Source organism: Pyrus communis, chromosome 13, assembly GCF_041283825.1.
Source record: "Pyrus communis isolate YQ-2024b chromosome 13, ASM4128382v1, whole genome shotgun sequence".
Lineage (NCBI taxonomy): Eukaryota > Viridiplantae > Streptophyta > Magnoliopsida > Rosales > Rosaceae > Pyrus > Pyrus communis.
In genome coordinates this window covers 13,522,456-13,594,544 of record NC_142577.1, presented here as the reverse complement: position 1 = coordinate 13,594,544, position 72,089 = coordinate 13,522,456, and the positions used below count along the sequence as shown (strand labels likewise).

Below are 72,089 nucleotides of genomic sequence, written 5' to 3'. Positions count from 1 at the left end.
AGTTGGTGAATCAATTCCACGTGAGCCTTTAATCCTTTTCCATTATCCTTGTTTATTTGGAGAAAGCTTACTTCTTTTCATTTAAACATGCACAGTTGATTACTTATCTGAAGATAAAGTTGACTAATAAATCAGAGGTCAATTTAGTATTAAGGGCCTGTTTCTTTGAGTAGCCAATGCCTTCCGGTCATTACCTTTTTTGCTAAGGAAAAACTGTTTGGTTTCAGAATCATGAGATAGCTTCATAATACTCGATTCGTTTATTTCATGATTATTAACACTTGACAAGGCACCATTATTGTTTGTGCCTATCATTTCTCTTGCATTGTTCTTCACTACATGGTCTCTTTCTAATGCAACTAGTACCATTTTGCTGACGTCTAAGCAATCACAATTGTTGCCACAGTTAGCTGATCACTACCATTTCCAAAGACGCATACACCATTCTATCATTGTATATTCCTCTTTCATGCATGAAAATTTTTTGTCACAATGCATGCCAGTAAAGTTGACTCTTCCAAAGACTATTTATTTGTACAAAGCATACTTCACAAGAAAAATTGTACTTGTTCTTGATAATCATTTGTCAATGCTTCAAGTCATGGATAGTGTGGTAACTATAACAGATGCTGTTGGCAAGATCATCATTTCAAGCATATGTTTGTGCCTTATTTTTCACGTACCAAATTTCTTGCATAGTGATGATCCTTTTTATTCTCTTGGAAATACTTGATAGGGTCCCAATCACTAGATGTGAAATCAAGGAATTGGCCATTGAGGTGCTCTGACCAATGTAGAGTGAGGAGGTTTTTAACACATGCCAATGTTTAACTCACAAAAAAAAGAATGCAAGATAAAAGTTGTTACAGTTCCAGTTTATAGTTTGTAACTCCTTGCATGAGTTTTCTGCCCTGATATTGTTAAGTTTCAGTATCTTCGGGTGCTTTACCCATTGGTTTTGCTATTGTTTTAACTTTTACATATTATCTACAGCCTTGCTGTGTATCCATTTGTATGCTATATTGCAAGAATTATGCACGACTTTACTAGGCTTATTGTTGAGATTGTCAAAAATTTCGTTGCACTTTGATGTGTTTAAAAATTAAAACAATATCATGTTCCTTTGTGTTGATGGCATATCTGTATATGTAGGTTTAATGAATTTGGTGTTGATGGTGGCCCTGCTGCAAAGGACTTGGCTCCCAAGTTTAATGTGTTCAAGAAAAATTTGTCTGCTAAACTAGGGGTTACAATACCGGAGATAGACGTAAGTCTTTTTATTTCTTTCTCTGCAGTTTCTCCCTTGGATTTTATGGTCATGTTGCACATTTGTAGTTTGACTTTTGATATCAGAATTCAGATTTCAATTAGATTGCTCAGTTAGTGGGTCGTTTACCAAAAGCGAAAATGGACATAGTCATGGAGTTAAACCCTAATTCTTTTGAATTAGGTTGTAATTCTGGTTGATATATAAGTAGTTGATCTGTTGTTGATTTCTTATTTTGATTTTTCTCTTAGCAGACAGTCTTGTTAATGTTCATGTCAACAATTTGTTCCGCATGTGTTGAAATTTTAAAATAGGCTGCATTATTTTCGGTGATTAGATTGTGGTAAATATTCCCTTCCAAGTATATTTCTCTTCATTTTTCTTGTGTATTAACCTTAGGTTCCTCAATCTGAGCATACCTGGTCTTCTTATTAGATTTAGGATAACCTATTTGTATCTTGGCGTTCGTTGGATTTTGCTGAGTGTTGGCTTATCTTAGAGAATTACTGGTACAAATATTCCTCTGTTACTGTTTTTGTGTTTTCACATTATCTTTTTACACGGGTTGTTATGTTGGTTAATTTGTTTTAATCAGTTGTCTTTAAATATATGAATTGGTAATTGGTTTGGATATATATGGTTTGTTACTTATGAGGGCATTTCTTGGATTTTATTTTTTGTTTTTGGTGAAATATTAGGATTTGGGTTCAAAGCAGTTTTCAGAAATTGGATATTTTGTTGTGACTAGTGAATCATATTTGCATGTGGATTTTTGGTGGTATATAGCATTCCTAGTTTGATGACTATTTAGCATTCCTACTTTGGTGACTCGTTGTTGTTGCTTAGAAGCTCGGTTGTCGTCATGGCAAGGTTGTTTGGTGTATGGGGAAGGTACGGGTTCGTGAGACGGGTGCCTCCTCTTCCAAATCGACCACAAGACAGGTCATCGCCCTGACAGAGGAAGTGGCAACCCTAAAAGGTCAGCTTGCGGCCTAATAAGTAGCACGGAAGGCCGAAGCAGTAGCTCGGGAGGCCCGGGAAGCCGAGATTGTAGCCCAGTCTTCGACCCAGAATGAGAAGATGAGTATGATCTTACGGGGCTTACAGATGTCCAGCCTCCAAATCCCGATGCCAGCACCTAATCTTGCTTCACCTTCGACCTCCTAACCACTTCGCCCAGCCGATACACAGTAGCTTGATGCATCAAGCCTAGAAGATTACTTGTTGTAGTTTTTTCTTTTATATTCGAACATCTTGTATGTACATTTTCATATATTTTATAATTAAATACTTTTTCTTGGTTTATTAATTATTGTTTAGAATTTAATTACAATATTTATTAAAAATTAAATAAAAAATATTTTTTGCCCCAAAAAAAAAAAAGGGTTTGCATGATAAGAAGTAATCTGTGTTGCGCAAAATGTCTTTGCGTGAAGGATAACCTACGTCACGCAAAGTAGTTTTGCGCGATAGAGGGACATGCGCCGCAAAGTGTCTTTGCGCAACGCATGTTACTTCTTTGTTGCTCAAATCCTGCTTTCATTGCCTTGGCGCGACGGTTGGCAAGCGTTGAAGGTTTCATTGGGCTAATTTTTAGGCAACATTTTTTGACTTTGCGTAACGAAAGTACCTGCGTCGCGTAAACTAATTTTTTGTCCTAGTGTACAGATAAATTCAAATTAACATCGACTCCAATCACCCAACTGGAGCCCTCCTCCACCTGAGAATTCACCCCTCCGTCGTTGAGTCAATGTCAAGTATCGTTTGACTAAACTTTGAAGGAATGCCACTTAGTACTACAGTCTAGTGGTATTCCTTTTCATTTCTAACTGAGAGATTTTAGGTTCGATTATCACCAAAGACGAATTTAAACTGCACTATTGGTAACCCATTGTGAGGCTAAGCCCATCCTTCTCCTTCTTAGTGTAGATAATATTGTTCATTAAAAAAAAAAAAAATTAGGGAATGATCTTAATATGTTTCCATTCTCATAGATTTTTCTAACATGGTTAGCACAATTCTTTGAAACTAAAGGAGAAATATTCCTGTTTGCAGAAAATCATTCCTCACTGAATAAAAAAAACAAGTGAACGAATCTAGGTTCAATCATATGTAGTCGTTTTCAAGACCAAAGTTTATACAATTCCAATTAATCCACAGAGAAAATATGAAGTGATAGGATTTCAATTCTTTGAAGACAAGGGAGATTTAACACACTAATTGGAGGAACGGGATCAAAGCAACAAGCATCCCTTACTTAGGAAACTGATCAACCTGTTTTGGTTTATATTTGACACTGGGCTTTGTGATAATGAAGGCCCAAAGATGCAAAATCAAATAGAAGGCTGAGCTCGGGCAAGTCGATGGGCATAAGATGAATTGGAAGCTATTTTAGCAAGGGCATAGGCCACGTGCCTATGATTGAAGTGATCGGCAACAGAGAACACCTCGCCACTAGCCAGAAAGCACTTTTTAGGGGCATGGATGAGTAAATATGTGAAGACTCATTGCCCTCCGAAAGATATCAACTAAAGGCAAAGCTTGGACAGTCGACCCAAATTGCCTATAAAAGCAGAGATGGACACCAGAGACAAAGACACTCAACCAACCAATCAAGGGACATACAAACTTTGATCACAAACAAATTTGTACCCATAAAGCTGAATTTTGTCCAAATCCGGCCTTTTTGAGCTATAGTTCCCTAATAGAAAGTCATCTTTTGTCGAGATTAGAAGCTCTGCTACCTTCCCTTAGTGTTGTAGTATTGATTCCCTCTAGTGAAACCTTTTTACTTTTCATCTTTCAGAGTAGACAAACCCTTGTAATTACAAATAGAAGTGGCTGCAAGAAGTTAAACCTTGCCCGACAAGGTTAAATCTTGCCCGACTCTCTTTTGTTTGTACTTACATATAGTAGATCTGTCATTTAATGCATTTTCCTTCATGTTTTTAAATCATTTTCCATTGTTTTACACTTAAAAGTTTTATCTACAATCAAATCTGGATAAGTCAATGAACCTAGTTTCATTAAAACAAACTTTTATCAAGAAATGGTTGGAAGGGTCCTGAACCCCCTTCATTTTGGACATACAATGCTATGAATTAAAAGTTCTTATTCACAAGGAAAGAAAAGAACCTTATACAAACTTAATCCATTTGTGACAATTCCTTGATAAGCAAGAAGTCTAAATAACTTGTGGCACAAGTAATCAACCTAATTCACACCTATTGAACAATATGCTATATAAAGATAACAGTGGCACGTTCAGATCCTTGTTAGTTTTGATTGTGAACCTCAAGACCTAAACCAAAGGCCTCACAAAGGCACCTTTCAAACTAACAATAAACTCGTATTGCAGTACACCAAGCAGCAAGATCTTGCCCGATAGACAATAAAGAGCTAGAGCCTTGAGGAGCTGTGCGAGGGACCACATCCAGAAATCCAGCCCATACACAACCCATATTAAATTTCTTTTCCCACCTTTAGACTTGCAATTGAAACTTTTCCGGTGGAGGGACTAACGTCTCATTAGGGGGGCAAGACAAAGACAATGAGAAGGGGCATATTGAGCCCCACACGAGTTCTTTTCGACTCAGTGTTGTTACTTTGTCTCAATAATTTTCAAAGAGCTTAATTAGGGTTAGCGTTTTCAATTTCTAGCGGAAGACTTCTTATTGGTCAAGGGATCGAAACATCATGAAGATTTCTCGTAATTTACTTGAAAGAGGACCACAACGATAAGTACCTGAGACTTCCTCCATTTCGGCGCGTTGAATTGTTTGTTCCTTTTCACAGTGTCCCAATCAGTTTTCTTGTGTGCTCCTTTGTTCACATTGTTGGTGACTGTTATTCTTTTTCCAACTAAGTGATCATCCTTTAATTGAAATTTTGCCTTCACCAATAAAAATAGCATTGAATGTACTGATTTCACAAGAGATTGAAGAATTTGACGGACAAGTGCACGTGTATCCAAATCAATTAGCCATGCATAGTAAATGGTAGATTGTCTCGATGAGTTTTTTAAGTCCAAAGAGATTATGTTGAAAATTAAAGTAGATTGAAGAAGAATAACTTAGCTCTTAGGCCAAGATACCACTTGCTATGACAACTTCAGTTTTTAGGGCTAGTTGGAGTTTTTAAAAAATGAAACCCTAAAGGGTGTTTTTATTGGTGTTCCAAAAATCTAATTGTGGACTCTAAATTTTTTATATTTAAAATATACACTTATAAGGGGTACAATTATGTTTTTAGAGTGTCAATGATAACAGTCAAACTGAAAACTAAAATAAGCCAAATTTGAAAACAAAAATAATTTTCTGTTTTTTGGTTTCATTTTCCATTTTATAGAAACTAATACTGAAAAACAACTACCAAACAATTTTTTAAGTTTTTTTTTTCTGAAATTTTTTTAACAAAATAGTTATTAAGCAACTTAGTTTTTAGTTTACTCTTTTTAAAAAACGGAAATCTTATTTGGTAATTTTTTTTTAAGAAAGAAACAAAATTTAAACAAAAAAGAATGAAGAAAAAAAAATCAAAATAGTAAGATCCTTCGAATTATATCGCTTCTTTTCTTTCCAAATATCAGAGACTAAAATCTATTAAAATAAAGACTTTGAAAAAGAATATCAGACACAAAGTCGCGCCGCTTTAACACATATCATGCATTCATATTGTACGTTGATCAACACTCCACTAAATTCGATATCAACAGTTTTGTGCACCCAGAAAAATGTTTCAGTGGATTATGACGTCATAGAGAAAGCAAAAGATGACGTTGCATATGGAAACTTGTGTTGATGGCAATGCCCTTTTATCCGTTTCTGAATGGTACACAATTCTTTCCTTTTTTTTAAAGGAAAGATGGAGTTGGAACTTTAAATAATAATACCAAACCATTGATCCATTATCATATATATATATATATATATAAAATTGTTCCCAAACATTCAAACAGAAAAAAAATATAAAATGGATAAAATTCGAATCCTTGTATCTTGTCTTTATTGCACATCAAATTCTTTAATCCGTAGTTCCTCCTTCTATACCTAGGAAGGCTTTTTATTTTATTTTATTTTATTTTTTAACTTTATTAAATTCTAATTGTTATGTTTACATTTGCTGCCAAAATATAGAACAAGAAAGTCGACCCAATATAATCCCAGCTATGGAAGCCTTCATTCTTGAAAACAAATTGAACAACATGGGGCAGCTTTATTACAAATCCGGTGGTGGACCAACGCGGATTGCGGAGGCGTCCAAAGCCCGGGCTGTTGATATGCCTGCGGAGACGCCGTCGACGCGATCGTGGTGGGCAGCGCGCGCCGTCCCGGCGTGCTTCGGCTAAAAGAGTTCAGGAGTGACTATATGTCATGGAGAATACACTCCACATTTGCATCCACTTCCAACTCCTTATTGATCATCTCACATATAAGCTTCGCATCCATTTCAATGATAGTTAAATATCAAAGTGTACGACGAATAAGACTATAAATTATAAAAATATTATTAAACAAACAACAATGTCGAAATACTTATAAAACTCCAAGGTACTATATATATAGAAAACTAACCTAACCCTAATAGGCAAGGAAACAAAACCCTAATATGAACGGGAACTAAACGTGAAAATAAACTTATGGCGGTACACGACATGAGTTTGCCAACATATGATATGGATGTAAGCTCCTTTATACTAACTTCTAATGCCAATTCCAATACAAAATTCCATCCATGTAAGTGCAATATTTCAATGTCAGTACCAATGCTAGTGCAAACTTCCCTAATGCCAATTGCAAGCCTCAGAACAAACCTAAACAAACAAGAAAAAAAATTCAACTTACCACATTCTCAATGTCACTTGAGTGGTTACCAGTCCAAGCACTCGAGCGATCGTTGTAAGCCAGACAACAACTATAACCATTCACAGATCATCCAATGCGCGCCACACAACCAGCAAGTGGCCCAAAAAACTCAAAATAAACAAACTTCTCTTTTCCTCCTCTTTTTATTCTCTTTTCTCTTTTTTTTTTCTTTTTCTTTTTTTCTCTCTTCCAATTTTCTTTTCCTTTCTTACTTTTTTTCTTCCTCTTGGGTCTTTCTTCAATTTGCGCAAAACAAGAGCAAGTGCAGGTTGCAGAGTTGACTCCAAGTGCAATGCACATACGGGTTGGAGTTGCAAACAGCATGTGCGAATTTAGATCAATGGTTGAGATTAACACTTAATGTATTAGGCTCAAATGTGAGCAAGTGGCAAGATCTCATAGGTTCTTGTAATGAAGGGTTGGATGAACTCATAGGCTTTCCTAGATTCTCTCCCTCTATAACAGTTATTTTTGTATTGTTGTGATGAAATGAAAACACAAGCAGAAGAGCACATTGCCTCTCTTTCAGATTTTGATCATTCTCAATCTATCTCTTCATTTCCTTCTCTCTAAGCTCTTCATCTCTAATTTGAATTGCTACAAATACTATCAAACCTTTACAGATTCTAACATGGTATCGAAAGCCTAGGGTCGATTTCAGACTGGGTGTTGGTTTCTGTGAAATTTTGCAAGAGATTCCAACGTGAAATCTCTCGATTTCATTTTGATTCACGCTACAATGGCTGGGGCTGGAAGCAATGATCTATGAGCTCCCTTTTTTTTTTTTTTTTTAATATATAAATTTTTTATTTTTTATGGAACGGAGTTTGAATTCTAGAAAGTGAGAATGGTCACCACCTTCAATTCTTATGGGATTTATAAATTGGTTGATAAATGAATTGTTACTCTAGAATCGAAGAAGAAAAAGGAAAAGGAAAAAACAAAGAAGGAGGATGACTCATCTTCATCGGATGATGATGGAGAAGACGATGACGAGCTTGATACTCATATGGAGGATCAACTCATGAAAGACACTAAAGCACTAGGAATCATTCAGAGCGTTGTGTCTAAAGAGATCTTCCCTCGGATCGTGAATCAAGTGACATCCAAGGGTGCTTGGGATCTACTCCAAGAGGAATTTTGCGGTGATGAATAGGTAAGGTCTGTTAAACTTCAAAGTTTGCGTTGTGAGTATGAATATATGAGGATGAAAGAAAATGAATCATTATTTGCCTATCTTACTAGATTATTTGAACTAATTCATCAGATGAAATCTTATGGTGAGATTCTCACTCACCAAAGAGAGGTTCAAAAGGTTTTGATTAGCCTATCTAGTAAGTATGATCCAATTTGTGTTGTGATTGAAAGAACTTCTGATTTGAATATTGTGACTGTGCAAGAGGTGGTTAGATCTCTTAAGAGCTATGAACTTAGGTTGAGTAGACAGGGAGATGATGATGCTACAAGCTCAGAGCATGACTTCTCTAGTATGAGTCTTGCATCAAATACACAAAATAAACCATTTGTACAGGGAAATCACAGTAAGGGGAAGAAAAATTGGAAGTCTAAACCCAAGAAGTGGAAAAACAAAACTCATCAGCTTGAGAGACAAGGTGAGATTACTGATGGTAGTAAACAGAAATGCAAGATTTGTGATAAGGCTCACTATGGAGAGTGTTGGTTCAAGGGGAAACCCAAATGTCACAATTGCAATAGGTTTGGGCACATGGTTAAGGATTGCCATCAACCAAAGAAAACTCAAGCTGTCTACTATTTGAACCATGTCCAGGATAATGCAATGATGTTCTATGCATGCCATACATGCAAGGTAATAGTGGAGTTTGGTACCTAGACAGTGGTTGTAGTAACCATATGAGTAGTATTGAATCACTACTTATCAATATTGAGAGAAGTACAAGGTGCAAAGTGAAAGTGGGCACATGAGATCTAGTTGATTTAATTGGCAAAGGAACTCTTGTAGTGAAGACTAAGAGAGGAACAAGGTACATACCAGAAGTTATGATTGTACCTAGTCTAGATAAGAATCTTCTCGGTGTGGGTCAAATGGTTGAGCATGGCTACTGGCTTGTATTTGGTGACTTTATGGCTTGTATATTTGGTGACAGAGAGTTACAAGACCATGTTGCTACTGTGCAAATGAAGGGGAATAGATGCTTCCCTCTGATATTTGAATTTGTGGATTATATTATGGCAAATAGGGCATCTACTGAAGACAACTCATGAAAATGGCATAGAAAATTTGGGCATTTGAATTATGATAGCTTGAGAATGTTGCAGGAAAATTGCATGGTGTATGGTTTGCCATATTTCAAAGACTACAATCAAGTGTGTGAAGGTTGTGCTACTGGAAAGGCTCACAAAGAAGTTTTTGACAAAGAACAGAAATGGAGAGCATTTTTTCCACTTGAGCTTGTTCATTCATATGTTTATGGACCCATGTGTGAGACACTTGGTGGAAGTAGATAGTTCCTCACCTTTATTGATGACAAGTCCAGAATGTGTTGGGTTTATTTCTTGAAGAACAAGTTTGAGGTGTTTAGAATTTTCAAAATGTTAAAGACCATGGTTAAACTACAAACTGGATTCAAGTTGAAGAAATTCAGAAGTGACAGAGGATGGGAGTACACATCATTAGAGTTTGAGGAATTTTGTGAAGATGTTGGTATTGAAAAGTAGCTAACTGTTGCTTATTCTCCCTAACAAAATGACATTGCTGATAGGAAGAATCATACCATTGTAAAAATGGCAAGAACCATACTCTATGAAAAAAAGCTACCTCTTAAATTCTGGGGGTGAAACAGTTCACACTGCTATCTATCTTTTGAATAGATGTCCTACCAAAGTGTTAGAGAACAAAACTCATTTTGAAGAGTTCAGTGGTAGAAAACCAGGGGTAAAACATTTGAGAATCTTTGGTTCTGTGTGTTTCACTCATGTTCCAACTCAGTTAAGGAAAAAACTAAATGAAATACACCATAAAGGTGTATTTGTTGGATATGAGACAAGAGAGAAAGGCTACAGGGTATTTGATTTGAAAAGCAACAAAATCATTGTTTCCAGAAGTGTTATCTTTGATGAAGGTGATGTGCGTAATTAGGAGAATATGGAGATAGTTCATATCCATTTGCCCTACTTAAATGCAAATGAAGGTGTGAGTATAACTGAGATTGAAAATGGTGCCTGTGAGGGGTCTAACATCTGTGCCTCTGAGTTGAAATCTCCAAACACATGTGTCAATAATGCCACTGATGTACACAAAGTTGATTCTAAAACTGTGAATGGAAAGTGTGGATTCCAAGTCACTGAGACATATGATAACACACCAAAGAAGTGGAGGAATTTGAATGAGATGTTTGCTCAGTGTAGACTCAATGTCATTGATCCTGAAAACTACAATGAAGCTTCTCAAGATCATGCTTGTAAGAAAGTAATAGAGGATGAGATCTCTATGATTGAGAAGAATGGCACCTAGGAATTGGTTAATAAACCAAGTGACAAACCCATTGTTAGAGTAAAATAGATTTTGAAGACCAAATTAAATTTGGATGGCTCTATACAGAAACACAAGGCAAGACTAGTTGCCAAAGGGTACACTCAAAAGCATGGGCTTGATTTTAATGATACTTTTGTACCTGTGGCTAGATTGGACACTATAAGGATTCTCAGTGCATTAGCAACTCAGAAAATGTGGAGATTGTTTTATTTAGATGTAAAGTCTGCTTTTCTGAATGAGGTTCTTGAAGAAGAGGTGTACATTGACCAGCCTGATGGTTTCATTGTCAAGTGAGAGGAACATAAGGTGTATAAACCGAAGAAAACCTTGTATTGGCTGAAACAAGCTGTCAGAGCTTGGTATAGCAACATTGACACTTATTTGTTGCAATGTGGGTTTGAAAACAATCCTAGTGAAGGTACTCTATATGTGAAGCATAAGGAAGGACAAGGAACATTGATCGTCTCTATATATGTGGAACATTGTTTACACAGGGAGTTATCCACATATGATTGAGGACTTCAAATGTGACATGATGAGCAAGTAAGATATGGCATATTTAGGCTTGTTACATCACTTTCTTAGAATTGGGGTTATTCAACAAGAAAGGAGTATCTTCATTCACCAGAAGAAATATGCATTGAGTCTACTTAACAAGTTTGGGTTGAAAAATTGCAAGTCTGTCTCAATTCCCTTACCTCTCACTGACAAGCTAAGGAAATATGATGGTAGTGAACCTGCAAATGAAGAATTGTATAGGAAAACTGTTGGTAGCCTCTTGTATTTGACTGCAACAAGACCTAACATCAAGTACTCTGCTTATGTACTTGCCAGATATATGCACTGCCCTTCCACCAAGCATCTTGGCACTTCTAAGAGGATTCTAAGATATGAGCAGGGACTATATATTATGGAATCAACTACAAGAAGGGAAATGTAGCTTGCTCATAGATTTCTGTGACAGTGAATGGAATGGAGATGAAGATGACATGAAATCTAATTCTAGCTATGTTTTTAGCTTTGGCAACGGTGCATTCTCTTGGGCCTCTGTGAAGGAATAAAGTGTTGCACTATAACAGCAGAAGCTGAATATATGAGTGCCTCTAAAGCTACAACTCAAGCCATATGGCTGAGATTTATGCTACATGACTTTGGTGAAAAACAAATCGAGCGAACCAGTTTGATGTGTGACAATACATTTGCCATTGCCATGTCAAAGAACCCTGTGTTCCACCAGAGGTCTAAGCACATTAAAAGGAAGTTTCACTTCATTAGAGATGCAATTTAGGAAGGAATAATTAATCTACAATTTTGTAAGAGTGAGGAGCAACTAGTTGATATTTTCATCAAGGCTTTAGCTAAAGACATGTTTTTGTAACTTGAGGGGCAAGCTTGGAGTAATTTCATTTAAGACCTTAGAAGGGAGTGTTGGTTGATTAAGGTCTAAACTGTCATTTTCTTTATTTTACCAAGCTATTAGTCTTTGTGAAAAAAAGCTGTTATGAATCAATGGTTGAGATTAGCTCTTAATGTATTAGGCTCAAATGTGAGCAAGTGGCAATATCTCATAAATTCTTTTAATGAATAATGAAGGGTTGGATGAGCACATAGGCTCTCCTAGATTCTCTCATTCTCTAACGGTTATTTTTGTATTGTTGTGATGAAATGAAAACAAACGCAGAAGAGCACATTGGCTCTCTCTAAGATTTGGATCATTCTTCATCTATCTTTTCATTTCCTTCTCTCTAAGTTGTTCCTCTTTGATTTGAATTGCTGCAAATACTATCAAACTTTTACAGATTCTAACACTTTCGAGCCCCAAGAGGATTTCCTTCCAATCTTTGTAGAAAGGAAAGGTTGCCCTGAATGATATTTTTCCTACAAAATTTTTGCAATTAGGGTTTCTAGTTTGTAAAGTCCGGAATCCAAGACCACCACTTTGATTCATTTATGTTAACTTCCCCTATAACACCCAATGTACTTCCTTCTTGCCATCTTGACCACACCACTAGAAATTCGCCAACAGAATTCTGATTTCCTTACATAAACTTACGAGAGTTTGAAGCAAGATATGGGATAAGCAGGTAGTGCCTTGATTGAAGTTTCCTTGCCTGCCATTGAGAGAAAATGCTTAGCCCACCCGTTGATTCTACCATTAAGTTTTTCTACAAACATTTTCCAAATTACTTTCTTAGAGAGCCCAAAGTTTGATTGAAGCCCTAAGTATTTCCCAAACCTATCCCTAGCTTTTATATTAAAAACCCAAGCAACCTTCCTCTCATTTTCTTCGAGACATTGGCTCTAAAAAAGAGGGAACTCTTCTCCGTGTTTGTCATTTGGCCTGAAGCCCTAGGTAGGCTTTTTATTTTAGAGAAATGCTAAGGGAACTCTCAAAAATAGGACTCTTTATTGTGGTAGAAAAAAATCCACCGTCTTCAGTCTTGACAAATTTGTCCCTACAAAACAATCAACACATTTGATCAAAGACCTAAGCTTCACGCGCCCTTGAGGTGGGGGAAGGGTTTGGCCAATGGATATTTGATGCCTAAGTTAGTTTCTCTGAAAATAGTGAGTTATTTATAGGAGGAGGTGGCCGACCATGGGGTTAAGGTTTTGCCCTAAACATGGTGGCATCCTATTTGCCAAGGTGTGTCATCCTTTGAATGCATGAGGAAAGAATATTCCCAAGATATTAATCAGGAGAAAATACCTTGGGAAAATGGTGGAAGTATCCCTAATTGATAATGATAGGGATTCATTACTTGATTGAGTTGAGCTTCAATTGGGATTGTATTAAATATAGAATTTAGTAATTAATCCTTATCTTTAATACTTTTGACTTTTCAATGCACGAGCATGGGAGCTTTAAGTAATTGTAGTCATATGCTTGGACCTTTAGGGATGTTGAGCTACACGTGGTAGTATTTGAGAGCCCTGACCATTTAATGAGGACAATCTTGTTCTTCTTGAGATAAAGTCCATGTATCGTCTTCTAGACTTTTGGGATTATTTTTGGCTAAGCATGTGCCTCACACCTACTGGGTTGCAAGCAGAAAATGGCAGTAGGTGTAGAAATCACAAGTTGCTAGGTGTGCAGAAAATTGTTTTTCCCAATTTGATGTTGATCTTCCACCTTGTTTTAGAAATAGAGTCTTCATATGAAAGTGAGACCAATTGCCACCAAGACTTACTTAAGCCTGTCTTAAGCAGAGGGCTAAATAAACTTGGAGAACAATTTTATCCTTACAAGAAAGAGAGAAAAGGCTAGAGGATATTTCCACAAAAAAAAAAAAAAAAAAAAGGTGAGAGGATATCCTTTTTCTAGTTTTCTTCTTTGCTTGCCCTTACGAAGAGTGATCGTCGTCATCGTTTTTCATCTACACGTGGGGCCAAGGTAAGAAAATTTTAATTTTTTTTTTCTTCTTTATTTTTTGGATCCTTGGGGCTCAATAGAGTGGCTCGGCAAGGCTAATGATGGTGTTAAGGCAGCCACAAGGTTGCCGTGCAAGTAGGTAACTCGTGGAGCTGCTGTAGGTGGTGTAGTAGCTGGCAAGTATGGACCAAGGGAAAGGGTTGTGAAAAAGGCGTAGAGCCTTGCTAAAAAGTTAGCTTGCTTGTTGGATATTCAGTTGAGAAGAAGTCATTCTGCTGCTCGTGGGACTCTGCTACTTTTGGAAAGCCTAACATCAAACTGTTTCCAGCATCTAGGTCCAGAGATAGAGTTAAGTCTCCAGTTGTGGTTAAGTCTGGATCAGCTTTTAAAAGGCTCGCCACTACGAGAAATGGGGAGGAAAGTCTATCACTTGGAAAAGTGGATACAACTGTTAAAGAAGTGTCAAAGCCTGCTCCTTCCACTACTGCTACATCTGTGATGCTTGCCAAAAATGAGGGAACTGCTCGAGTTTGATTGCTCAACTGCTATAGATGGAATAGTTGAAGATGCCAAGATCGGAGTTGTTGAAGATGAAGTGTTAGATGAGCAAACGAGTGCGCAGTGGCTGCTGAACGAGGGATGGTTGCTGGAGAGCTTAAGATCATCCAAGCTGCTAATGAGTAGTCTGTTTTGTTTAGCCTATGTCGGATTTTGATGACCTTCGTGCAAGTTTATCGACTTGCTAGAAATTTAATAGACTGCTTTTTTTTCGCTTTAATCCACCTTTGTTTTTCTTGAAACTTTGCTTGCTTGAAGCATCTTACAGAACTTTTAGCTAATCGACAGCTTTCTTTGCTTTGCTCCATCTTTGTTTTTCTTAAAACTTTGTTTGCTTGAAGCGTCTTGCAAAACTTTTAGCCATAGTACTGTTAGTTGGCATGCTGCTTTGAAAAAACAGACGACCCCACAGAGTCACTATGGCTTGAGCTTTGGCTTCTTAGGGCATCGAGCTGTTGAGTTCATTGCGACCCCACGAAGTTACCGAGATGAACTTTTACTATGATTTTTTTTAATTTTCTCCTTAATTTGTTGTGTTTGTTAATTTTATCTTGAATTTTTACTATGAATTTTTTTTTTCTTACATACTATCTTACCTTATTTTATTTCAAATTTTCACATACTGTTAACCTTAAACACTCTTTTCATACCCATTTGACAACACGTGACACAAAAAATAAAAATAGTAATTTAATTAGTAATCTTATTTTAATACCGTATAAATAGTAATTTAATTAAATTAACTAATAAATATAAATAATAACTTAAAACTAATAAATTATTGAGGCAGTTCTACTTTGTATTTTCGGTTGGAGATGATATATGAATATGGTGTGACACTGTTCATTAAAAAAATAATTTTTTGCAGGACTATAGTTCTACACAGGGCTATGTCTACCCCCTCCGCATGGAGATGGCCTAAGTCCTTGAAGAAACATGTAGTATACCGTGACTTTGGGATGAGGTAGCCTCCCCTCTTTATACTTTTTCAACCAACCATTAAAAAAAATATATGCCTAGAAAATATTGAGCCAAAACACTATAGCATGATTAGCATATGATGACTTAGTGCACCACGATGTGGATTCGAACTCTATCGGCTCTCTATTCTAATACCTAATCTAATAATTTTATCGTTTGACTAAAAAAAATATTCTATGACGAAATGCATGTTCGCGAATAATATGTAGGCTGAGGAAACAAATATTCATCTTCGTGAATAAAATGTTTGAGTAGGAACAAATATTTCATCGCTAAAAACTCCATCATCGTTTGAAACTCAAATGAACTCAAATGGTTAATTTCCTCGCATTAGAATTTTCCGTACTTTCTAGACGTGCCGCTCTTATTGAATTTTTGAGGTCTCACTTTTTGAAACTCCGAATGTCTCGAATGTCTCGAATGTCTCTTCAAACTCCAACTATGCAACGCAATGGGATTATTTTCAACTAATTTTCATTTCAAATTTCCATTCAACCAAGCTTGTACAATACTATCATTGCTTGATTTCTAATTCCATTCACATTTCAATTTCATTTGTCTAAATACAACTTAATACTCAAACCCAGTAATGAATCCAAGATTTGAACTTTAGGGTCTTAGTGTTAATTATAAATTTTTTAGATACAAATAGAGTGCGCAAAAAAAAAAAATCAGTTATTCACTGAGGTATTTTGTCAAATAATTATTTTGAAAAAAAAAATTGAAAACGGCAAAGAAAAAAAGATGCACCAATTGTTGTAGGAAACAAAACATAATGCTACATTTATACATTTTCTTATCTGTAAGTGGTGGAAATGCTTAAACTCGTTTACCTGTAAAAGAACACACAACCATGTGTAAGCCACAGACCTGGGGGGTGCCAATCAAAGGCTCTTCGACAGTCAAGTTAGTAAGCAATATTAAGACTCAACCAATAAGCAAGAGAATAAGCATGCATGAATTGCGTTAATAGAGAAGAACCCTAGAAGGGTGTATTTATACCAATCGAGGAAATGACATTTTAGGATAGTAGAATCCTTATTAAATGAGGACAATCCTAGAGGATATTTAGGAAGTAGATATTGCATCCTCTTAGGAGCGGTTACTTGCGGCGCATGCCAATCCTTAGATTATAAGGACTCTAAGATTATAGGAAACTCTTTGATTACTTGTGTAGAGCAAGCATGGTCAATTTTAGCAAAGTTGTCGGACTTCGCCAATTGATTTCAAAATCGATCCCTTGAAGTCTTACTCGATGAGATTTCATTTTCATAGGGTGAAATGGATTTAGCCTAAGGAATACACTCGTCGTGCAAACGTGCGTTGACCGTATTGACCCGACGAAATAACTTGCCCAACAAGGATATTCCGCCGCCTGCACAGATTTAAATAATGTTGTAAACTTGATCCAACAAAAACTTTGACAGGCCAACTCTATGAAATCAATTTTTTTTTTTTTTTACATACGATATTATTTACATTAAGGGAGTTGGGGAGTGAGCTAAAATAACATAATGTTTGCTCGACAAAATAGTTCGTTGAGCTAATATATTTTTTTTAATTTTTTAGACAATGATGAAAAAAATAATATTTATAATAAATATTTAATTAGATTAATTTAGAAAGCTATAATTGTTGATAACTTTAAAAAATTTATTTTGTTACATTCAAATAAAAATTTTCATACAATTATGTTAAAAAAAAAAAAGAAAACTAAATAAATAAACGTAAACTACTCGGGTAGATGCTGCGGTAGCTAGGGGAATGGCTTCTGAAGGTCGGTCGAGGACTCGGGAATGCTTATGCCAGAAGCTAACAAGGATTGGGTCACCATAGCAAAGTAAAGTATATGTGCATTAATTCTCGGTCGCGCGTAGCAGCCTATCCCAAAGGCGCTGCTTATTCTTTTTGGAGCTGAGCCTATTCTCTTTGGAGCGCTCCACATGCTGAAGTATGGATTAGGTGTTAGCTCTTCCATAGGCACACCTAGTTGCTGCTGGGAGATAAATATTGATGAGGTACTTGTCCTTCTTCTGCATCATAAAAGCCTATTAAAAACAGGGGAAACCAATTAAGATTATCGATCGTAATTTAAACCTTATTTATTGTAATGAGATTTACAATTAAAACATAGAACGGAATATTACAAAAATGACATTCGCGACCTGGTTGCCATAATTGGAATGCATTTTCCCCAAAACCCCCACCTTTGGGAAATGTGAACTAGAAGCACGCTGTTCCTTGACCCGGAAAGATAAGGGTCGAGAACCGAAGTGATGAAGGTACAGCTTTTTCTCCCAATTACCTTTATTTGATGCCAATTTTTTCTATAAATTGAAAAAATATTAATTAAACTTGACTAAAAAAAAACATAAAAATTGAACTAAAATTAAAATATAAATAAAACTTACTTAAATTTTTTTACTCTGAAAATGAGTGCACTGCCAATTCCACTAGCCCATCCTCTCCACAAACTCCTCAGGTGGATCTTTAGGAGCTGCCTTACGCACAAGTCTGATAATATTTATGCAGCCGGTACTTCCACTTCTTACATCGCTCGCTCCACAACCAGTCTATGTACTTAACACAATCATTTTCCACCATGTGCCACTCGAAATTGGCCTAAAATTCCCAAAAAAATCCAAACTTTTTAGTTTAAAACCACATTAAAAAAGTAAAGAAAAAAATTAATTAATTAAGAAAGTTGTACACTTACTGAAAGTAGTATGTCCATCTCGGCACTGACCTTGGAGCTGTGCGTCTTCTAGGAAACGGGGATTATAAGGCATTTGGTGCAGATGACGGAACCTATGTCGTGAATCAACAAACTGTTGGCTTTTTCATTTGCTCATCAGTGACTCAAAAGGTATTCAACCCAGATCCGCTTTTGTGTGACCTGAGTGATTCAGCTGCTCACCAACCTTCTACAAATTTTTCGATTTTTTTTTTGCTTTTCGACCCAGTGGAGAGCTCTTCGTCCTAACCTGTTGTACGACTGCTAAGTTGACCTCTCTACTAGGGCTGCCCTGAGAAGGGTGGGATGAGCTGGGGCTACCAAAGGCCCGTGGCGTCTGCAGCTATGAGGACTCTTAGAAGATCCGGCCACCTGCTCCAATGGCACAAAACTACTAGCACTGGAAACCGACTCGACAGTGCTGTCTAGGTCCCGCTAGACGCTTAGGTGTAAAAAATCAATTTCACATATCCTAACAAATCCTAAAATTAAATTAAAAAAAAAATTATAATACAAAGAAATAAGGTAACTTACAATGAGAGATTTGAGAGATAGAGCATGAAGTGGTGGTGGTGGTGGTGGTTCACAGGGTTAGAGTGAGGTTTGGGGGTTATAACATATAAGACCTTTGCCTGGGGGTTATAACATATAAGATCTTTGACTAGCGGAATGCTCGTCGGCAAAGGTTTCCAATATCATGAAAACTAGTTTCGTGAAATGTGTGTCTCATCCAAAAGAATGGATTCCAAAACATTTAGAGTTTATTTTACACACCGTTAGGTAGAACATAAGCTTTTGTTGTATTTTGGCATAGGAGTCTCGAAGTATATGCAAACATGTTTGACTGTTCGATCGTGGAAACTAGTTTCATAGAATGCGTTTCTCGTCAAAAGACTGGATCCCAAAACACTTAAAGTTTATTATATACTTCGATTAATTAGAATGTAAGCTCTTATTGTATCCCTAGTGTAAATATTTTAAATTGATGATCAAGTTCATTCATCGTATTCGGCTAGGGTTGAGGATTGTATTTGTAAAACCAAATTGGAGTTAAAATGACCATTAAATCGTGCTTTTTCATTTCTAACCGTCGAATAATTTTGTCTGTTACCTAATCTTTGAACTTTCTTTTTTGTGATTTTTGCATAGAATATCTCAAAGTATATGCAAACATTTTTGACAATTGGATTATTGAAATTAATTTTGTAGCTATAGGGTTTAAAGTTTGGGATTCATTACAAAAAAGGACTGAGAAAAAAAAGAGAAATTTTAAATTTTTTAGAGGAATTAGACTTTGCCAGAACAGTGGATTTGAGCAAGCAAAAAAATGCAGAAAGAAAGGGTGTTTATAAAGTAGTTATGTAGATTAATCCAACGGTAGGGATTGAAGGTGGCGTTTGTTGGGGATATTTTTTATCATGACAGTGTGTTTGGACCTAAAATTATTGGTTTGGGCCGAGTATGAAATTGTTCTCAGCCCAGAAGCTCTGTTCTAGGATTTCTACAAACCAGCCAGTTTATGGGCCGCCTAACTAAAAGTCGGCCAAAACCAGTTTGGAAAAGAATATTCCAGATGAATAGGAAGTAGGTGGGCCCTATTGCGAAGCAGATGAATGAAGTGGTTAAGTCCTGATGCAGTAAGGATTCTCAGCCAGATAAGGATACCGGAGAGTGGAAGTGAATGTTGCCTAGTATGAGGTGGAATTCAAAATCCTAATAGAAGTGGGATTGGCCGAGATAAGATGGATTAGGGTAAGGAGTCCTAGTTCGAGTATGGTTAGGATTGGGTTTTGCTGCTATAAATAAAGAAAGGAAGGTGCAATTCAGGGACCTCCAATTCAACACACAATTGCCCTGCGCAAAACCTCCCAAACCTCTTGAGATTTTGTTATTTTCTTTTTTTTCCGACACACCTTTAGTTTGGATAAACAACATTGTGAATGCAACCGGCGAACATCTTCAGTTTGGATAAATAGCATTGTTCCCGTAGAATCAGCCGTTCCCGAAGCACCTTCAGCTTGGATAAACATCACTGCATCGAGGCCGACTGGTTATCTATCCAAGTCTCGGTCGAGAAGGATTTTCAAATCCTTATTGGCAGAGGTCATCTTATTAGTCTTTTCGACGAAGTAAGGTGTTACAAGTTACGACATTTGGCGCATTAAACGCCGAGTGGTTTTGTGATTGGATACTCCCAAGTGAGTTTCAGAGTTCAGCATTCTGAGGGCCGGACCACATTTACCATCAAGACACACATTGCCTTTGAATACTTGTGTCCATATAATCTGGTGTCAATTCGACGTGCTTATACTCTCACGAATATAATCACCGTGACCGAATCCAACGCCGATGGTTCGTGAACTTCGTAGAACTAGCAGCCTTGTCTTCAAGCTCGAGAACCAAAAGGCCGAGATTTGTTCCTTCCTCGGCCGCAATCGCAAGATCAAGAGGTCAGCAGCGCACTCAACGCAACATCAACAAATTTTACTCCTCGGCCGACGAGTTGGCACGCCTTGCATTCAACCAAAGGACGTAGTTAGCTTATTAGTTACTCGGCCTGCACGCCACGTGGGCTTTGTAATTTTTAGGGTCAACACGGTGATCCTCTTCATAGACCACATGCAAGTCATCCAAGTAACTTTTCGTCGTCCTCTTCTTCGGCAAAAGAAATTACTCAAGTATTCCACATAGTGATCCTTATATCCTTTCCAACTACTAGTTCTAATATTACCATGACAAATCTTATAGTTGAGCGCTGCGAACTCCCACATTTGGCTTCCACTCCTTCCTCTGATTTTTACCACCAATACTACTCCCTAAACCTCCATAATTGAAGCAAATAGCAGTGGTAGTTTGATGGAAGTTTCTCGGGAAAGGTTGGTCACTGTAAACCCTAAACCCTAAAACCCTGAAACCTAATTAAGGCTAAGACCTAATAAAGCCTTTTGCACGACGGAACTTTAAAAGTTCGTTGGGAAAGATTTGATTGGTTTCGTACCATTTTTTTCACCCTTAGAGCCAAATGTTTGCCCAACGACCTGGGACTTGCCCCACCAAATTGCTCCCTCACGTAAAGCCTCTAAAAATACCAAGGCATTGACCACGTTTTCCGAACTAAGAGTTATATTTCGTTGAGCGAAGTGGAATTACCCGACGAAATACCTTCTGTCGAGCTAATCTTAGTCAAGTAAATGGTAATTTTTATAGTCACCATATATTTACAGCCAAAATCCTTCATTTCCAGACAAAGGGCATTTGAAAACGATGGTAATCATTTCACAATAGTCAATGTTCAATAATATATGATCAATCTGATCTTGTCTACATATATGATTATCATTTTGACACTTTTGATAGTGTTGCTGGGTCCCAATTTTCACATCTTCATTTTTTTCTTGTGCAACTATCAATTCTTGCTCTTTATCCTTTTTTTCCACTGATTGTTGGGGATTTTTCTGAGTTCATTTTTTTTCTTTCTAATTTTATGGAATGATGGTGTTGATTTCACCATTTGTAATTTTTTTTATCAGAAAGTCGAACAGAGACTTGGTGCGTAATGGTGAATTTCCGATAGGTGGCGATAACGGTTAGAGTGTAGAAGTGGTGAAGATCAATGGTTGCTTTCGGTTGTCTGTTGGGTTACCATCTCCATTGCCTTAAAAATCCACCAAAATCATAAACCAAATCAACAGAAATCCTTAAAAATCTATATGGAATTTGTAGGAGTTTTCAAATCCTATCAAATCTATTACTTTACAGTCTTTTAAAATCCTCCTAAATTATAGGTTGACTACACAAAATTATTGAGGAATGCTAGTTATCTTCTTTATTTACTTTTCTCACTTATCATTTGACTTGGGAACTCGGCTACCACTTCAACATTTAAAATAAATGATTTAAAAACGGGTTAATTACCCTAACACCATTTGAAGTTTTTTTAAGTTTTCACAAAACTCCCTCAGACTTGAAACATTACACTAACACCCTTTAAGGTTTTAATCTCTCTAATCGAAAATCTGTCAATAAAAAGACAAATTTACCCTTATAGTAATTACTTAACAAAATAATAAACTTTATAAATAAATAAGAAAAAGAAAATCAAATTAAAAGTTACATTAAACATTAAGAAAAAAAAATGAAAAACTGATAGAATCCCTCCATCATCATTGAATGTGTTTTCTTGAACTTCAACTGCACTAACAAATTATTCGATCTATTTTCAATTATAAGAATTCTTCTAAGAGAACAAATAAAATATTGTCCAAGAACATTTACATGTACTGAGAGGTTAAACGGTCTAGACGAAGACGAAAAAGAATCGATTTTCTTCACAAAACTCGAGAGCACAGTCAATTATCCGCTATCGCCTATGTCCATGTTTTGCAGTGCCTTTAATGACATCGCCATCTGTTTTGTTCTGAAATTTTTTCATCGACATCATCATCTTTTTTTGCTCTATTTATCTTAATTTCATACTTTCTAGGAAATCTACTCGTGAACATCGCCATCTCTTTTGTTCAAAGCTTAGGGATTGTTCAACCAAGAAGAAGATCGGGACCGGGTTGCTAGAAATGAGGGGAACGGTTTTTAGGGCCAAGTGCATTTTAGTGACAGAAGTGGAAAAACAAATATAAGTTAGATGTTTGGATTCCGATTTATCATTTATTTTTATTTTTTAATGTTCTGCGTAATTTTTTTATTTAATTTTCTTTCTTTTTTTTCTTTTTTTTTATTTTTTATTTTTTTATAAAAGTTCTTTATTATGTTAAGTAATTAATTATAAGGGCAAATTGTCCTTTTATATACAAATCTTGGACCAAATGGGTATTTGTGAAAATGAACTAAAACCTTAAGGCGTGTTAATGTAATGTTTCAAACTTGAGGAAATCTTATGAAAATTTGAAAAACCTCAGGAGATGTTAGTATAATTAATCTTCTAAAACACAATTTTTATCTTTCTTGCATAACACTGAACAAAACTTTACCAAAAAAAAATAAAAGATTTTATGCGCCCACCACCTATCTCTTTTACTCTTCCCTGACCCTAGCATTTCTTTCATTTACTCCGTGGACAGTATGAAGGAAAATTTTAGATAAACTAAGCTCAATGAGCAACATAATACATGCATTTAACAATTAAATTGTGGAAACATTCTTGTATGCACTCTAAAACAAAACTTAAACCATGAAATTCAAAGCCTAGTAGTGGTGGTGAACTAAGACTCAACTCAAAGAACAAAGTGAGTTGATGTTTATTATACCTTTGAAGCACCTCTTTGCTTAACAAAATCTGTTCTTCATGCTCTTTGGCTCCATGGGTAAGGATGGATGAACTTTGCTTCTTGGCTCCACGTCTTCTTGGATTTGGATGGAAGAAAGGATTCTCCAAAAGCCCGCAAAAGATAGGGCCTTTAAATGTTGACACCAAAGATGGTTGAGGAAGAAGATGAGTGACCATCGAAGAACAAAATGCTTGCAATGTGTTACCACGGTGGCCGGCCTCTTTGAAGAAAAGAGAGATAAGTGTTTTCTCTCTTTTGCCTCTTGAAACCCTAATAAAGGGTGAGGTTATAAAGTCACTTATATAGTCCCTTACATTGAGTGACATAATCGTAATAAGGACTAACCTTACTCTTCCTCTAGCATGGCCGGCCATAGTGTTTGTGTTTGGGTTAGTTCTCATTTTGTTTTACTTGTCATACAACTTAAACTCAATGGGACTTATGGACCAAAACCTATTTGGGTTCCGAAGCCAAAATTTACTTAAAGCCCGATACAAACCTTTCATATGATTAATTAACATATTAATTAAGGGAATTGTTACTCTAAACTTTGTATATTTGGAAAGAAAAATACACTTGTGTGGAGTGTAGAATGAGATTTTTGGAGTGCCAATAACACTTCCCTTAATGTATGCTTGCCATATACAAGTAAACTATTGAATTGTCCTTACTCATCTTCGTGATATCCTTCAATCACTACCTTACACGATGTGTGATCCATTAAGTTCCTTTTAGTGAGGCAGTGGGCTATTATAATTATTTCTAATCAATTATGAATTAAAACTTACTAAAAAATAAAATTTTAAATTGAAATAGTGAAATTTTAAATAAAAAAAACTTTGCCGACTTTGCCTCCTTTAGTGATTATACATCTTCAAGGCTTATACAAAACATGAGTGACACCTAACAGTATGTCATGGCTGCCCAAGCTAATCAGAAAAGGTTGGAGAACTTATTCAATTTGGGATGACAATGCAATACGGTCTTTCTCCAATTCAATACTCTTGATCACATTTTAGTTGATAGTTTATGTTATGTTTATTATCCAATGTAATTTGCTTGTCTATATGATTACATTGAATGTGATTTGGAACATTTTCCTAAATCTCATTCATACTTTGGCCAGAGATTCTTAATCATATCATAGAGTATTCTCCCTCAACCATTTGAAGTTTAGAGATCTCTTGTTGTACATTCACAAGCCCACGTGATAAAGTAGCATAGGCCCAACTATTCCGTGGACACCTCAAATGGAATGCCTTTAACACAACCTAAGACAAGGGGCCTAACCACAAGACAACTATGATGTCTCAGTTAACAGACTATTTTGCACTATTCCAACCATGAGTTCTCATGTGACACAAGTATGAGAACTCCTTATTGATCGCGTTCAATGGACTCACTCTCTATTGAGCACCTACGTACTTGTCTTGGTGTCATTCGCACTAATGACCCGAGACCAATCATTCTCCTGGGAGAGAAGACTTAGCATGTACTAATCTACCTGGATCATCAATGCCCAATTGATTAGGAGCGATTAGGATATGTGTATGAAAGAGAAAGGTCTCATGAATCTGACTTCTTTAGATCACGTTCTCTTAATTACATATTCATTGGACTTAGCATTAAACGTATAACATTTAATGAGACAGATTTAAACAATAATCTTTGCTCTTACATTAAACTAGATTAGTTTTATGTTAAATGTTTGTAAAGTATCTTCTTATAATTGGCTTTAGGGAAAATTTCCAACACAGCAGCAGCCCTATCTCTCATCTATGCCCAACCTCACATCTTTTGCATTTTCAAAACTTAATACATATAGTGACAGACCCTTCCCCTTCCACATCCGGCGTACCCCACAAGCTGCGGCAGAGTCATAGCCGACCGTATCCCTCTTTCCCCACCATATCTACAGTCCATGCCTATCGTGTGGATAATGAGAACTATCCAATAGAATCACCGTCGTCGTCTCTTCATCATCGTCTTCTTTCCCAACTTCTCTTCTCTACACTTTTCTCTGAGCAGCCGCCGTGGCGAATGACTAGGCCCATCAATCCTTTATCATTGATATGGCCAATGAATTTTCATGCACATTATTTTATGCTTGTAAATTTGGCGTTGAGTAATGAATGTGGTGATTGTTAAATGAAATTGTCCGACTAGAAAAACCATGGCAACCTAGAAGAAGTGGAAGGAACGAGAAACATAGAAAACAAAAAATTGGGTTTATATTTCATTTTCACTAATCATATTTATTAAGGGTAAAAAGGGGAAGAAAGAGTTTGCGTTTTCAGAATAATTAATTATTTAGCTTAATGTGTAAGTAAAATCTACGTGTCAAATAATGAGTAGAAGAAACAAGGAAATTATTTTTAAATGTCAAATGAACTTATAGAGCTTTTCCATTTTGTCATATGGACAAAAATTTAAGCGATTTTTTATATCAATTTTTCAGAATCATTAATTTGTTATCTCATCCTATCTAGGGTTGGGCATGGGCCAAGCCAGGTATAAGAAATCTGAACTTTGGAACTAAACCTAACTAGACCCAAAAAAAAGGGGCCGGTTCGGGACGGGTCCACAAGTCCAACTATAATTTATTTTGAAAAAAAAAAAGTTTAACAATTTATTACTCTTGCAGAAGAAACCTCCTTGATTACAAAGTTACGTTTCCATATATAGCTATATATAAGTATATTTACAACCATCTCCCCTTACATATATCGTTGCCTAGAAAAAACCAAAATTACTGATTGACGTTTATGATCTTTAAACGAATTCATGATGTGGATTGAGATTAATCACCAATTGATTCATGTAAATATCTGCAAAGAGATGCCAAACAAGAAACAAAATGAGGAGGGACTAGGAAGAGAAACCATATAGCTTTTTGGAAATTCAAAACTTTGAGCCTTGTAAACAGAGTCTCTAAATTCGTCTTACAAATAGTTTCCACTATCAATAAAATACTCAATTTACTTTCAAGCTTGTAGATTCAAAGTAGAGATTGCACATTGCACAAGTTGCTGAACACTTGAAGATCGTAGCAAGGTGTTGTACATTTGTAGATTTGGACAATCAATAAATTCCCATTCAGTGCTATACAACAAGTCTACAAGTTTGAACAATACATTAATTCCCAATTCAAATTTCAAACATTATGGAATGCCCAGTAGGTATGTTATGAACATTTGAACCCTAAATCCCGAAATTCCCTCCCAAATTCCCAATTTCTATGAAGGAAAATTTGTTGATTGTGTTTGGGGTATGAAGAACTGTTGAATAGACTGAGAGATTGTAGAAAACCCTAACTCTCAAATCCAAAATTTGATAAAAAAGAATCAGAGATTTCAGATAACCATAAATCCCTAGATCCAGAAGATGACGGTGGTGGTCTCAATTTGGAGAGATGATGGTGATGGTGGTTGTTGATGGTTACCGCCACTCGCATTTTGCCAGAAAGAGGGAGGCGAAGACGGAGTCGAGGGCTGTGGAGTCTGAGATGTCGGTTGTTAATGAATGGCTGCTGTCGAGGACTCGACTCGATCTCGAGTTATGAATGAAATGAGAATAGGAGACTGAAGGACTCAGTCTGTGAGATAAAAATATTGCAATCAACGGTGAAGAGTGGGATTTAACAAACATTAAACCCCATCCAATTTTCTCAAGCTAAAAACGAGCCGGGTCGAGGGCCCTTTCCTTCCTATTTTTGAACCCACCTTGTCTTGTTTTGTGTTTTGAAATTTTGTACCCGCCCCAAACTGCTGGTACCTGCCCCGACCTATAGGTACAGAACCCGTTTGCCCACCCCTAGTCCTAACACCTTGACTATCCCATCCAAAATACTTGCACGTGACTTGTGTTTAAGGTTATTTTTGGACATTTGACCTCATTTTCATTTTATTGTTTACCATGAGCAATAACTTTGTAAAAACAATGTAAGTATGATATTTACCATTGTTTGAGAGGACAACTATACTTCAAAAATATGTAATATATGTTTTGAGGACTATACTATTTGAGAGAAACTCGATCAAAATTACATCACGTCATTTTTTTAAGTTTCATTTTTGTTTAGAATAAAAAATATTATTCCATTAAATAATCATTTTCATTTTTTTAGTTTGTAGAAACCTTATATATTTGTTTCTTGGAACACAACTTTTTAGAAAGGGAGTAGAGTAAAAATGTCATAAATAATCATAAATACAATTCACATGCAAGACACATGATTTACTTTGGATGAAACATTTAATGGAGTTAAAGGTATATGAAAAATTAATGATTTTAGGAGTGTTGTCCTTGCACCACGACGTGGGTTCGAACCTCATTAGCTTCCTAATCTAACAAATATATTATTTGACAAAAAAAAAAAAAAAAAAAAAGTTGATACGACAAATTGCTTAAAGTTTTTTTTTTTTTTTTTTTTTTTTTGTTGACAAAAGGGCAAAAGCCAGAACGAAAAGGGAAGATTACATAAGAATATCATGAGGCCATGAGACCCCAACTATATTTGCAACTAGTAACCAACGACAAAAAGAAGGAGCTTGCTAAAAAATTGGACCCAAACTACATAACAAACCCAAACTAGCCATATCATCAGCAACAAAATTATTTTCACGGTAGATATGACAAGTTTCACAAGACCAACTTTGGTGCATAAGAGAACGATAATTCAGTACTAAACTTTCTAGAGGGTGACTATCCACTTTTGCATTTGAAATCAATTGTACTGCAAGTGCAGGATCTAATTCCACCTAAATCTTCTTAATTTCATTATTCCATGCAAGTTGCAGCTCAATAAAAACACCCAAAACTTTAGCACTTAGAATCTCACCTCATCCAAGATTATAGAAAAGCCAGAAACCTATGACTGCGATGAGTTTCTGAGGACAATGTCAGCTCCAACATTAAGCTTTACCCAACCCTCAGGAGAAGGTTCCTAATGAAGAAAAACATGTGTTCAAAGGGGTTTTATGGAAGAAACCATCTTCGCCCGAAGCCAATCTTTCAAGTAAGTAATAATAACATATTTGGGATCATTAAGGAGAGCAAGGTCATGTTCAAAAATACTTTTGTTTCGCAATGCCACAAGAACCTACAAGTGATGTGATGAGTTGATATTATACTTTATATTTTACCCTAATCTTAGTTATAATTTATTGGTTATTTTGGTAGAATTTTGACACTTTGTTAAATTTTATTTTTTATTTTTTTAATATAGGACATTTGACTTCTTCTTAAGCAAAAAGTGACCAAACGGATGAATTTTGGAGTGATTCCAATTGGAGGATGCTCGTGAGTGTTTCAAGATAATTGTCTCAAAATTCCAGATTTTTCTACCAAGCTGTTTGACTGTGGTGAAGAAATGAAGGCACAGCGCGCAGCATTCCCAGATTGACGTTTCTGGATGTTTTGGGTACTTTGAAGGTCAAGATGGCATATTTTGAGGAAGACTCCTTCTGAGGATTTGTTAGGGACGTCTCAAGGTTTAAAAAGAGACCTTTTGGGACCAAATCAGAGTTGATTTCGTTGGTCAAAAGATAGATTTTCTCTGCAGTTTGAATTTCAGGTTAAATAGGAAACCTTTTATTTCCTAGTTATCTTATTCTATTATTCTATTATGTTTCCTAGTTTTTAGAAGACCTTTTCTAGGTAGGATTTTATTTTGTAGTAGTATAAATAAGACTTTCTAACCATTAGGGAAGAAAGAAGGGAGAAAGGCATGCATTAATTTAGAGAACGTAGCTAGAATTTGATGATTTGTATTTTAAGGTGTTTTCTATCTATGTTCTTAATAACATTTTATTTTATGGTTGTTCGTAACTACTTTCTATTTGAGAGGGCGATGCCTTGAACCTTAGCATAAATATGTAGTGTTTATTTAATTGTTTATTATGTTATGCATGCATACTTTGAATTATTAATCATTGTGTTTAAACTATCTCTAAATCTTAATGCTTAGCTACCATTAAGATGTTTAGATAAGTAATCGAATGCAATTTGGTCGGAATGCCACCGGAGGATTAAGTATTGCTTCTTGTGATTGATAGTTTTAAGTTCACCTAGGGCGAATGCCACGTCTTAGGGGTTACATGGTTTTTCAGAGGGTTTTCACTAAGCGTAATGAGTCATGCATGTTTATATTTGATCTGAATGCCACAGATGGATTGCATGTTTGATATACATTCTAACTTGACTGCCACAAGTTGAATATGCATCAGGAAAACCTAACCTTCAAAGTTGTATGTATAATTCATAAATAATTAGTAAAACTACTTAGGATTGTTAAGTGACAGCGGAACCCTAGTACGTTCACAACTTTAATTTTCAAAACCGTTTTCTTTTGTTTCCTTTATTTTGCTAATTGCTTTAATTGTTTTAATTTAAAATTTGTTTTTAATATTTCAGGTAATAAAATCAATTTTTTCCAAACTTTGTTTTCAAATAATTAATTAAGATTTTGCTTTTGCAGAAATTATTTTAAATAATTCTTGTGGAAACGATCTTTCTTAAGCCGTTTATACTACAACTACCTTGTTCTCTTGCAAGTATTTTTAAGGGTTTTTATCCCTACTTTTAGGGAGAGCAAAATCATGTTCAAAAATACTTTTGTTTCGCAATGCCACAAGAACCAGCAAGTGATGCCAAAAATAACTCTCCATTCCAAATTATCCAAGACTAACATTTAGGAAGCGAGATTATTTTAGAAGCAATTAGTAGTGCATGCATCAGTAAACATTGATCAGGAACAGGAAAACTTCTCCAAACCTTGGCAGCAAAAGAGCAGTCTAAAGAAATAATTGATTCAAAATCATCATCACATATGCCACATGAAGGATCCATAGCTAATTTGTATAGCAACACAAAGACAAAGAAAAGAGAGCACTTAAAGAGGAAGATGCATGCAACTTTGAGGTAAAGTTCCATCGCCACTTGGGTGCCTAGGTCCAACATATAGATAGATTTCACACTAAAATTATCATCATTAGTTGATCTCCATATATACTTATATGTCGAGTCATCAATACTATCCACATAAATATTTACAATTTTATCCACAATTATTTTAAAAAGAAAATGGAGCAAACGTTATGTATCCCAATTCCTACCATATGACAAATTTATATGTGTAAATACGATGTTTTAAAATTTCGCAAAAACCACTTGAAAAAAATGCAAGTTAGCTAGCATTTCTTGACTTCCTTTGCTTTGACCAAAGATGGTCGGTGCGCGTCATTTATGCTCTTAAGTTTTGGTCAATTACTTGTCAGTCCTCCAATTCAAACCATTATATCCATTATTAGAAAGAAAAATAAATCCAATTCAAACCATTATATCTATTAGTATAAAGAAAATTGAATTTTGATTAGGCGCTTGATTTTTGAATTTATCAAACCAAACATTCCTAGTTTTTAGACTATTAAACAACACCTTATCTCTACTAATTAATAAAACACTCATTGCCAATCAAAATCCTATGAAATTACCACTTTAACCCTTTAATTAAAATAGAACATGAATAAGAAATATGAGGTAGAAATGTAATTTCACACAACCAAATTTTGCTCTTTTTTTTTTTTTTTTTTTTTTCAAAACCTCACCTACATGTAATTCTAACATTTCTCTAATTTAAAAAATAAAAAAAAAACTTCCCACTCCCACATTCTCTATCACTCTCTTCCTCTCTCCTTCTATTTCAAAAACAAAAATAAAATTTTTCTTAAATATTTTGTGTGTGCCCATATGCTAGTATCTATTAACCAGACATTCCTACTACGGTCTTGTTAAAACAAAATATATATATATATATATATGTGTGTGTGTGTGTGTGTGTGTGTGTGTGTGTGTGTGTGTGGATGCATATTCTTTCCTCCTTGTTCTTGGACAAAATTGCACCTACAAAACAAATAACAACTTAGGTCAAGGCCAAGAGCCTCACGTGTCCACAATGAATGGGGGGGCTTTGGCCGAAAAACCTCCAATGCCAAAGTTAGAATTTAGAGAGAAAAAGTGTTTGGAGAATTTTGACTATTTAGCAAGAATGTAGACCTAGGTTTTTAGAGAAAATGGGGTAGTATATATAGGGCATGGGGGAAAAAGGTGGCTGGCCCTTTGTGGTTTTTTTGAGTGTATTTTGTAGTTAATTGGCAGTTTGATTAGCCATTAATAGATTAACTAGGTAATAAATCTATTAATTAGCTAATTAACATAATTTAAAAGGAATGTTTTGGGAGTTACCTTCTGGAGAAGATGGATCAAATAGGTTTTGAATAAATACCTATTTTGGGCACTTTTGACTTGATTGTGGGATGATTGTCCACTGCTCGCGTATGGGAATTCCAGTGCTCCCCAAGGGTAATTTTGTCCTTTCCGCCCAAATATCCACGTGTCGTCTCTTGATTATTTTTGGCTCCACAAATGCCCCCATACTTACTGGGCTGCTCACAGGAAACGGTAGCAGGTGTAGAGATCTCCAACTTTGATGCAGATTCTCTCTTGGACTTAGAATTACATTCTTCTCGGAAAGGGAAATAAATCACCTTCAAAGCCTATTTAAGCCTACCTTAAGTAGGGGATTAAATCAACTTCGGAGGGCAATTATTTATCCCTACAAGAAAGAGAGAAAACTAGAGGACATTTGTTCCCCACCTCTAGCACTCTTCTTTGCTTGCCTATGCAAAGAATCGTCTTCCGTTGATTTCATTGTCTTCTTCCTGCCGCACCAATGTAAGAAAAACTTAATTCTTCTTGTCTTTTTCTTGGGAAGTGCTACCACGGGGCAGCTGTTGGGTTGGTGCAGCACGTCAGCTGGCAGGGCCCAGGAGTCGACTTGGCATAAGCCAAAGAGGTGGTGTCATAGGGGCCATTGCTTGTGCTGCTCGACTTAATTGAAGTCAAGGATCGGCTCGACATAGGCTGAGGAAGTGGCGTGGCATGGGCAACTGTTTGGGCTGCTTGCCAAAAATAAGAAAATTGCTTGAGTCTGATTTCTCAACTACCGTAGATAGAGCAGTTAAGGATGAAGTTGCCAAGATCAGAGCTATTGAACATGAAGTGTCGGATGAGCGAACTGTTAAGTGCAAAAGTGGTTGCTGCCCCCTGACCATTTGCTGCCTAGTTGATCTTCAAGAATTTGATCTTTTGAGCTATGTGGCATTCTCGCACTGGAGAGCTTACCAGATAGGTGTCAAGGAATTAGTTTACCTTCTCACACTGGAGAGCAATTAGTTTACCCTCTCACACTTGAGAGAAATTAGTTTATCCTCTCGCACTGGAAAGCAAACCTATATGGGTGTTAGGAAATTGGTTTACCCTCTCGCACTGGAGAGCAATTAGTTTATCCTCTCGCACTAGAGAGCAGACTCAAAAAGGGTTTTGAGCAGTTGTTGTAGACAGCAGTTGAGCCAGGCTTATTTGTAACTTCTTGAATCTTCATTAAGAATAAAGAAAACTGCTTAGAAACTGTGTAACAATGTGGATAATCTTCGGCTTGCGAGGCCTTGTTTGTCGAGCTGCTTGAGACTTCGAACTTATTTAGAAAAGCCCAAACGGAGTTCAGGGGGTAATAGAGACTTCCCATACTTATGTAGGCAGTTTCATTGACCTGTCAAGATACTCGTTGCATTAGCCCTCATTTTTCAGCTTCTCAAGGTATTGCTTCCACTTCAAGTAGCCGTTGGTAGTGTGGCCTAGTCCTTGATGGAATAAGCAATACTTTGTATGATCTAGCCTGGTAAGATCGCCTTTCATGGGTGGTGGCAGTTCAAACCAAGGTTCGTTATTGGGCTTGCGAAGAATTTGGCCGATTGGAATTGTGAACTTGGTGAATGCTTTAGGTGTTGAGTCTTTTTTGGTCGGAGAACATTCCATGTGCTTCTTTTCCGACTCGTTTTTGTTAGACTGCTTGGCCTCATCCTATAATGCATGCTTTTCTGCCAAAGCATATGAAGCTATTAAGGTCAGTTATTCTCCCATGATTAATTTTCCGAATAAAGGATGTTCGATGAGAAGCCCATTTCTGAATGTTGTTGTTGCTATGTCCTTGTTCCAGCCAACAATCTTGGCTTTCTCTGCATTGAACCTCTTAACATAGTCACGAATTATCTCCTAAGGGTCTTTTTCGATGTTGAAAAGATGGTCAATGTCCTTTTGATTAAGCAGTTAGACGAATACTCTTTAGTGAAAACAAAGAAAAGTTCATTGAAACTCCAGATCGACTGCGACGGTAGAGTGTGAAACTAATCTCGCGCATTGCCTTGTAAAGTTGTGGCAAAAATTTTGCACATAAGCGCGTCGTTGTTCCTGTAGAGGATCATGGTACTGCGGTAGTGCTTGAGATGTCGATCCAAATCTTCATCTCCCTTGTACGGAGTAAAGTCAGGCATAGTAAACTCACGAGGTGGATTTGTTTGCTCGATCTCATTCATAAATGGTGAAATGCTTATGCTGGTCATGTCTCATTGAAGTGCATCATCAACAGCCTCATTACGTTGGAAATTGCGCAATCGTTTAGTTAGGAGCCTCTCAACTTCTTCTTGAATTTGCTTATGCTAGGGCAGTGGAATTTTTGGCTGCTTCCGGTCGTGACCTATGGGTTTGGGCTGTTTTTCCCTATGCTCGACTTGTCTATGTCGCAGCTGCAGTGCATATGGCATGTTCCCAGCAGGTGAACAGGTTGCTCGCAGGCTGCCAGTTGAACTTGAATCGGATTGAGTGAATGCTTCTCTCCTTATGTCGTACTGCTTACTCTGATGTGAGGTCGAGAATACTCTTTGCGAGCCTAACTGTGAATAAACACTTTGCCTGGAAGGTTGTCCATGTTGATAATCGGACTGTGACCTCAACCATGAACGCATGCTTGTCTGTGGTGATCGGGAATGCACGCTCCTCTGCGTGCTAATACGAGAGTATACGTTATCCCAAAGACCCAGGCGGAAGCGTAAACTGCCAGAAAGTCATTCGCAAACCTGGCTCAACTGTTGCCTTCGACATCTACTCAAAACCCCCATCTGGTAAGCTCTTTAGTGCGATATGCTAAACTAATTCCCTGACACCCATCTGGGTCTGCTCTCCAGTGCGATAGGGTAAATTAATTTTTCAACACCCATATAGGTCAGCTATCCCACGCCGAAATGGTAAACTTCTAAATATCCAAACGTGGATGAGTTTCGACTGCTTAATTACCCTAAAGGCTTTCGAATACCTACGCCGGACACTCCCAGAATTGGCCACAATAGTCTTTTCTCAAAGTTTTAGCTGATAGAAAGATTCAATTTTATGGGAGCCCGAGTCTCTAATCGGAATAGACACTAAGTGCAAGATCCCTACCTAGGTGACAGAATGGCTTGCCCACGGTGTGCAATCTTCATGAACATAACTCGACTCTAAAGTGTTGCAATACTAATCAAATGACCTGCAGAATCAGTTACTTTGCTACCCAAGAGATTCGTAGTGGGCTGTACGCAGCTTAAAAGATTAGGGGACTAACACCTCGGAAGGCTAGGCTACTGAGTCGCAATTCCACACATAACCCAAGCCTAAAACACCTTCGAATGTTAGGGCTAACGTCTAAAGTGGTCACGGGAGTCGTCTATTTCTGTAAGTAAGATGCTTGGCTGACGACCCAAAGGTTATAGGCCTTAGGCAATCTATAAGCTGAGACTTACACCTACTATGACTACACGAAACCATCTGCTTATTCAAAAGTAGTGCATCCAACCGAATGTCCATGGCTAAAAGTTTTGTAAGACCCAAAGCTGAAATGTACAACTATAATAGCTACACAGACTGGTCTGCTTTTTATGAAAGCCACATGTCCGGCCGCCAGCTTTATAAGTTAAAATTTTCTCAATTCGCTCAGGAAGGGCCTAGGCTAGTGAAGCCACCAAAGCCGAGATTCACAACTATAGCAGTTACGTGGACTCGTATGCTTTTTATGAAAGCTATGCGTCTGGCCACCGGCTCTATAAGTTAAAAGTTTTGCAATTCATCTTGGGAGGGCTAAGGCTCATGAAGCCACCAAAACTGAAGTTCACGACTATAGTAGTCACACAGACTCGTTTGCTTTCTATGAAAGCCACGCGTCTAACCGTCGACTCTATAAGTTAGAAATTTCATATATCACCTCGTGCAAGTATAGCTCTTTGAGCGTCAAAGCCAAGACTATAGCCTAAAGTGACCACGTGGGATTGACTATTTCATCAAAGTAGCATACCCAGTTGCCTATCCTACGGAAAAATTTTAGAAGTCATTATGAGCAGGCAAGGCTCCCAAAGCCCTGAAGCCAAAACTAAAATCTAAAGTGACGATGTGGGATCAACTACGTTGCCGAAACAGCTTGCCCAGCCACCCGTCATACGATAAAGTTTTGCAAAAGACATGGATGATGAAGCAAAGAAAAGAAAGCAATTTTTAATTTCTAGCAAATTAATAAATTGTCTTAAGGGCCAACAAAGTTCAAACAAAGCAGAACAAAAAGGAAAAGAAGAAAATTCCTAGGTTTTAACGAAAAGACTACTTATTGGCAGCATGCGCAACCACTTCCTCGACTGCCATGCCTTCAACAACCACACCGTTCTCAGTAGCCAAAGCTTCCATCAGTTCATCCTCAACCACCCCTGTCTTGATAATCTAACCTCAGCTGCTCCATCAAAGAAAGCCTCAAATGAGAAGTCAAGCAAATCAACTAGAGAAATGAAGTAAGTCTCGAAGTCATTCTTAGAAAACTCATAATATGACGCCCTACCTAGAGATGGTCTACATAGCCAAGCTTGTAGAAATCAGCCTGACAAGAAGCAAACGCCACATCATGACTGAGCCTCTCATTCTTTAGCCATGCATTTTCCTCAGGAAGCCTAGTGTGAGCACTTGCAGCTTATCCAGTTCCTTCTTCAGACTCTCGCTAGTAGCCAACACACCTTGTAGATCCACTTCCTTGGCCTCAAGCTTACTGGCAACATCCTTAAGATAAGAAAATTCACCATGCACAAATATAAGCTCATCGTCCTTGGAAAAACAAGTAGACCGCATCTTTGAATTGGCACGCTCAAGGTCTTAGACCACAGGTGCAAAGCGACTGACTTTCTTCTTTATAACTGCACAGAAGTGGGGGCAGAGACATCTGACCCCTTCAAAATGGCGGGCTCAGTTTCGAGTTTCTCAACTTTTTTAGAAGCTAGGCAAAACTGAGCTGTTAACACCATTTTGACCTTCTTAGCATCTTTAGTAGCATCATGATCAATGCGCATAGACACAGTAGCCAAGATTAAAGTCTTCTACATACTTGCAAGCAAGAAGGACTTTCCCGAGTAAGTAGGATGCTTCATAAAAGAGTTTGAGCGGACTACCTTCCCGACATTATCAACAAACTGGGCACATGCATCGATGCCCTCAAGGAGGTGAGCCTTCAACAACGCACAAATCTCAGGAAATTCCTAAGAAACAAACTCGGTAGACATTTCACAATTGACCATGTGAGTAGACTTCTCATTCTCAGCAAATGAATCAGTCGTAACGGTAGGAAAAAAGGCCCTGGCACCACTTTAGCAGCAGAATCCACCTTCCTATTCTTCATAGTAGTGAACCTATTAGAAGCCAAACCGGACTTAGCTATAGACGAATGTTTCGATACAAACCCAGACACTGAAGACACCATTGAACCCTTACTTTGGGCAATCTTCTCAGCAATGGTCGTGGCCACCTTCAGAGTAGCAAGCCTTATAACTCAAACTCAACAGCCTTTTCTTCCCCTTGGAAAAAGTTAGATCAATAACAAGCTTTTTTAGCAGTAAACGAGCCCCCACGACCAGAAGAAGAAATCTTTGGTTTTTTTTTAGCCAACGACTCATTAGCAGGTAAGAAAGATCTTTTTTTTTCCACCCTCATTAGCAGCAGGCTCCACGACAGCAATTAGACAAGCAAACGCATCATCCTTTGTCCGCTTAACCTCTTCCTTCCAAGGTAGTCCGTCTTTTTCTCAACTAATAGGACTGAGCAACTTTGAAGTAATCTACCTTGCCGAAGAAACCACATTGGCAATACAAAGGTGGAAGATATTCGTCAATTTTGTGATAGGAGGAAAGCATCTCAAAATTTCTGCGAAAAATATGAAGAAAAAAAAATATTCATGAGGCAGCTCGCAAGAAGAAAAATAAAAAATATATATGCATGGAGGATAGCAGAGCCTAGCGCATTGGAGCCAGGCCCAGCGCACTGGAGCCAGGCCTCACGACCTAATTCACCATCTGAGCCAAGCCACGGAGGGCCCATCCCTCTTCTCACCCCTCATCGCTCGCGTGTATGACCAACAAGGCCCAACGCATCTCGACCCAACTCGCTAACAGAAGAAACCCGGCCCATGCCTGTCTTTCCCTATTCTTTTGCCTGCACGGGCCGATGCCCAACAGCCATAGAGGCCCAACCCAAGCTGGCCTCTCCGTCGCTCTGCGCCCAGCATGTCTGCCACCTTTGCCCAAGCCTAGACGAGTTATTAGCCTACGTCAACCAGTCCATGTGCCGTGCTGCCAACAGCCTGAGCTGTTCCTTGGAGCATCGTGGCACCCCTGCCACTTTTCTCACACCTCATTGGCCCTCGCCAAGCCAAATTTTCAAGCCTAAGGCTCTAGAAAATTAAGAAGAATGAAAAAAAAAATTCTTACCTTGGTGCGGCACGGAGAAGAAAAAGAACAACAAGAAATAACTTTTTGCAAGGGTAAGAGAAGAAGAAAGCTAGGGGAGAGGGAACAAATTTCCTTTGGCTTTTCTCTTCCTTGTAGGGATAAAAATTGTTCTCCAAATTTATTTAATCCCTTGCTTAAGACAAAATTAAATAGGTAATGGGGGCAATTGGTTTTCTTTTCCTAGAAGAGTCTATCTCCAAGTCAAAGAAGGAAATCTACATCAAATTGGGAAATAACTATCTACATAACTAGGCAGCTTGGGACTTCTACACCTACTGCCCTTTTTCTACGTGCAGCCCAGCAGGTGTGAGGGAATTTGTGGAGCCTAAAATAATCCCAAAAATCCTAAAGGCGACACGTGGACTTTTGCTTAATAAAGACAAGATTGCCCTCATTAATGGGCACGCTTTTCAAATACTCCCACACACAGCTCAGCATCCCTAAAGGTCCATGTAATTGAATACGACTGCCCACAGCTCACCTGCCTATGGCAAGGAAAAGTCAAATCATTAAAGATAAAGATAATTACCCAAATCCTTCAAGTAAGTAATCCCGATTTCAATCAATTGGGGATATTTGCACCATTATCTCAAAATATTATTCCCTATTTAATATCTTGAGAATATTTTCTTCATAAACCATGGCCAATAGGATGCCGCCATGTGTAAGGTAAAACCTTAACACCATGGCTGGCCATTCCCCTATATATACCTCCATCTTTACCAAATTTTGGTAAGCTTTTGCTACCCCTAAAAGCCCTAAACACATACTCTTTTCAGAGAAACTAACTTAGGCATCGGACATCCATTGGCCTGACCCCCTCCCCAGCCACCTTATGGGCGCATGAGGCTAAAGTCTTTGTTTATGGGTGGAGCCATGAAAGGACCAAAATGGTCTCCGGCCTACCTTGAATTTTATTTTTTCATGCAAAAAACTAGAGTTATTCCTTTGATTTCCAAAGACTTTTCATGGGATTAGGGCCCCAACTAGAATATTTTCCTTATTTTTTTTTCATTGGGTTCAATTTGAGGCTGTGGCTTCCATGCAATTAACCAGCATCACTGTGAGTTTGTAGGACTCAGGTGATCAGAAGAGGGAGAGAGATAAAGTAAGCGAGATAACTGGATTTTATTCTAAAATTTGCTTTATGACAAGAAAGACCTCACACCAAACCCAAGTAATGGTGGTCGTAGCTTAGGACACGACAGACCTTTATTTTTCTTATGTCAGAATAGCATTTTAGGGTGAGATTTTTAGGCCCCTCCTTAGCTAAAATTCTGGCTCCACCACTGTCTTTGTTCAAAGGTGTTTATTGTTTTACAGATGCATTTTTGTCACAGCAAGAGACGGCGAAAATTTGCATCGCCATCATTCAGTCCAATCATCCCCATATTTGTAGGTCCAGATAGCATTGTAAATGAAAAGCTTGGAAAAAAAGAAGTATGCACATACATTCATTGACTCTTTTAATAAAAGGAAAATTTGATTCATTGCTTATGGAGGACTTTCTCCATTCTTTTAAGCCAAAATGATAACAATTTTTCCTCTCCCCCTTAGTGTAAATAATGTTATTTGTTAAAAAAAAATGATAACAATTTTATTATGTTTAATTGAAGATTGGTAAAAGATTCCATCTATTTACCTATTTCCCCGTGTGTGGAGTACCTTCTGCGTGATCGCACTCATGGAATACAAATTTGAAAGTACCGTTGGGAGAATGCAAAACACGCGTTGAGTGTTCCTCCGTTGGGAGAATGCAAAACACGCGTTGAGTGTTCCTCACATTCTCTTAACATTTTGTTTATTATTTGTTTGTTGTAAACCTCAAGATGGAAAGGAAGGTAGTTCTCAGTCTTTTTATTTAGAGTGGCATGGAGATTCTCTTTCCTTTCATATTTTTTTTACTCCTCTCTCCTTCTTTCATATTTTTTTTCTTTTCTCTCTCCACAAAAATAAAAAAATAAAATAAAATTTTTAGGGTACAAACAAGAAAAGAGAAAATGAGAAAGAAAGAAAAAAAAAAAAAAAAAAGGAAAGAGAACCGTTGTCCGGCCTTTTTACGCGGCCTTGTAGACCACATTTTCAATTGTAGACTTGCAGTCGTCAGTCACTCGTTGGACGGTTTAGATCTTTTCGTGGAAGAAGCATCAAAGCTTCCTCTTTTCCCACGTGTGTCATATAAAATCCCCTCGGCTTAGAAATTTCACTCACTGCCACCCAAAATAATACCTTTGCTTTCAGTTTCGACATTCTCTCTCTCTCTCTCTCTCTCTCTCTCTCTCTCTCTCCCCCCAGTCCGCCATGGACAATATTGGCGAGGAGTACAAACATTACTGGGAAACCAATATGTTCCTCCAAACCGAAGAGCTTGACAGGTAACCTTGAAAATACTAGTGTTCTATGTTTTTTTCTTCCCACAATTAAGGAAGTACATGTTGTCAATTGTTACATATATGCTGCTTTTTGACACCAATCATGATCGTGGTCCGTAGCAGTTGGGGTTTGGATGAGGCGTTTTCCGGGTACTACGATTCGAGCTCGCCGGACGGAGCAGCTTCATCCATGGCCTCCAAGAATATTGTGTCTGAGAGGAATAGGAGGAAGAAGCTCAATGAAAGGCTGTTTGCACTTAGAGCAGTGGTCCCCAACATTAGCAAGGTTAACCATACAATATATTAAATTATTAATCTTAATTTATTCATATACACTCTATCTCCTTAATTATTGCTTTGCTTGCTTACCCCATTCTTAATTATTTTATACTAACAAATTAGCAGTTAATTAGTGTTCTTTAATTTGCTTCCTCCCATTATAATATGACGATCAAATCACAACATGACCCTATATTTTATTTTCTTTTTGACGAAATAGTGTTCATGATTTGGGTTTTTTTATCTTTATTTTTATATATTATTTGTAAATATGGTTTTGTTGTTGGGTTTGGAGGACAGATGGACAAGGCTTCTATAATCAAAGACGCCATTGAATATATCCAAGAGCTGCATGAACAAGAAAAAAGAATTCAAACAGAGATAGTTGAGCTTGAATCTGGAAAATCAAACAAAAATCCGGGTTCCGATTTCGAACAAGACCTACCGGTCCTGTTGAGATCAAAGAAGAAGAAAATTGATCAGATCTACGACTCTGAAGGATCAAGAACTTCCACAATAGAAATCCTCGAGGTAATTATTAATTAATTCAATCTCTCGTCCAAACACACCCTAACAAAAAATAATTCTGTTAATATTTTATCATTGATCTTGCCTAAAATTGAAAGGAAGTGTAAAAAATAAAATTCACGTGTGGATAACACTGGTCGGTTAATTAACTCATGATGGATGTAATATTATATTAATTAATGATGTGAGCCTTTATGTTGCACTTTACAGCTTAGGGTTACATACATGGGTGAAAAAACAGTGGTAGTGAGCTTGACATGCAGTAAAAGAACGGACACAATGGTAAAATTGTGCGAGGTATTCGAATCTTTGAAGCTCAAAATTATTACAGCGAATATTACTTCTTTCAACGGGAGGGTTTTGAAGACGGTTTTCGTTGAGGTAAGTTGCTTTTTCCTTACTACTTTTTAATTAATTTACTTTCTTAATTAGTCACTTGGAATTTGGTAATTTAAATCCCTAGCAAATTCAGTGTTGGACAATTTTTTTGGAGCATTTTTACCCGTGCTTCAAGGCTTAGAGTACTTGAATCTAACGGAAGACGTGACACAAAACTCAGCGCAATAACGTTTTAGGATGCATATAGCCAATCTTACCTAATAGAAAAAACTTTGTCGTTATTGTTGTTATCTCTACCCATGCTTCAAATGCCTATGCATTTGGACTCAATAAAACCATCTATCCGGTCTAAAAAAGGGAAGATATCCCATCCGGATCTCTTCCACCAAATCCTAGGGATCAAGGAATCCTGACCTTTGAAATTTGATCAAACTGTTACAAATAGGGAGCTTCTTTAAAAGTTATAATAATTGTAACCGTTTGATCAAATTTTAAAGATTCAAATCTTCAGATTCCTGGAATTTGGTAGGAGAAATCCAAATGGGATGTCTTCTTCCCCAAAAAAATGGCTGGCAAATGGACGAAGGGCAGTAGCCGGTTAGGCTGCCCAGCTAAGAATTACCTAGACAATGGCCTACATTACGCTAACGTCAGGCAGTAGACAAAGGGGATCCCCTCATTTGCAACCCACCGAGCCAAAAGACTCCTTTAGCCTCGCCACCGAGCCAAAATACGCTAACGTTTTTTTCATCTGTACTGTTGGATTTTCAATGGTAAAAGAAATTGAAAACTGTAGAATGTGCCACCTGCACAAACTGGTGCATCTTTAAAAAAGAAAAAAAAAAAACTAGGAATCAACGACCAGGGTTAATCTAAAAGTAAAATATTCCAACAAAATACAAAATTTATTTTGATCAACACACTTAAGCAAGCTTACAAGGTTCAGCTATAGGGAGTTTTATTTTAATTAATTATGCTTGGTCTAATTATAATTAAATTATTGGAGTTATATAGGGAGTTTTATTTTCAAAGAATATTTACTAAGTATACACTTAAACACACTTACAAAGTATAAAAAAAATTTTAAAAAATTAATTTGTAAATAGTAATCGTCCTCTTCTTGCCAAACGGGTAGACTTGCACAAAAACAATCACTTGGCAAAGGGCAATTTACATGCTCCTACCTTTGTATTGCCCTTGCCCGTGTAAAAGGTGGACTTGGTCTTAAGGTAAACTGGAAATTTCATTCGCCCGCGTAAAAGATGGACTTGGTCTTAAGGTAAACTAGAAATTTCATTCAGCTAAAAGACAAAATTCAAAACGTAGAAACAACTGTGGCACTTGATTGGCCAACTCTAGTGGCACTAGCAGCATTTGTTGTTGTGGAGATCAAATCTTGTACTTTAAATGGGCGTGACATTTCTATAGTCCTAATTATTGACTGACGCATATTAAGTTTCTGACAACAAGAAGAATTAAATTTATAAACATGACATTTAATAATTAAGCTAACAAAGAGACCATACCCATTTTAAATATAAAAGACCCTGAAATGGGGTACGTACTAATTAACAATAGAATTTATTTCCAAGTGATAGTGCTCAACTAAACTTCTCAACTATTTAAAAAGCTTTCAACCTTCCATTGAAAGCAAAAAGAATATTTCGTGCAAAGTTTAAGACTAATTTAGAATGACACTTAAAAACTTTAGGAATTTTAGGTACTTGTTTCACCTTAGAGAGAGATTTATAATTTTAACCGTATTATTCGACTTATCAGATTAATTAATATAATTAATTATTTGTTGAGATATTAGCTGTCACATATATATATATATATGTATGTATATATTGTGAAGGAACAATAATGTTCTGTCACAAGAATTACAATACAAAAAATATAATATTTTAAATAAAAGGAAAAGCAATGAAGACAGTGATAGAATGTCAATTTAATCCAAATAATATCATGTCCATGATAATACTAATGAAAGAGGTAGAATTTGAGGGTCCACCACAATTACAAGATTTGTAAACCGATGGAGAGCACTTTAAATAAAGTGAATTGAGGGTCCGGACTCCAGCATTATGTCATGTGGCTACTTACTACTCAGGGCGATCCCTTCCAGAGTGTCCGAATAAAACCAGTCGAGGAACAAAAGTGATCAAACGACCCCATTTTGATTTTCAACTTTAACAAACTAAACTTTGACAGCTTGTTTATTAAACTTAAGGAGATATACACTTAAGCATCTCCTGAATGAACTGAGGATCCTCAGTCCAAACGACATAATAATTTATAAACAAAGCCAACTTAAATAAACGATGGGCTATACTGTCATTGTGACGTGAATTATAAGACCACTTTTTTATTCATTTTTTCAATTTTTACTTACTTTTTTTATCGTTCTCTTCTTGCGTGTCTTTAAAAAGTTCAAACCTAGCTAGGGCTTACCATATTGTTATGCTTTTATAACTAGGTCAGTTCACCTCATACATTTCAAAACCATAAAAAAAACTCAAAATTAATGATGAGATGTAGGTCATACATAGCAGAATGATACATTTTCGCATCTTATATGATATGATATAATATGTTGTTAATGGAAGTTGAACCCATGACATTTCCATTCCCAAATCCAGCAAGCCGGAAACTTGCATTGGAGTGGTGGGAGAGATATATATATATATATATTGTGATGTCAATAGGTCAATGGATATGTTCTGGGTCAACGGTTACAAAGAGACATGTTTCCCATATGGGTAAAGTCTCGAAGAAAAAAAAAAATCCTTTATAAAAAAAATCGAAAAAATATTAGCAAACAAACAAAAATTGGGTGGTTGGGAATAAAAAGTTTTCAAAACCTCGTGGGGAATTCACATTGAGATATTATATTACAATGGTCCCCTATGAATTTTGAGGGCATTATAATGTGGTCATCGTTTTAATTATTTTATTCCAAGTTGTGGCTTCATTACAACTACCAAGTTGCCTTTGGTTGGTGATTTTTTTTATTTTTTTTATTTTAACAAATAATATTATCTACATTAAAAGAGTGAGAAGTGGTCTAAGCTTCAAAATGAGCGAGCCATAATAATGTGGTTTAAGTTTGTCTTTGGCGAGAATCTAACATAAAACCTCTCACTTATAAGTGAAGAGAATAATATTATTAAACCGTAATAATATAAAGGAAAAAAAAGAACCAAGCTGGTTTTTGTAAAATTCGTTATTAGGGTGACTAGTTATATTTTCCTTGTAAGTGGGATAGTGCTTCTCAATCCCTTAATTTTTTGAACAAATAAAAACTTCGTTAATGGTCCCGATCAGTACAATTTCTGCTGCAATTTCTTTTTCTTGTTCTGTTTTGTCATATCTCCAACGAAAATTACAAGAAACGACCTGAATGCACGATTGATTACATCTTGTTTTGTCTTCTTATTCTACTTCTATATTTTTTTTTAAGTTTTAAATTCTCTATAAAAAACAAAAACAAAAAAGATATTGGTCCAACTGTAGTTAGCACCAAAAAAAAAAAAAAAAAACAAAAAAAAACCCCATGATTCTGTCGCCAACCTATTCACACCACTTGCTCCTTCCTTTTCAATAAATTTGAAATGTTCTGTTTTTTCAACAAATTAAATGTCTTTTTCTCCCTTGTCTTTATTCATAAAAAAGAAAATAATAATATATTTCATATATATATATATATATATATATGGTTAAATGTCTTTTTATTCAACTTCATGAAGTGAAGGTTGCTCACCCAAATAATCAAAACACGCTTTGAATAATTTATAATTTATGTTTGTGGTTATTACGCCATCTTAATGATTTTAGTTTCTTTTTTTTCTTTTTTTTTTTGGGTCAAAGGATGCTTCATTAACAAAACAAGCATATACACATTAAAGGTCCAAATATAATATCCACATAAACAAAATAACGGACCTCAAAAGTAACACAAAAGCCCAACCAGTTTGATCCCACAACAGAGAAATAGACACCTAACCCTAAAGGTCTTCTTCTAGCACCTTTGTCAATAGCCGCAGCTCCTCCGACGGTCTCAAAACATCACCACCAACCATACCTGTACTAGCACCTCATAGGTAGAAAGAACAAGGATCTCGTTTTCCAACAGATAACAACACATCGAACACGACCACCAAATAGACGAAGCTTGTGGGCATACCACAAACAACAGTGCCAGATTTGGCAGACAAAGAGAAGGAAGTGGTGAAATCACCGAGCCGGTGTAAACACCGGAGATGATGACCACAACAGATCGCAGTCAAAATTGTCGGATCCGAGGTGAAATCGGTGGAAGGCAGGTGAAGTTCATGTAGATGGGTGTGTAGATAAATGGTTTGAAAGTTGGACGTGTGGATTTGAAGGAAGGAGAACAAAGATAGTCGGTGGTGAGAAGCCAAAACAAAATAGGAAGAAAAACCAGGGAAAAACTAACAAAAAGAAAAGAAAAAAAGCGTTTCCGCTGACCCTAAAAAGATTAGGGCTGGCGGCAAGAAGAGAAGACAAGGTTTTGTACTACTCTCACACAGAGAGAGAAAACTCTCACCCTCAGAGAGAGTCTCTCACACCCAGAGAGAAATTGTTAGTTGTGTTTAGTTTCTTTATTATATAAGTATGCATGGTTTGTCCACCACGGACCGGGATCACTGCGGAGCCAACTGACCAAAAGATCCCATCCTTTCATTTTTTATCATGTGGCCAGTTGGCTTCATATGTAAAACAAGGCAAGATGAAATTAGAAGGCTGAGATCTTTTGATCAGTTGGCTTCGTATGCTGAGATCCGATGATCCCAGTCCGTCCACCACACGTTAGAACATTCCCATGCATCGCATCATGTGCATCATCATATCATATATATAATAATCTCAATAGTATTTGGAGTCGATGCTTCACGTATTAAAATAATAAATCAAGTTCGAACATCTAATTCTGTTTTATATATTACAAACCATATTATTATTTTGAATTTGTACCGCAATACTTAATGATAGTCCCTTGGATTTTGCAGGCAGACGAAGAAGAAAAAGATGATTTGAAGATAAAAATTGAAACAGCCATTGCAGCTTTGAATGATCCAGAAAGCCCCATGAGCATATGATCACGATGAAGTTCCGTTTTTCTTATCATCACTGCTATTTTAGGGTTTTATCTTTAATTTGTTGATCTTGTTTCGCATGGAAATGTCATCCTTTCAAACTTGCCAAAACCAAAACATGTTACTCATCCCATTGTCATCACGCATTACTTTTCCAGATATAATCTTCCCAAAGACAGAATGTTCTCCAATATTGTATAGTAACCTGTGGAAGTGATGTCTTCCACTTCAGATATGATTCCCTTTTTCTTCAAATATATATTCACTGCATCACTACAACATACAAACCAAAATCTTTGAAAAGAACTATGCTGCACACATCCTGAATTCATGCCACCCAATATTTCTCTGCCTCTCACAAGAGTTTCAATCAAAGAATAGCCTCGTATAAAGGAGGCGCAAAAGACCCTCATGCCGGTTATAACAATTTTTTGCGGGATTCCCTTTGTGAGATTTACCGTCAACAATCTCATTCAACATTGGCTTCGGCCTTTAATATTTACAAAAATAGAAAACTAACAAACTATACTATGACAACGGCCTTAACTATAGTACCACGGGATCGCCCTTTGTGGATTTTACCGAAAACAACTTCTCTTAACAATGGCGTCGGCCTTCACAATTTCAACAACATAAAATCAACATCTATGTAGGATTACCCTTTGTGAGATTTACCTACTCATATCACCAGATTACCCTTCATGGGATTTACCTCAAGTCTACAACTTCTTCAAACTTCATCTTTTCCCAAGACATGTATAACCGAACTTACAGCAGATACATGCTAACAACTGAGCTGGTTAGACTCGACATTATAGGTTGTGATAAGGGAAATCAGTGAAGCAGAGAGACAAGAATTAGGCACCATACAAATTGTACAATTCATGATTTCAAAAAATCCAGCAAATGGAGGCTATCACAAACACTGATCTTGAAGCAATGATCAATCTTGAACCCAAAAGTTGCTGAAGAACACAAAGACTCAGAAGAAAGATGGCTTCGAGCACTTAATACTCAACATATCAACTGAAATGACTTCATGCCCACAACAACAAACTAATTGATTTACGATATACTAAAAGAATCAGACCAAGAAATTCAGAAAAAAGTGATTGAAAAACTTAACCTTCACATAAAACTTTTGAGCTGGGCATTTCATCAAACACCTAGGCTGCACATAGGTCTAAACTTTCTTCCATACCAGAGAACAGAGCACGGATCAAAATCAAAGAAAATAGAATTCAGAAAGCTCATCTGAAAACACCACCAAGATGAAGAACTAGATCGAAGGCACTTAAGAAAACGCACCAATAATTGATGGCCCGGATAATCATGCAATCTCATTCCATTTCTCCAAATTGTAGACCACCATTACGTGACCCACCAAGACGAAGGCATTCCATCGGAGATGAAGAACTTGATGAAAATATGAAAAATCTCGAATACAAGAACCACAATATTCAAGAACCGAAAAATTCCCGCTTCTAGTTGGCCTGAAGAATCAAGATTCAAGCTCATGGACAAAGAAAAATTTGCTACAATTCCAAAGACCGAGATATGACATCACCAATAATCTCTAATCACAACCCATAATGAAAATTAACCCAGAAAGTACTAAGAAAGATGAATAAGAGAGAATTTAGAGTGAGAAACATAAGACTTGTATATTGACTTAAAAGAATGATGATTACACACATTGTTTTAATAATAAAAATCCTAACAACTTTAATCAAATAATAACAAACTTGCTAACTGTATTGCTTACTTACAACTATTTAACTAATTATCTAACTAAAAATGTGGAACCCTTAATAGAGAACCCAACGAACTAAACTAAAATAGGAATTAAAAAAACACGCACCAATTAAGACTCTAATTGTGATTAAGATATCACAACGTTACAATTCATATTATTTGTCATGCTCGATCCCGAGATACCTATAGCATTGACACGTGATGTCAGGATGTAATTGTACCACAACACGCCTCACTCCCAAGGCATGACTAAGCGACCCAACGGTTCAACAACGTGGTGTTTGTTCTTTCTAGTTTATTGCTGCATCTAAACTTTATGTTAGACTTCCTACTATGGATGGTAATGGAGTGGATTGGGTTTGGATATGCCAACCCCATAACTGAAATCGTACAATCCCCGAATGAAGAATTCCCATAATCAAATGTGCGGGTATGGATTCCTCATCTGGTAACGGTTTTCCCCATGTGGATAGTTACGGATAGCAAAGGAGAAGGCAAGAGGCTGCTGGCCGTATGCTGCTGTCATTTTGTATGAGAATAAAAAGAGGAATTCATAAAAACAAGGACAAAGTTTGCTGGAGACCTTTGGGTTTCAATCAAATAAGAGGAATTCATACAAGAGGAACAAAGCACAACGTGACTACAAATAAACAGACAACAAAGAGAAACAAGTCAGAAGCAGCAAGCTATGCAAAGAAGGGGAATAAGAAAAAATAGTTGGACAGAGTAGCTTAAGTCCTGATCGTTTGATTGAAAGCATAGAAATTTTTGGAATAATGTTGTTGGAGACCTTTGAAGTATGCACGCTCAAGACTTTCGAAGTCTCTAGAATCCCTTAATTGATAAATTGCTGGAGAAAATAAATAAAAAAATATAATAAATATTTTTATTATTTATTAAAGAATGAAAACGGAACGGTTTCGGGTACAAGTACGGGTAAAGGATGGATACCCCAATAACCAAAACCCGAAACCAAACAATTTACCCGATGGTTACCCATAACAATGAAATATCCTAAATTTGATCCCTGAAATCCAACTGTTTAGATCAGTTATCTATGGGAATCGAATTTTACAAGTTAAATTGCCATCCCTACTTTTTACGTACCCAAAGATGGGAAGCCATTTGTAATTCACCTTTCTATTCAACTCTGAAATTTCTCAAGGCATTGACAAGAAACATAGAGTTCCAGAGTCACTCAATAGAGCTCAATGAGTGTTGGAACCAAATCTGCGCACCTCCGTGTGGTTGAGCACAAATCCATATAATCATGAGCAACTCGCAAAACAATAAAACAACCGTAAGAAAACTTTAGGCAGGGGGTAGGGGATAGGGGGAGGGGTGACAACCAAAGGCTCTCCAACAATCAAGTTAGTGAATGATTTGAGACTGAAGCAGTGAGCAAGAGAATTCAAATGTATAGATTGCGCTACCGTAGATGAACCCTAGAAGGGTATATTTGTACCATGGGAGAAAGACATTTTTAGGATTAAATCCTCGTTCTAAGACTGGAGAATCCTAAAGGATATCTAGTAAGTAGATATTGTATCCTCTTTGGAGTTGTGATTACTTGCGGTGCACACCTATCCCTAGATTGTAGAGACTCTAAGACTTATAGGAACTGATTGTGTCCATATCCGGATCTAATCGCGTGTCTTACGGAACAAGCATGGTCATCTAGCGAAGTCCTAATTGGTCATCTAGTGGAGTCGCTAGGACTCTGCCTATTGCCCCGAAGTATTCAGATCAGCCTTCACTTTCAACAGTGAGATCTTCTAGTGATCTTCCTTAAATAGCTTTACCAAGTCACAATTTTTTTTCAACCCCTCCTCATTTTTTATCATAATGTTTGTGTTTTCCTAGCTTAACTCTAATTCGTATTAGTCTTTTGCTGAGAAAGGATTCAATCCTAGAAAATCATATTGCCTGCCGTAAATCTCCAAAAATGTTTTCCTTCTTCCTGCAACTCGTTCTATAATTTTCCACGTTTCTTGCAACTCGTCCTATAACATTCATCTATTCGTAAGGCTTCCATGTGGGTTTTATGGAAGGGTTGGATTTGCACAAAGCGTGGAAATCCAATGAAGGGCCTCTCCATCCCTGCTTTCTTCCTCATCTGATGCTTGCTAACGGTGACGGCGGTGGTCATTCGTTCAAACACTCACTTGTTGGAACCAAATATACGTACCTTCGTGATCGGTGCTTGTGCACGAATTCGTGTAATCCTGAGCAACTTGCAAAATAGTGAAACAATCGTAAGCAAACCTTAGGCCGGGGTAGGAGGTGTGCCAACCAAGGGCTCTCCGATGCTCAAGTTATTGAATGGTTTGAGACTCAAGCAATGGGCAAAAGAATTCAAGTGTAAAGCTTACGTTGTCGTAGATGAACCCTAGATAGATATATTTATACCGTAGTAGGGAGACCTTTTAGGATAGAATCCTCGTTCTATACTGGGAGAATCCTAGAGGATATCTAGTAAGTAGATATTGCATCTTCTTAAGAATTATGATTACTTGCAACGCACGCCTATCCCTAGATTATAGGGACTCCAAGACTTATAGGATCTGATTGTGTCATCTAGCAGAGTCGCTAAGACTTCGCCTATTGCCCCAAAGTAGAGTAATGGTGCCAACTTGCTCCATTTGATACATCTTCACTCGGAGCTAGTAAGTTCATGAACGAACTTCTGAGTTAATAGTATTCAGATCAGCCTTACTCCAGCCCTGGAAAATCATGGTCCCACAATTGCCCCTAACTATTTGTCTAAAAGGCAACCCATTCCCCTTGAGGATGGATTGTTACCAAAGAGTATGCCTTTCGGAATAAGCTGGAATATGTAACATTTAGTCTTCAAATTCTTTGTAGTAAGGTCCAGTTCATCATTAAAACTGAGTAGTCTAGTCGATTCAATTCCCATTACGTAATCTTTAAAATCATGAAAAAAATATCAACTACCATGATGACAAACGCCTTTATTTTACGCAATTGCCTTTCCTTTGATTAACCTCAATCTTTATGTGCGACAATCCCAAGATACGCGACCTTTCACTTTTAACGTGAAATCTTCTAGTGATCTTCCTTTAAATAGCCTTACCAAGTCACAGGTTTCTTCAAACCCTCATTTTTTGCCATGATGCATGTGTCTTCCTTGCTTAACTCTTAATTCTTTTCTGAGTCTTTTGCTGAGAAAAGATTCAATCCCAAAAAATTGCATTGCCTGCTGTAAATCTCCTAAAATACTTTCTTCTTCCTACAACTTATTCTATAATTTTTCCACGCTTCTTACAACTCATTCTATAACATTCATCATTTCATACAACTTTCATGTGGGTCTAATGGAAGGGTTGGATCATCACAAAGTGTGAAGATCCAACGACAAGCCCTTTCATCCCAGCTTTTGTAACAACCCATCCCAGAATTTAAGGAACAAAAGGGTATTTTCGTATTTTCATTTTGGTTGGGTTTCATTTGTTTAAAATATGGCTTTTTGGTGTTAAATGGTGTGCCCAAGGGGCCCACCATTGAGCTTTGTTCCCCAGCCTCTCTCTTATTTTGCCGTCATGTGGCACTCAGTCCTCACTTTCTCTCATTTCTCTCTCCTTCCTCCCCGATTCACTCCCTCTCTCTGTGTTCTTCCTCTCCCCGAACTATACCCATACCCACATACACCCACACCTGCAACCACCACACCATCACCCCTAATCCAACCCTTGCGAGACCCATGAACCTACAGTCACGGTGCATCACCTTCTTCGATGAACCATGGTAAGTTCTCACCCTCCTCGATGTATGTAAATGCCTAGAATCCTTTAGGTAGTGTTTTAAGGTGAGCTTAAGGTAGTTTTTTTTAAGTTATGCTTGCTTGTTAGACGTAGAAATGGCACGGGGGAAATTCCCCAGTTTACGAATATACGGTGGCTTCGAGCTCTTTTCCTACCAACTTTGGCTATATCACGGCCCTAATAGGTATATTTTTAATCCTTATTTCTTTAGCTTCAATTTGAATATTTGTACGATGAAAATGGCTCAATTTTGACTCGGATCGGAGCTCGGGAAGATTTGTCCCAAGTTCCGGCTTTCTTCTTCGGTTGGCTCTGACGAGTGCAACCTGTGAGCCCAATCAAGTCTTGGGCCAGGTTTGGCCCACCAGTGCCAACACAACTATAAACCCAGCCCAGGTTCAACCCAATTCCTTAACCCATTAACCTAGAAACCCAAAACCCAATTTATAATCGGCCCAACCCTTGGACTTGACCGGGTTGGCACATTCCAAGGAATATTCCTGGAATATTTCGAGGAATATTCCTCAAATATTCCCGTGTTAACTTTTTGTTGACTTTTTCAAAATTTACGCGGGACCCTTCGTAGGGTAATTCGATGTCTTGAATCCGTTTTTGATGTCCATTTTTCCAATTCTATCATTTCAATAGAGTTCTATTAATTGGATTCTTTATGTGCTTAGGTGCATTTATTGTGGCGTTTCCTTCTTTGCTAGTTTACGTGTCTCTTCGACGGCGAAGTATTTGTGAGTGGACTCTTTCTAAAATGCATGTTTCAATAGTAGAAATGCAAACATGAAAAGCATAATTTAATGTGTACGTTTTACGAAATGTTTTATAAGTAAATTGGATTTACATTATATGATTATCATGCTATATTGAGAATATTTTGGAATACCATATTTTATTGAACTTATGTTCTTTGTAGTATATATGATGGATGACTATATACTATTTATGAACATGTTTTCTTCACACTTCTTTATAGTATATATGATGGATGACTATATGCTATGAAGATGACTTTAAGATATATGTACTTATGTTTGGAAAAAGTATGTTCAATGTTTTGTGCATATCTAGTGGCCATTGTTTTGCTTACAAGTGATGATACTTATATTTGCCTTCAAGTCGGGTGATGTAGGGGCCTTCAGGTCGATTGAAGATTTATATATAGGCTTTCGAGTCGGGTGATGTAAAGGCCTACAGGTAGATTGAAGATACTTATATTTGGCCTACGGGTCGGGTGATGTAGGGGCATTCGGGTCGATTATGATACCACTAGTTAGCACACTATATACGAGATATGTTTTATGAAAGGTTTTATGGCATGCTAGAGTTTTCGGAAAACCTATTACATATTATACTATTAAATTTCCATAAAACTTTGGGGGTTAGTATGTTGATAACTGTTTCAGTATTATATATATATATATATATTATCAACTTGGTCCACTCATGTTTGTTTTGCACCCCCTCAGGATTTAGAATCAAGGCGTATAATCTTGGCATCAAGGCACTTCCGCATCGGCATCTTCGAGTCCTCTCGGTGTAGGACCCCTTTCTTATACTCATTCAACCTTCGGGTATCGGCCATCACGTGCCTACCCTGGTGTTCGGGAAATATCGGGATCAGGCATGTCAGATTTCTTCCTCATCTGATGCTTGCTGATGGTAACAGCAGTGGTCATTCGTTTCTAGGCTTCTCTATCTCCTCTAAGTATGGACGACAATATTGGCGGATCCTCTTCAGAATATTTGTCTTCAATTAGTATAGTGCGTGGTATACAACTGGGTGCGCATACTAGATCGCTAATCCGGCAGCAATGCCCGATGACGTTAATCAAGAGTCATATGTAGTCATTTTCAAATATTTCATTGCAGGGGAAGGGCTTGTCTACCCTAAACTGATGTACTGTTTTGATCTCCTTTGAGACTTTGATAATAGATATGTGCTTATGTAAAGATTTTCCTATCTCATACACCTTATTCATGTGAAATTCCCAATCCAATAAATGTTTCCAAAGTAAATGAACTTTAAAGAATAAAATAAGCAATGAAGTAGAATGTGAGTAAGTTTGTAGGCCTGGGATAATGTTTTTATTCAAAAACCCCTCAGTAATATTGATTTGGATAAATATTACCTCCTAAACTTAGCATGCGTAAAAGATTCTCATCATGATAACTGGAGTACCACCTTACTTTGGCACCAGGAATGCAAGCATTTAAACCCATGAGGAATCCCTTGCTCCAAACTTATTCATACATTTATCAGACTTAAGACGACTACCTTGTTCTTGAAATAACCTAAGATAGCAACGATTTGTTCAATATTTTTCTCTGTTTCTAAATTAAGATCTTCTATACGTGCAATGGATTTTCCCATGCTGAATTGTATGCCCGCTTCTCGTGAATCTTAATCGAAAGTTCTCTGGGAGCATGATCATCAGCATATGGGTCAGCAACACTTTTTGACTCATTTTGTCGAACCCTATACGTCTGACCTGAGCGTTTCAGATCAGACTATCTAGGTTAGCTTAACCAAAGCATTTCTGCGTATCTAAGCTCAATTGGAATAAATTCCTCTTGGTGTTGTAGAGCTTACTTAAGCTTAGCAAGTTAGTCTAGGATAGAAATAGTCGTACTCGAAGTCCGATTTCAAAGCCACCCTCAAATGAGTTTCGGATCGCCCGTTCGACTATTCCCTTGAATGGCGTAGAGCTTAGGAACCCACAACCTTGCTGGTTGCATAAACTTTTCAAAGGCCAGTTGGTGCATTGGACTTCCTAGTCAAGGCGCTATGTGCCCATGCCCATAGCTCACCAATCGTTACCATGTTTATTACGACTCAAGTCTCCCAAGCTGCTAACTATTCCAGATAGATTGTGCTAAAATAGGCTCTTCTGATAGTGTAACTTTGAACGTTTTTAGACTTACATTGCTGCAAAGTTTTCAAAGTTTGGGCCTTGTTTTGAACCAGTAGGGTACTCTTTGTATCACCGAGAAAATAAAGAAAGAACATGTATATAAAACAAACAGATGTTCTTTATTCGTGATCCAAGTAAAGTTGATTTACAAGAGGGTATAATTGAATCTGAGAAGGATTGCCTACATATCTCCAAAACGAAGAATCAAATCCTTGGTGTAATTCTAAGGAAAAAATGATATAACATAAAAATTACATCAGGGATCACTTCTGACAATAAGCCTATGGTGGGGCGTTAAGAGATGAGTTTTTCGTGGACTTGTCTTCGCCCAGAAGGGGGCGTTACGATTGTTCCGAATAAGATTGCCTACATATCCTAAAAAATGAATCAAATCACATGTAGTTCGTGTTACCTTTTACTTTTATTCGATTTAGGGTGATTGATACTAAGTTTCTAATGACCCCTTATGCTACCTGCATCCGTACTTCACGGCTGAAATTTATGTTGAAGGTTTGTTTCTTTGTAGGCCAGTGATCTTCATCATCAGTGTGTTTGTTCAACTGATCTCTGTCCCTACGTTCGGCCGAATTTTCCTTCCTTGCCTTATCCATAAAAAATTCCAAGCAGTGCCCCTAATTTAGTAATTCCTCGATATGATCCATGAACGCTCGTCAACCTCTGGTGGCGTGGCCAGTACTTTTGTAGAAAGAGCAATATTTGCTAGGGTTCTTCTTAACCAGATGTTCTAGGAGCAATTTTGGGAGTATGATGAAGGGTTTATCCTTTTTGCTGTGGATGATGTTATTGATAGAGGTGTTCCATAAGGTGTAATGTTTGGGTTTCAATAACACTTACTTGTCTCGGTGCTTTCCTCATATAAATGTGAGGGAATGTCTCTATCCATCTTTCTTCTATTGGTCTTTTTGGAGTAATCTGGTTTGATGGCTGTCCTTCTTCTCTTGTTATCCCAATCAATCAGATCGTCGGCAATATGGAAGCATTCAACCTAGGTAACATAGTTATACTTTTTCTTGTTCAGTTTTTGGGAGAGAAGTGAATGGACACAGATACCTCATTTGAATTTCATAGTCGCGACTCTGTCATCCGGTTTTCCACTTCAACTAACTCTACCCGGAAACACATCAAGTAGGCTTTGAGACTTTCATCTTTAGTTTGAGGAAGCAATCAAAACGTAGCTTCATGGCATTTACGGACATCGTGGTACACATAATAGGTGTTTGCAAATAGGTTGACTAAAGTTTCGAAACAATCAATGGACCTGGTGGGTAGGTCTGAGTACCATCTCATAGCAAGTCCCTCCAAAGTGGACAGAAACATCTTACTGTACAACACCATGACATTCATATAATGTATGATGTGGTAGTCAAGGTCGAAATCACTGCATAAATGACTTGAACCTTTGTTGAGAGAATTTTTCTAGAGGGAACGCTTATTCGATTATTACTGAAAGAGGCATCCAGACCAAGACCATCAATTTGTTCGGAGTGCGTGGATAAATGTGACTTACATGTATTCTTCATTCGGGAAGTGCCGCTGTTTCTCAGTCTTAGGAGCCTCGGGTCATTGAACCTCAAGCGCATGGTTCTACTCTCAGTACTCTAGAGGTGTTTTAAGAGAGGTTTTGCAGATTCTGGGATCTTTCTCCTGTGTTTGCGCCTAGGATTCATCCATTGCCAGCGAGATTTCTTCTGGGATTTGCAACGTTTATCGATGCCTGAATGATTGGAGATGATATGAGGTCCTTTTCTAGAGTTATGGTACATATGCTTCCAAATCTGAAGACAGAAATTTGGGTAGGGGCGTTGTCTTGCTTAAGTGCTCTAGGTTCTTTATATGTTCTTCTATGTCCACGAAGTTGGAATGTCTCTCAACTTTAACAACAATCTAGTTCTTCTATAACTTTTCAACAAAAGTGATGATCTTGGTCAAAGTTTCCCAAATTTGGTCCATAGAAAGGGGAGGTCTCCTGACTGGATTTCTTTCGTCCCTAGGGCCATCCGTCGTCCCTTGGGGGTCATTGCTAGATCTAGGCATTGTTGCAGTAGTCAAAGGCAACGGGCTTCTTACCCTAAGGATAATTGATGCATCAAAGGGTCAGCCCTCTTCACCAGATAGGTTGACGTGGGAATTGACTGAATTTTCTTCGGCTAAGATGTCTATTTGAGAAGTGGTTTCTTCATGAGGAATATGGGTTTGTTCTCAATGAAAGCACCAATTGTTGGAACCAAATTTATGCACCTTCATGAGCGATGGTTTAGTACAAGTTCACGTAATCCTGAGCAACCTACAAAACAATGAAACAACCATAATCAAATCTTAGGCCAAGGGGTGTGCCGGCCAAAGGTTCTCCAACAGTTAAGTTAGTGAATGGTTTGAGACTTAAGCAGTGAGCAAGAGAATTCAAGTGTATAGATTGTGTTACCATAGATGAACCCTAGATAGGTGTATTTATATCATGGGAGAGAGACCTTTCTAGGATAAAATCCTCATTCTAAGCCGAGAAAATCCTAGAAGATATCAAGTAAGTAGATATTGTATCCTCTTAGGGGTTGTGATTACTTGCAACGCACGCATATCCCTAAATTGTAGGGACTTCAAGACTTATAGGAAATGATTGTGTCCATATCCAAATAAAATCCCGTGTCTTGCGGAACAAGCATGGTCATCCAGCAGAATCGTTAAGACTCCACATGTTGCTATAGAGTATAGAGGTAGTGGCACCCTGCTCTATCTGATATAGCTCCACTTTGAGCTGGTGAGTCTATGACCATCACTTTTAAGGTAACATTATTTAGATCAACCTTACTCCGGCCTTGGAAAATCATGGTCCCACATCGCCCATTTGGCACTCATGTAGCTTGAGTGTTTGGAATTTCACTCGGATGCCACATCACGCATTCTCTTCTTGTCGGACACCTTATGCAGAACATGTACTAGTGTTTGATCCCTTCAGGATGATTGGATTTTCTTGTGAATTCTTCATCTCCAAGCTTCTCAATCTCTTCCATGTACGGATGATGACGGTGGCAAATCATCATCAAAATACTCGCCTTCAATGTAATGTTGTATGCGGCATGCAGTTAAGTGGGCGTAGCAGAACACTGATTCGACAACAAAACATGATGACATTAATCAAGACTGTTATGTAGTCCTTTTGAAATATTTCATCGTTAAGGGTAAGGGCTTGTCTCCCCCAAACTGTTGTACTGAGCTGATCTTCTTTGAGACTTTGATAATAGATATGTGCTTGTGTAAAGATTTTCCCTTTTCATGCATGTTCTTGTGAAATTTCGAATCCGATAAATGTTTCTAAAGTAAATGAACATTAAAGAAAAGAATAAGCAACGAAGCAAGATGCGAGTAAGTTTGTGGGCCCAGGACAAAGTTTTTAGAGAAAAACCACCTTGGTAATATTGATTTAGAGAAAAATTACCTCTAATAAGATAGCAAACATTTTTTCAATATATTTCCTCATTTCTGAATTAAGATCTTCAATACGCGTAATGTAGTCCAGGAGTGATTTTTCCAGATTGGATTGCATGTTAGCTCCAAGTGAATCTTAAATGAAAGTTCTTTAGGAGCATATGATCGTCAACATGTGGGTCGAAAACACTTTTTGAATCCTTTTGTTAGACCCTATACGTCTGACTTGAGCGTTTCTGAACTAACTACCTTGGTTAGCTTAACCAAAGCATTTCCGCGTATCAGAGCTCCATTGGAATAAATTCCTCTTAAGGATTACCTAGTATAGATGCCCCTTCGAACCCACTAAATTTGGTGTTGCAGAGCTTGCTTAACTTAGTAATTGATCTGGGATAGAAATTGTTGTACTTGGAGTCGCCTTTCCAAGGCCGGAGTAAAGTTGATCTAAATAATGTTACCTTAAAAGTGACGGTCATAGACTCACCAGCTCCAAGTGGAGCTGTATCAAATAGAGCAAGGTGCCACTACCACTATACTCCACGGCAACATGTGGAGTCTTAACGACTCTACTGGATGACCATGCTTGTTCCGCAAGACACGCGATTTGATTCAGATATGGACATAATCATATCCTATAACACCAAGTTTAGTAGTAGTGCCACCTTCGAATAAGTTCTGGATCACCCTTTCAACGATTCCCTCGAATGGCGTAGAGCCCAAGTTTGAATGTTACCACCCACAACCTTGCTGGTTGCATAAACTTTCCAGAGGCCAGATAGTGCATTGAACTTGTGAGTCAAGGGGTCATGTGCCTGTGCCCCAAGCTGGCCAATCGTTACCACGCTTGTTACAGTTTGAGTCTCCTAAGCTGCTAACCATTCCAAACAAATTGGATAAATGATGCTCTGACAGTAACTTTGAAGGTTTTTTTACTTGCATTGCTACAAAGTTTTCAAAGTTTGGGTCTGTTTTGAACGAGCAGGGTACTTTCTGCATCATCGAAAAAATAAAGAAAGAACATGTATTTAAGGTGAATATATGCTCTTTATTAATGATCCAAGTAGAGTTAATGGAAAGAGATCCTCTCCGAATCCCTTCCACCAAATCAAGGGATCCGAGCCCTTGAAATTTGATCCAACGGCTAAAGTTATTATAACTTTTAAAGGGGCCCCTTGTTTGTAGTCGTTGATCAAATTTCTAGGGCCCAGATCTCTTGATTTGGTGGATTTGGTGGAAGGGATTCGGATATAACCCCTTTCCAAAGTTAATTTACAATGGGGTGTGATTAAATCCAAGAATGATTGCCTACTTATCTCCAGGACGAAGAATCAAATCACTAGTGTAGTTCTATGGAAAAGATGATTTGAGTTAAAAAATTCCATCAAGGATCACTTTTGACAATAAGTCTATGATGGGGTGTTAAGAGATGAGTTCTTCATGGACTTGTTGTCGCACAAACGGTGGGGTTGTGATTGGGTCTAAAGAATATTGCCTACATATCCCAAGAAGGGAATCAAATCATGTGTAGTTCGTGTGGTGCTTCTATGGATAATACCTTCTGAGCTTGGTGATAATTCATTTTTTTATGATCAGGGTTTTGTCCATGTGTTCCAAGTGGTAGGTTCCTTTGCCTCCTACTTTGGTGACCTTATATGAACATTCCCAGTTTGCCCCGAGTTTACCTTCTTCTGGGATTTTAGTGTTTTCGAAGACTTCCCTTATGGCTAAGTCTCTTGCTTGCAGACTTCTCGACCTGACGCCCTTGTTATAATATGATCGGATTTACTGCTAGTAAGCTATTAGTCAAACTTGAGCACATTCTCGTTGTTTTATGCGAAATCGAAATCTGTCTTCAGGATCCCCGCATTTTCCAAGTTTATCTTTTCTTTAGTATGTAAGTTTGGCATAGTTATGACTTGAACCGGGATGATAGCCTCAGTTTTGTATGCCATGGAGAAAGGTGTTTCCTTGGTGGCTTTTCATACTATCGTTTGATAAGCCCACAAGACTCGTACAATTTCTCTAGCCATTTACTTTTCTTTTCGAGTCTCTTCTTCAAACATTGCAGGATGGTTTTGTTTGAAAACTCTACTTATCCGTTCCTTGCGGATATTTAGGTGTGGAAGTGAGGTAGCAGATCTCGGGTTCTTTGTACCAATACGTGACTTCAGAGCCAATAAACTTTATAACGTTGTTCATCATTATTACATGGGGTCCATGGTCAGGGGTTGTGGGAAGTCGTGTGACACCATCAAACTCTGACCAAATCAACGCGATTTGGCCAGGGTTTCATTAAGAAAACCTACAAATTCATCAAAAAATATGGTGGGTTAGAGATTCGTCCTTCAAATGCATTGAAAAGTTCATGTATGCTAGTAAAATATACTGGAAGCTTAAGGGAGACTTTAATGATGGAAATCTTGAACTTACCATGGTCGGAGGACCGAAGGTTTCGTCAGCATTCGTTGATTCTAGAAGAGTAGACCTTATCTTCCTACGAGTTTTCTGGTTGGGTTGAGGATGAGTTGCAAAGAGTTCTAGCTAATTTTTGGGAGAGTTTGGGAAGCGTTGGTGGTGATAAGAGATGGTGTAGTGTCGGTTAGGTGTGTCACCAAGTAGGGGGAAGAGAATTGCAAAGCGTAAGAAAGCTACGGGAGATTGAGTTTGAGAGATGAGATAAGTGTTATGATGGAATATTAATGGTTGAGTGAGCAGATAGAGAAAGAAAGAATCGGCTTGAATGAGGGAAAAATAAGTGATAAAGTTAGAGTGTTAAGGCAAATTAGTGATAATGACAGAGATTGAGTGAGGGAGAGTGATGATGAGTGAGAGAAAATGATAGAAAAGATGGGAAAGTGGAGATTAAGGAAAACAAAAGAAATGGATGTGATGGTTAAAATAACAAAAAAATTGAATATGATGATTATAAAAACAAGAAAAGTCTGCTACACTCAGAGGGAAATCACGGATGGGGTTTCTGTCTCTGAATGAAAATGGAAAAATATCACCATAGACTTTTTGTACAAGTTATATTGTACATGTGGAAACTATAATGATGTTTCGATGAATGTCAACCGATTCATTAAACCAATGCATCTTTTACCGATCCATGAGGACTTCAGTCTAGACAATTTGGCATAATCCTTCATTTTCGAATTTGTCAGACTTTGTGGCATCCCAATAAACATCATCTTCGACTGTGATTTCAGTTTCAACTCCATGTACTAGAGGACATTCCAATCAATCATGGGTATGCATCTACCTTATATTAATGCGTGTCATTCTCGTATAGATAGATAGTCTGAGAAAACCGACCAAATACCGAAGATGCAAAGATCCGCATACCTTCCTTGCACCGACAAACACACTGTTGAGCGAATCTTTACAGTTCTTGATTGGATATCTTTGAAGCTATCATTGTAGCAATATGTTGTGAGTATTCATATGAGGGAAGACTAAGTCCTGCCTATAAGATGATATTAGATTATCGAGCAAATCAAAAGTTACACATTGACTCTATAATACATCACATAACCAAATTATGTACTTCCATGTGTTCATGCATCAGAGATACATCCAGTCCAATTATCATGTACTCTAGATTTGATGAACTTGTTTTGACCATCAAATTCTAAAGTGTTCTTCTAACTTTCTCGGCATGACTTTGCGTTAAGTTGAGAAGACACATCTGATAGTTGTAATCTCATACCTGTTCTTCAAGGAAGATCTAGTGTGACTTGGAATTTAGAGGGCAAAATTTCTCTAAATCCCAAATCGGCAGATGATATTTTTTCAAATAAAGGATTTTATGGCCGCCGCAGTGATTTTCGTCAGAGGTTCTCCTTCTATCCACTTAAGGAAGTAGTTTGTCACCACTATCAGGCATTGCCTGTTTCCTGTAGGTTTCTTAAGGGGTCCAAACAAGTCGATGCCCCATTTCATGAAGGGTTATAAACCTGATAAAGTATCAAGTTCTTCTGCATATGGATGGTTTTTAAAGGCATACCTTTAACATTTGTCACAACTTTGAGCACAGCTAGTTGCATGTTGTCGCATGTTAGGTCAATAGTAGCCTGCTATTATTGTTTTCTGGCCCCACAATCTTCATTTAACATGATTTCCACACACCATGGAATGGATGTCACTCAAAATTTGTAGGCCAACTTTTGGCGTGACACATAAGCTATGCAGTCCAGAATAGGAACATTGATAAAGTTTTCCACAGATTACTGTGTATTGAATTAACTCCTTGGCCACGTTAGGTTCTTATAGTAGTTGGTCGTCTCATAAGTAATCGATGATTTCATCCATCCAATTTTCTCGAATGTCGATGACAGTAACTACCTCATGTTCTATTTCATGGACGTTGGGGACCTCCAGGTATTCGAAGGGAATTGTTCGCCGTAAGGAGTAATCTACATTCAAGGCTATCCCGGTGTGTGCGGTGACATGGCTGTTCTCTCCTTTTGGTATTTGCATGATCTCATATTTTTCAAACTTCTTAAGGAGTGTCTTTGTCTTGTTTAGGTAGAGCCCTATGGTAGGGTGATGAACGACATAGTCTTTTATGACCTGGTTAACTATGAGCATGGAGTCGCAGTGAGTCACTTCTTTTACCTAGAGTTCTTCCGCGACTCTAAATCCTACAAGTAGTATTTCATACTTGGCTGCGTTGGTGCTTTCTTTGAATCCCAGCTTAAGGGTTTGTTCAAGTATGGAGCCATCTGGTGTTTGCAGTACCATTCATGTGCCGGCTCTATGTATGTTGTATAACTTGTCTACGTAAAGCTTCTAGAGACGAGGGTTTCCTAGGGGTTTTGAGAACTAATTACCTCCTTCATACTTTTCGCCGCAGGGGTGAACTCTACTATGAAATCTACCAAAGCTTGGGCTTTGGTTGATGTTATAGGATGGTAAACTATATCATGTTGCCCTAGTTCAATAGCCCACTTTGTAACTCTGGACAAAGCGTCAGGGTTGTGTAAGATAGACCTCAGCAGGTATTTCGTCATGCAGACCATTCTGAATGACTGAAAATCTAGCCGAAGTTTCCTTGCTGCTATTACTAGTGCTAAGATGAGTTATTCCATCTTCTGATATCTTGTCTCTGGTTCGAGAAGAGCTTCTGGTATGTAGTATACCGGTTTTTGCTTCCCCGAGTCAGAGCTGCACTTACTACGTTGTTCGATACGACTAAATAGAGGTATAGATCATCTTCGTCGATAGGTTTGGACATCAATAAAGGTTTGGAAAGGTACTTTTTGAATTTCATGAAAACCTCTTCACATTCGTTTGTCCATAGGAGGCCCTTGCTTTTCTTTATTGCCATAAAAAACAAATTGCAAATCTGTTAAGGGCAGCTACTTGTCTGGTCAGATTTTGTATTTCCTTCATGGTTCTGGGTGATCTCATTTCCACGACAGCCTTGATCTGATCTGGATTGGCTTCGATTCCTCGTTTAATCATCATGTACTTGAGGAATTTTCCCAACGCTACTTCATTCCAGATTCAGCTTCATGGTATACTTCCAAAGTAGGTGAAATGATTCTTGGAGATGTGTTATATGATCCCTCTTTTCTTTGCTCTTGACAACCATATCATCTATGTAAACTTCCATAGTGTCTCCTATTTTTTCTTTAAAGATTTAGTTGACGAATCGTTGGTACGTTGCCCCTGCATTTTTTAGTGCAAAGGGCATAACCTTGTAACAATAGGTACCTCAGTTGATGATGAAAGATGTTGCTTCCATGTCTGGCCTGCACATCTTTATTTGGTTGTACCTGGAATAGCCAACCATGATGCTTAGGAGTTCATCTTCTACCATTGAGTCTAGCAGTAGGTCAATTCGTGGAAGAGGGTATGAATCTTTTGGACATGCTTTGTTCAAGTTCGTAAAGTCCACGCATACTCTTTACTTCCGGTTCTTCTTTTGTACTAACACAACATTCGTCAGCCAATCTGGATGGTCTACTTAGACGATGAATTGGGCATCCTTAAGTTTGCCTCCCAAGAAGCGCTTGCTTTAACGTTTTCTAGCCAGACAATACCGCCAATTAAGCTTCACTAGGACCAACGGCATGGAGGGGTAAATCCTCCATGACATATTCCTAAAAAAACTCATAGTAAGGCTTCAAACGGTGTCCATTCACTTTGAATTCATGTCTTGTCGGACTGCACCATAAGGAAAGACATTAGTAACAACAAAAGGACCAATCCATTTAGAACGCAACTTACCTGGAAACAATTGAAGGCAAGAGTTGAAAAGTAACACTTTATGTCTTATAAAAAATGTTTTAATACGAATCATCTTGTCATAGACAGCCTTTGTTTTCTCCTTGTAAATATGAGCATTCTCATAATCCTTATTCCGAATTTCTTCAAGCTCATTCAATTGTAACTTCCTATGAAGGCCAGCAGTATCAATGTTCATGATGAAAGTCTTGACTGCCCAATGTGCATGGTGCTCTAATTCAATTGCAAGATGACATGGTTTCCCATAAATGAGCCGAAAAGGAAACATTCCAATTGGTGTTTTGTAGGCAGTACGATATGTCCACAATGCATCATTCAAATGCAAGCTCCAATCCTTTCGAGTTGGTCCAACTGTCTTCTCCAAGATTTGCTTGATTTCTCGGTTAGAAACTTCAGCTTGTCCATTTGTCTGGGGATGATAAGGTGTCGAAACCTTATGCGTGACATTATACTTCTTGAGCAGTGCCTCTATGGTCCGATTACAAAAGTGAGAACCCCCATCACTTATAAGTACTCGCGGCATTCCAAACTTTGCAAATATGTTAGTTTTGATAAAATCTGCAGCCACTTTAGAATTATTAGTATGGGTGGCTTTTGCTTCCACCCATTTCGAAACATAATCGATAGCAAGTAATATATAATTGAAACCATGGGAGGAAGGAAAAGGACCCATGAAGTCAATGCCCCAAACATCAAAAATCTTAACAAAAATCTTGAACCTATATTGCCCGTTCTTTAACAACGATCACAAGTCATCCAAAAAGTTCTAGCATCCTTAAATAGAGCAGGCCAATAAAATCCACATTCTAAAACTTTAAGCGTTATTCGTTGAGTACCAAAATGACCTCCACAAGCATAAGTGTGACAGAAAGTTAAAATTGAATTAAATTCAAAATCATGCACACACCTACGAATAATTTGATCAGGGCAGTATTTCCACAAATAAGGGTCATCCCACACATAAAATCGTGCCTCATTTTTAAGTTTATCATGTTGGTGCCTATTTAAGGTGTTTGGAACTTGTTTAGACACAACATAATTCACAATATCAACATACCATGGCTCATTTACCGTAATGGTCAGCAGCTGTTCATCTGGGAATGCCTCTGGAATAGGTAGAGGGTCTTCTTCATGTACTAAATGACTCAAATGGTCAGCTACTACATTCTCGCATCCTTTTTTGTCCCGAATTTCTACGTCAAACTCTTGAAGAAGAAGCATCCAGCGAATAAGCCTTGGCTTGGTTTCTTTCTTTGTGAGTAAGTACTTCAAAGCTACATGGTCAGAGTAAATTACGACTTTAGTTCCAAGTAAATAAGAATGAAACTTATATAAAGCAAACACAAAAGCAAGGAGTTTTTTTTTTCAATGGTGGAGTAATTTAATTGCGCATCATTCAAAGTTCGAGAAGCATAGTAGATGACATGTGGCTTCTTGTCCTTCCTTTGTTCCACAACAGCCCTAAAGCATGATCTAAAGCATCGTACATAAGCTCAAACGGAAGGCTCCAATCTGGTGGAACAATGATAGGTGTCGAAGTTAACATCTCTTTGAGGTGATTGAATGTCTTCTCACATTCGTCATCAAACACAAATGGCACATCCTTTTGTAGAAGTCGGCACAAGGGTGTTGAAATCTTTGAGAAATCTTTGATAAACCTCTTATAGAATCCTGCATGTCCAAGGAAAGAACGAACCTCTCTCATCGAAATGGGAGAGGGTAAGTAACGTACAAGATCTATTTTAGATTTATCAACCTCAATTCCCTTTTTTGAAACTATATGACCTAACACTATGCCTTGTTTTACCATGAAATGACATTTTTCCCAATTTAAAAGAAGGTTAGTTTCGATGCAGCGTTTCAATATCAAAGTGAGATTAGTTAAACAATCATCAAAAGAGTCACCGAAGACACTAAAATCATCCATGAAAACTTCAATAATTTTCTCGAAAAAATTTGAAAAGATACTTACCATGCATCTCTGAAAAGTAGTTGGTGCATTACATAAACCAAATGGCATTCAACGATAAGCAAAAGTACCAAATGGACAAGTAAAGGTAGTATTTTCTTGATCATCTGGAGCTATAACAATCCGATTATATCCTGAATAACCATCAGGAAAGCAATAAAAAGAATGACCAGCTAACCTTTCAAGCATTTGATCAATGAACGGTAGAGGAAAGTGGTCTTTCCTTGTGGTGGCATTGCGCTTCTTATAGTCAATGCAAACTTTCCAACCTGTTTGGATTCGAGTGGGCACAAGTTCATTCTCTTCATTTTTTACCACAGTGACTCCAGATTTCTTTGGTACTACTTGAATCGATGAAACCCAACGACTATCCAAAATTGGATAAATCACTCCACAATCAAGAAGCTTGATAATCTCCTTTTTTACAACTTCTATCATCAGAGGGTTGAGTCGGCGTTGAGCCTCTCAAATTGGTTTAGTCCCCTCCTCTAGAAGTATGTGATGCATGCATGTTATAGGGCTAATTCCCTTAATGTCAGCCGAAGTCCATCCAATGGCTGCTTTGTGCTCTTTCAACACCCAAACCAGTTTCTCTTCCTCTACTGCCATAAGTGATGAAGAGACTATGATGGGCAACATCTCTTTATCTCCCAAAAAGACATACTTTAAATGATTCGGCAATGGTTTAAGCTCAAGAATGGGTGCTTGAATCACTGAAGGTAACAACTTATTACTAGAAATGGAAATTGGAATTGGGATTGGAGACTTACCAATGTGTTGTGGCAAAGACTCAAGGGAAGCCACCATCATGACAATTTCTACATGATGAGGCTCGGTCGCATTGGTTTTAAGTCCAATTCCTTCAGAAATGGTTGTTTCAAGGGCATCCTTCTCCAAGGAGTCAAGATATGCTTGAACCAAAGAATAAAATACGTCAATAAAGAAACAAGAATGATCATCAATAGGATACCTTATAGCTTCAGAAAAGTTAAAATCAATGATATTGCCATCAAATTTCATTGTTAACGTCCCTTTGAACACATGTATCTTGGTTCGAGCTGTTTTCATGAAAGGTCTTCCAAGTAAGATTGGCAATGGTGTAGAAAGGGCCGAATATTCCATTCAAGCACATAAAATCCTGTTGGAAAAATCAAATGGTTAACCTGCACCAAAACATCTTCCAAAACTCCTTTCGGATATGCATTAGAACGATCAGCTAATTGAATAATAACACCATCATTTTTAAGCTCTCATAGATTCATAGATGTATAGATAGAGTATGACATGACATTAATGGAAGCACCTAAATCTAACATAGCATGTGATAGAATCTAGAAAGAGAGATTCAATGTAGAGAAAGAAGTAAAAAATATAAATGTGATTGTATTTCACTTAATCAATAAGATTACACTTGATGCTTATATATATACACTTACAAAAGAACTACTCAACTAACTAGAATAACAGAAAGTTCTAGCTAAGTTTTATCTTTTGCAATACTACCCTTATTATCCCCCCTCAAACTAAACTGAGGTGCGTGAAGTGAAAGTTTGTCTCGAAGAAGATGGAATCGGGTCTTTCAAAGAGACTTAGTGCAGATATCAGCAATCTGAGCTTGAGTACTAATAAAATGTACAGAAAAAGCGTTGGAAAGAACCTTTTCACGAATATAGTGATAGTCAATTTCCACATGCTTTGTTCGGGCATGAAAAATATGATTATTGGCTAAAGAGATAGCTGAGATGTTGTCACACCTGATTTTAGGAAGACATGGAAGTTGCAGACCAACATCAACCAAGAGGTTGCAGATCCATGTAATGTCAGCTGCAGTGTTTGCAAAAGATCGATATTCAGCTTCAGTAGAAGATCGTGCAACTGTGGGTTGTTTCTTAGCACTCTAACTGATGAGTGAACTTCCCAAAAATATACAAAAACCACATGTGGATTTCCTATCTAGGTGACAGCCTGCCCAATCTGCATCAGAAAAGGCATTGATACTGAGAGAAGTGGAAACTTTGGGAAACCAGAGACCAAGCTCAAGAGAGCCTTTGAGATATCTCAAAATTCGTTTCACTGCTTGAAGATGAGATTCTCTAGGTTGATGCATAAACTGAGAAACTAAGTTTACTACAAAAGAGAGATCCGGCCGAGATCAAGTAAGATATTGTAACCCACTAACCAATGATCTATACTCAGTAGGATTTGACAGCAATGAGGATTCATGATCCAAATATGAAATGCTAAGTGGAGTTGCACATGGTTTAGCACCAAGCATATTGGACTTCTTAAGTAAGTCAAGGATGTACTTTGTCTGAGAAATAAAAATCCCCGATGATAAATGTTTAACCTCAATGCCCAGAAAGTAATGAAGAGGTCCCAAATCTTTGATAAGAAATAGATTGCTAAGTTGAGAGATAGTATCCTTCCAAGCTTGAGGATTTGGACCAGTCACTAGTGTATCATCAACATATACTAGAATGAAGACTAAAGCTGGACCCTCTTTAACAAACAATGAATGGTCATTTTTGGAACCCGTGACTCCCAGAGAGGACAGGGCAGTGTATAACTTCTTATACCAAGCCTGAGGGGCTTGCTTAAGACCATAGAAGGACTTGTGCAGTTAACAAACATGGTGAGGTTGAGTAGAGACTTCAAAACCTGGAGGTTGAATCATGAATATAGATTCTGATAAGTTGCCATGTAGAAAGGCATTACTGACATCCAATTGATTGAGGAACCAGTTGAATTGAGCTGCCAGTGTAAGAAGCAATCTGATGGTTATAGGTTTAGCCACGGGACTAAATGTCTCAGTGTAGTCGAGGCCTTGTTGCTGGTGAAACCTTTTTGCAGCTAACCGGGCCTTGTACCTGTCAATTGTCCTATCTGGTTTCCTCTTGATTCTGAAAACCCATTTGCATCCTACCAGGTTTTGAGAAGGATGTGGTGGTACTAGAGACCAAGTACCAGTGCTACATAATGCATTGAACTCTTCCTACATGGCTTGTTTCCAATGCTGATGTTTAGAAGCTTGAAGATAGGTAAATGGAAGATAATCTTGGGATATGTGAGGTGAAAGTGGATGTTTAGTTGCAGTATAAGCTTTAGACTTTACAATTCTATATTTTGATCGGGTTTGCATAGGGTGAATATTGGTTGGTTGGTTGGATTGGGAGGATAAAGTGTGACTGTGTGGAGGAGTGAGAGGGTTAGGGGTGGGAGAGAATAAAGAAGGTATGGTAGATGAAGAAGGAGATATGGTAAAGACTGCAGGGGTTGTGGAGAAGGTTAATGATGTAGGTATAAGGTTGAAATGAGAAGGTTGAGACATGGGCAGATTTGAAGAACTGGAGATATGATGAAAAGGAAACTGAGTTTCATCAAAAATGACATGTCTAGAAATATACACTTTCCGAGTGACAGGATCCATGCATTTATACCCTTTGTGTTGTAAACTATATCCTAAGAAGACATAAGGTTGACTTTTAGGTGCAAGTTTGGAACTGACATAGGGGTTGAGCCAAGGAAAACATTTGCAACCAAAGATTTTAAGAGAGGTATACTCTGGTGGTTTGTGAAAAAGAGATTCCCATGGAGAACAATGTTATGCAGTGGGAAGCCTATTGATGAGATATATTGCTGTGGCAAAAGCATCAACCCAAAACTCATGAGGAACTTTAGAGGTTGCAAGAAGAGTTCTGGCTATTTCAACAAGATGGCAGTGCTTTCTTTCAGCACAGCCGTTTTGTTCTGGAGTATGAAGACAACTGAGCTGATGAATAATACCATTATCCTTTAAAAACTTGGAAAATTGAGTACTTAGAAACTCTCCACCAGAATCTGAACGCAGAGTAACAATTTTAGTGCACAATAAGTTCTCAACCATAGACTTGAAATGAATAAAGACCAACATAGCTTCAGATTTATAGGTAAGTGGAAAGAACCAACAATACTTTGTATAATCATCAACAAAGATGATGTAATATCGAAAACCTTGTACAGATACAGTTGGTGATGGTCCCCATATGTCTGTGTATACAAGCTTTAGAGGTTTACTTGTAGAACAAGAAACAGAACTGAATGGCAATTTTGAACATTTGCCCATTGCACAATTGGAACACAGAGATTTATTTGTACCAATAGAAAAAGAAATACCAACATGAGATGCAACTTTATTTAGTATTCTAGAAGAAGGATGATCAAGCCCTTAATGCCAAATATCCTGAGGTACTTTAGATGAAGCTGCAAACACTTGTTGGTTGGCAGCAATGGAAGTTTGAAATGGATAAAAGCCTTCTTGCACAGGTCCTTTGAAAAGCACCTTCTCCGTAAAAAGATCTTTCACAATAAAGTGAAAATGATATAGATGTATTGAGCATTGTTTATCAAGAATGAATTTGTTTGCAGATAACAAATCTTGCTTGAGGTCAGGAACATGTAAAACATTCTTGAGATTAAAATAGTGAGAAGAAGTAGAGACACTAGAGGAACCAAGATAAAGTATAGGCAAACCTTTGCCATCTCCAATGTATACTTGCTTAGGTTCATTGTAGGATTCCAGATTCTGCAGCTGGGCATAGAAGTTGGTCATGTGGAAGGATGCACCATAATCGAGCAACCACGAGTGCCGAGGGGTACAAATATTAGCACAGAATGCAGATAAAGAAGAGGCGCCAAAAGTAGGATTCAGACGTTGAGGGCATTCAATAGCTTCATGATCAAATTGCTTGCAGATTTGCCAAGTAATTTGCCTCCCAAAATTAGCATAGCCAGAATTGTTGAATCGAGAACCATGATTGTGATTATACTTCTGATTATTGGAGTGATTGAAACCGGTTCACTGATTGTTGTTTTTGAAATTTCCTCAATTCTTAGAATTTCTAAGGTTTGAGAAGTTGCGATTAGAACCACGACCTGAAGGAAGAGTGGAATTTGAGAAGTGTTAAGCAACGTAGGCCTGAGACATTGGCGGTTCAGAAGGTAGAGGCAGAATTCCAGTGGAAGTGTGGAAGGCCTGAATTGGTACAGAAGTGGATTTCTTGCGATTTTCAATCTGGATTTCTTTGCTCAG

General features: G+C 37.6%; 3 protein-coding genes and 1 long non-coding RNA gene across 5 annotated transcripts in view; 2 read left to right on the top strand and 2 right to left on the bottom strand.

Annotated features, from left to right (window-relative positions):
• The window catches only part of LOC148691803 (putative anion transporter 5, chloroplastic), a 3,811-nt gene extending 1,239 nt beyond the window's left edge, over positions 1-2,572 (top strand). Inside the window, exon 5 of the mRNA XM_088683417.1 lies at positions 1,153-2,572. Coding sequence (XP_088539543.1) covers positions 1,153-1,158 — 6 coding nt within the window. The 3' untranslated portion in view covers positions 1,159-2,572. The remainder of the gene's footprint in view (positions 1-1,152) is intronic.
• Positions 2,573-24,316: 21,744 nt separating this feature from the next.
• LOC148691802 (uncharacterized) lies at positions 24,317-28,666 on the bottom strand. The gene is made up of 3 exons (XR_015954709.1): positions 26,590-28,666; positions 24,421-26,514; positions 24,317-24,360 (listed from the first exon to the last, which is right to left on the bottom strand). It is a non-coding gene; the product is annotated as an uncharacterized LOC148691802 (long non-coding RNA).
• An 11,801-nt stretch (positions 28,667-40,467) lies between these two features.
• LOC137737709 (transcription factor bHLH35) lies at positions 40,468-47,150 on the top strand. Of its 2 annotated transcripts, none has more exons than XM_068477253.2 (5): positions 40,468-40,632; positions 40,753-40,915; positions 41,209-41,439; positions 41,647-41,817; positions 46,809-47,150. In XM_068477253.2, the coding sequence occupies exons 1-5, from the start codon at positions 40,559-40,561 to the stop codon at positions 46,896-46,898; spliced, it is 729 nt and encodes a 242-aa protein (XP_068333354.2). In that variant the 5' UTR covers positions 40,468-40,558; the 3' UTR covers positions 46,899-47,150. The 2 variants fall into 2 exon arrangements, with proteins under 2 accessions (XP_068333354.2, XP_068333353.2); XM_068477252.2 differs by having other exon boundaries at positions 40,469-40,632; positions 40,750-40,915.
• On the bottom strand, positions 47,042-68,143 carry LOC148691801 (uncharacterized). Its single transcript, XM_088683416.1, has 3 exons — positions 67,792-68,143; positions 66,110-66,326; positions 47,042-47,168 (listed from the first exon to the last, which is right to left on the bottom strand). Exons 1-3 carry the CDS (start codon positions 68,141-68,143, stop codon positions 47,042-47,044), a joined length of 696 nt encoding a protein of 231 aa, XP_088539542.1.
• Between the last annotated feature and the right edge of the window lie 3,946 nt (positions 68,144-72,089).

Coding starts and splice junctions, on each gene's coding strand:
- LOC137737709 (XM_068477252.2), top strand. CDS start 40,559: ATGGACAATATTGGCGAGGAGTACAAACATTACTGGGAAACCAATATG. Junction 40,633..40,749: donor CAAACCGAAGAGCTTGACAG/GTAACCTTGAAA, acceptor CGTGGTCCGTAG/CAGTTGGGGTTTGGATGAGG. Junction 41,440..41,646: donor CCACAATAGAAATCCTCGAG/GTAATTATTAAT, acceptor TGCACTTTACAG/CTTAGGGTTACATACATGGG.
- LOC148691801 (XM_088683416.1), bottom strand. CDS start 68,143: ATGGAATATTCGGCCCTTTCTACACCATTGCCAATCTTACTTGGAAGA. Junction 66,327..67,791: donor GTCTTTGCCACAACACATTG/GTAAGTCTCCAA, acceptor CTGACCATGTAG/CTTTGAAGTACTTACTCACA. Junction 47,169..66,109: donor ATTACGGTAAATGAGCCATG/GTATGTTGATAT, acceptor TGTATGTTGTAG/TGATGCAGTGAATATATATT.